We start from the raw sequence: 61,884 nt of genomic DNA on the forward strand, positions 1-61,884 counted from the left end.
AGGGGAAAAAATCTCTTAAGACCGAATAGACGGATCCACCATTTGCACGGCCCTATATGGACGGACCTGATGTGAACGGGCCGGACACGGACGGGCTGAATTATGCTGGGCTAGATTATCCATGGGCCTGTTGAGCCCCTAAGGAGGGATATTTTGGCCCATTCTCGTAAGAGCCCAAATAGAGTCCTTGCGCTAGTAGGACTTCGGAGATCTGGTATACTTGGTAAAAATCTTTCGCGTAAGGAGGAGACTTGTTCATCACGTTTTGGACTCCATGGGAAGAGTCCTATAAGGAAAAGACTTCCGCATCAAGGAAGGGATGTCAATCTAAGCCACTATAAAAGCCCCAATACCCTCATAAGCCGAGGTACGCATAATTAACCCTCTCTAGCACTCTAGAGTTGTGAGCATACTTCCTAACTTAACCTTCGGAGGGTATTTGGCCGGCACTACACCGGTGCTCTCTGTTAGGTCCTCTTTTCTCTGTGCAGGTGTCGTTTCGAGGGTACGAGCATTGTGCAATTCACTGTTGATTTTTTCGGCATCATCAGTAGTAGTTGAAATTTGTTGTGCATCCATACTCGGTGATGTTAAAATAGCCCTGGCAAATCTTTAACAATTCATTAAGAGAGAGAGAGAGAGAGAGAGAGAGAGAGAGAGAGGAATGAGAGGAAAGTAATAAAGAGAGAACAATTCTTTATTTGGTTAAAGCATAAGAAAGAAGAAAATGAATATGTAAATATTATATATAGACAATTTTTTTTTCAATATTTAAGTTTTAGATTGTGATTAGTACAATATCATATTCACATTTTTTTTATAACAATATCATATTTACATTAAATATTTATTAATATTATTTTTATTGTACATCAATCACAATTTATTAAATCAAAAAAAATTGTGAAGTAATTGAAATTTGCTGTGCATCCATGCTTGGTAATGTAAAAATAGCCATTAGGATGGAAGGAGAGAGGAATGAAAGGAAAGGAATAAAGAGAGAATTTAAAATCTTTTCTTTGCGTTACGTGTTGGAAAGAAGATAATGGAAATGGGGGAAACACTTTCAGGTGGACCAAACCAAAATTCACTTTTTTGTTTGTCCCATTTGGTTGCATGGATAGGAAATGAGAAAGAAGATACCGGAAATGGGGTAAACACTTTCAGGTGGACCAAACCAAAATTCACTTTTTTGTTTGTCCCATTTGGTTGCATGGATAGGAAATGAGAAAGAAGATACAGGGGGGGGGGGGGGGGGGGGGAAGAATTCCTCCATTTGGTTACAAAAGAAAGGGAAATGGGGGAAAAATTGTTTTACTTTTATGTCCTGATCAAGTAGAGAGAGGGACAGAAACTTGTGGGCAAAAATATAAATTAAATAACCAAATGTTTGGGCAAAAATATAAATTCAATAATTATGAAAAGTTAAATAACATATTTTGAGAGGAGATTTATGGCTAATTTTTAGTCAATTCTTCTCTACTCCTCTATTCTTCATTCCATCCAAACTAGTCATAAGATTTTCATCCACTTTCCCTTGAATTAGTGGGAAAATAAATGTGGGCCCAATTGAATTTTGCTCCTTTACATTTTTTCCCTATCACGGTAACTTAAATAATATATACCTAACCATTTTCTACCCACAGGCGCTCATTAGATTAGCCTTCTAGTGACGTGAAGGAGAAGAGACTCTTAAGTTACGCATTATTAACATATATTCTATAGTTTGAATTTTTTTAATATATAAAAAAGGACCATTACCGTTAAATTTTTTTTTTCAAATATCAAGCTTTCTAGTGGATTTTAGTTAGCTCAATTGATAAAATCTAATGATTGAACAAGAAATTTGAGATTCAATTTCTGCCTACACCAAAAAATCGATTGATGTCTTGGTTTGATGATAAAAAACTATTATCAAGAGTGGACATTATAAGTTGAAATTCCCTAAAAAAATAAAAAATAAACTCTCTATAGACTACTTTCACGTCTCATTATTTTTACCTCTTTCATATATTCATACACTTATAGAGTTATAGTTCTGTATTTGTAATACAAATACAGGTATTATTAATACTAATTTATTCCAATCAATAAAAATTACTCAATGATTTTTGAAGCATCTTTCATAGTTCAATTTTACAATTTATGTTTTGTGACATATGATTTTTTTTTTATGGTATTAAATTTTTTAAGCCCATTAAAAACTTGTTAAAAGTCCAATACTTCTTAAAAGCTCATTAGGTTCGGGCCATCTGTCCAGTTCATTGAAGTCCCAATAGACATTGTTTATGGGCTGGGCCATTGCCTACCCTTAACTGCGTACTTGTTTTCAACTCCTTAACCACAAGTTTCATCAGAACTCGAGAAAAGTGTAGTAAATGACAACGTCACAAAGTACAAGATGTATATAAAAAAAAGGACAGAAGTACAAAACGTAAATACTTTGAATTTTCGAAAAAGATAAAACAGTAAAAGGATTTTATTTGTCATTAAAGAAAAAAAAAAACATATTATCTACTTCAAAAAGTAAATTAAAGATTATATTAAGAGACGAGAATATACTTATGTAGGGTCATGATTTTCGACCAAAGCCTAGAAGAATTGGTCGATGGTCTAATGAATCCAATACAATAAATTTTTAAAGAATGGGATGAAGAACTATGCTTTAGTGAAGGTTAATAACGGTTAGTATGGATTTTAAAGAATAACATGCAAGTAAGACATATAAAAATGATTGAAACTGTTATCCGAAGAGGCAGATAATGATATAAATCAATATAGATGGTTAGCAACTCAGTTCTGCATGCTACAGTAGTCTCTTCCTATTTTTTCTGATACCCCTCTCATGCAAGGTTCGTTGCATTATATAGTTCCTCCCAGTTCATCTTGATCATACACTTGTTGGTCATCTAAGCCCTCACTTAAGTGCATGTCCCAACAGACACCTCCTCTGACCCCTTTGTGAGTTGCGGTGACCAAGGAAACATTATTCAGGGGTCTTCTCCACATAAATGCGGCCAAAAAAGCAGCTACAAAGCATTTAATGCAATAACAGCAGCTTTCCTTTAAATATTTCCTAGCCTCCTTCACCCTTGCGTGTCTCAGAGGTATATCTCCACCACTAGAGATTTATGGAGATCATTCTTACAGCTGGAACTCAGACTTGAGGTGTGTCACCGTTGCCGAGGATAGGTTTCTACTCGGACCACCCTTTATTTATTTCTTACGCGTCAGATTTTAAATTAGAATTTCTCCACTCCATTTGTCTCTCCTCGGACTTAATAGTGCCTTCGGATAAGGCCCAAGACCCAATATATGAAATTTTGGGCCATTTTCCCCCACAATAGCCCTTCAAAACCTCGGTGTTTCTCTTCCCTTTCATCCGAGGAGAAAAAGTGAGGTTTTGATCTTAAAGAGACAAGTTCATCTATTTCTCTAGCTTACACGTGTGAAAGCGCCATTTTTTGTGCTTCATAACAGCTTCTAATGCTTCGTGGTCCACGAATTGTCATTTATGGTTCCAGGCGGCGCTCTGTTCCCCCAGATCCAACGGTTGGGTGCAGATCGAATGACTAGGCTCTTCTCCTGAAATTCTGAGTGGGATAATTCCCGCTTACTTTTCTCTCACTATATAAAGCCTTGAGGTGACTCATCTCTTCTTTACTTCATGAATTTTCAGAAACTCCAGAGAACCTCAACGCTCCAACTCACAAAACACTTTAAACTCCTTTGCCTTCACAATCTTTTCTCTAAGACAATTCTAAGAGATCCTTTTCAAAGGATCAGGGTTAGCACACTTACTTTTGTAAGTTTCCATTTACCTAGACTCCTATCTTCTCCTCAGCCAGTCTTCTCGGCCTTTTTAATTCTTCTTTCTTCGCTTCGACATTTTAGTCATTTTTTCTAGAGTTGTATAGATGGGTAGATTCGAGAGTTTAGTGGATACCTCTGCCAAGATAGAGGCCTTTAAATAGAGATTCCACATTCCCCAAGAGGTCGGCCTGTGATATTGCTCTCTGGAGCAATCGCTACACATAGAGAGGTGGGGGAGGTTATTATCCCCATAATAGCCTTCTTAGAAGGAGGGATGATCCTTCCCATTGGTAGGATAACCCGAGACTATCTCATTAACCATAAGTTGTGTCCCCACCAGTGTGCACCCAACATGTTTAGGGTCTTAGGCTGCATCGATGCTCTCAACGAGCATCTCAAGTTGGGACTCACTTGGCACGACATGGTCCACATGTACAAGTGTCATTCCCAAGCTGACGGTGAGTTTTACCTCAAGTCCAGGTCCTCTATTTTTAGGCTCATTTCGTGCCTTCCTAAATCCAACAAAGGGATGAAAGATGACTACCTTATCGCTTCAAGGGCATGGCATAACGGTCTCCATTGCCCGACCCAAGAGAGAGAGCCAAGTGGGATACCTTAGAGTTAGGTTCCTTAGTAAAAGACTTAGATTTTTAATCCTACCCATGTCTTTTATTTTATTTTCGTCTGATAATGAACCTCAGTCGTCTAATTATGTTTGATTTCTCAGTTCGTCTTTGCAAATAGGAGGCAAGTCGCTCATCAGCTCAGTTTCACCAACGTTAAAGCCCTCAACTACTTGCTCCGATTAGAAATTTTTGTGAGTGAGGACCGCTAGTTGTGGGCTTTACACCTGATTCTAAAGTTTGTTCCCATTTCGAAGATCTTCCAAAAGGTCGGCCATGCCATCTGAGCTGGTGATCCTCGAATAAACCGTATTGACGTATGCAGACCTGACTTCCTGGCCCCACATGACCTTCCTCTTGTCATACTCCAAGATCATCAGATTCCTCCTTAACTCATAGTACCACTACAACAAATCCCTCTCGGAGTAGCAGTTGTAGTGGAAGAGGGAGTTGCATCCTCGCGCCTGTCTTTGGATGAGGAGTACAAGAGAACCTTGTGGAGATCTTGGATTCTGAAACAGAATCCAACAAGCTCTCTTCTGCTCGCCCTTTAAAGCTGATCGTTACCCCGATTGATTCAAGCTCTGAGGGAGGGGAGGAGATGGAGCAACAGAAGAAAATGTCCAGCTTAAGGGGTTTAATGGCCAATAGGAACAAGGGGGAAACTCTGGCAGAACCCCCTAAGGTCGTAGTTCCTGCCAAGCTTCCTCCTCCTCCTCTTGCCAACCTCGATCATGCACTGATCCCGATCCGAAGAAGAAACGACCAGCGCAGGAGTTAGAAGAGGGGGAGGTGCTCCCTCAAAGGGTCACCAAACAGCAGAAAACCAAGGACCCTAAAGACAAGAGGGCCAAACCCGTTGACAGCAGGGACGAAGTTGAGGTGTGCCGCCAACAGCGCATGTGGGCCCCTATGATAGAGATGGATGGGGCTCCTATCCTTTATGACTCTACCATAAGGGAATCCAGTAGGGGGCACGCCCCCTACCTGGCTTAGGCCTTGGAGTAGCCTTTCCTTCTCCGCAGGGATATGGACGCCCTCAGGCAGACAAGGCAGCCAGAATTGTTCATGTCTCTGAAGAAGGACCTTGCTGTGGTAAGAAGGCTTTTGATAATACTTTAATTCACAAATGTATTTTATTGTTATTTTTTTTACATAGGTTTGCTAAGCGTTTTGCTCATTTCATGTAGGTTACCCAACAGGTCTATGTTGCTCAAGAATGGGTACGAAGCGCTCATCACAAACTTGACACTAAGTCCCACTTTCAGTGCTAATACTTTAATTCACAAATGTATTTTATTGTTATTTTTTTTACATAGGTTTGCTAAGCGTTTTGCTCATTTCATGTAGGTCACCCAACAGGTCTATGTTGCTCAAGAATGGGTACGAAGCGCTCATCACAAACTTGACACTAAGTCCCACTTTCAGTGCTAGGTTGAGAAGGCGCTTGGGGCTAAGAAGGAGGAAAATGCTCGACTAGCCAAGAAGCTGAAGACATCAGAACATGAGCGTTATAGCGCCTTGGCAGGGCTAAAGAATGCTCAAACTCAGGCTGAGGACTAGCAGAAGCAACTGTACATGATAGAGATCAATTTGGAAACCCAAAAGTAACTAGTCTCGGACCTCAGGGTCGAGCTGCAGAGGGTCAGGGATGCAGCGAAGGAGGTAGACAAGGTGGCAAAGGAAAATAACGAAGCTGCAGTGGCCGCGGCCTATAAGCGAGGGGTGGAAGAGACAAAAAAAAAAAAGCTGGCCAAGGAGGTGGCCAAAGTTTGCAGGGACTACTACACTATTTCCTAGACAAAGGTGCTAAATAGTGCAGGGGTCCCTGCAAACTCTGACTTGAGAAAAGCTGAGAACATATACTTCCTCGAGCATATTCGAGAAGTTCCAGCCGATCTCCCTTCTACTACTGCTCTTCCTCTTACATTCCCTGAGCAAGCCCTTACCGTGGGTACCGAGGCGCCTTTGGTGGAGGTTGGAAAGGACAAGGAGGTCCCAACCTTAGCTGAAGATGCCCCTTCTGAGGACAACATTCCTATCAGGGACATGGTCTCACAAGCTAAGGCGGCAGAGTCTAAGTCTAATGCTGGAGGTGCCAAGCTCAAAACCACCGAGTCCCAGAAGAAGTTGCTTTAGCATTCTACTTATTATTATTATTATTATTATGTATTTTCTTTTGCTTGTCATCATCATTTTTGTTGTGGGCTCCACTATCGTATGTAATGACAATACTTTTGATTAACGAATGAAATTATTTTTCTATTTCTTGTATTTCCATTATATATATGATCAAGTTTACTGTTATTATAGATAATCTTGAATTGCTGTTACTTTAACTTGAACAGAGTCAACAACAACACCTAACCATTGATGCGAGTAATTTAACTAAGTACTAACAAAAGCTGGTTTGTATAAGAGTTAGTAGTAAACTTAGTAAATGATGGAAGAGAAATGTGCCTTTTTCACTTTTCAATACTTAAGCAAATAATTAAGGATTTTGCCTTACTCGAAGGCATCAGTTTAAGAACTTGGGTAGGACTTTAGACATATTTTGGTACTTAGTAACCTTACATGAATTGGGCTTTGCCTAACATTTACAAAGAATGCCACTGAGTGTTAATTTCTCCTAAGCATGTGGTTCGAGGACTTCAGGCATGACTAGATTTAGGTTTAAACACTTATACAACTTGTAATGGAGTGTTAACCAACTCATATCATCTGGTTCGAAGACTTCAGGCATGACTGAGTTTAAGTTTAAACACTTATGTAACTTGTAATAGAGTGTTAACCAACTCATATTATCTAATCCAAAGACTTCAAGCATGACTAAGTTTGAGTTTAAACACTTATATAACTTGTAATGGAGCGTTAACGAACTCATATTATCTGGTCTAAGGATTTCAAGCATGACTGAGTTTAAGTTTAAACACTTATGTAACTTGTAATGGAATGTTAACCAACTCATATCATCTGGTCTGAAGACTTCAGGCATGACTGAGTTTAAGTTTAAACACTTATGTAACTTGTAATGGAGTATTAACCAACTCATATTATCTGGTCCGAGGACTTCAGGCATAACTGAGTTTGAGTTTAAACACTTATATAATTTGTAATAGATAATATAAAACTTTTATGTAACAGATAAACATATTGATCAAGGAAAAAACTAGTTAATAATAATACTTTTTAAGTTTATTTACATAACATACGTGTGGTATTACATGATCATCTAGATCTTCTAGAAAATATGCCATAATGCCAGCCCCTGAGGTAATACGGTATGGTCCTTCCCACTTGGGCCCCAATTTTTCCCATGCTAGGTTTTTTGCAGCACCCACAACTTTCTTTAAAACTATATTATCAGGTACTAATGGTCTCAGCTTCACGTTGGCATCATAACCCTGTTTGAGCTTATGTTGGTAATATGCTAATTGGACCTTTATATTTTCCCTCCTCTCTTCAATCAAATCCAAATTCTTCTTTAGCTGCTCATTATTATTACTCGGACTAAATGAACTGGTTTTTAATGTGGGAAATTCAGTCTCTAAAGGGATAACAGCCTCAGCTCCATAAGTCATTGAAAAGAGGGTCTCTCCAGTAGATCTACGAGGCATAGTTCTATACTTCCAAATGACATGTGGCAATTCTTCTACTCATTTACCCTTCGAATCATTTAGCCTTTTCTTTAATCCATTTACTATAACCTTGTTAATAGCCTCCTCTTGTCCATTTCCTTGGGGTTAAGCTGGAGTAGAATATATGTTGGTAATTCTCAATTCACAGCAGTAACATCTGAATGCTTTGTTATCAAACTGAAGGCCATTGTCCGAGATGAGGGTGTGAGGAATCCTAAACCGAGTGACAATGTTTCTCCAAACAAATTTCTTAACATCTACATCTCTAATGTTTGCTGGAGGTTCAGTTTTGACCCATTTGGTGAAATATTCTGTGCTGACCAGGAGGTATCTCTTATTTCATGATGCCTTGGGAAATGGACCCATAATGTCTAAGTCCCATTGAGCGAATGGCCAAGGGTTGGATAATGGATTAAGGATTCCCCCCGGTTGATGTATGTTTGGTGCGAATCGTTGACACTGATCTCATTTTTTCACATATTCTTAGGCCTCATTTTGCATATTTGGCTACCAATAGTTTTGGGTGATGGCTCTATGTGCTAAGGATCTACCTCTAGTATGGCTTCTACAAATTCTTTCGTGTAGCTCCTTGAGGAGTAATTCAGTAGTATTAGGATGTACACACAATAAATATGGTCCTGAAAAAAAACATATATATAATTTCTGATTCTCAGATAGTTATAACCGAGTAGCCTTTCTTTGTACTTTGTCAGCCTCTGACTTTTTTTCAGGCAGAATGTCTTCCTTCAAGAATAGAATTATGGGGTCCATCCAGCTAGGCCCTACTCTGATCTGGTGAACTCAGACTATCTCTTTTCTCATCTCTATGGGCATGTACAAATCCTCAACGAGGATTACTCGAGGCAGATTCTGCGCCAAGGAGGTCGTCAGTGTGGCTAGGGAATCAGCATGTGCGTTTCTGCTTCTGGGATGTGCAACAAGCTAAAAGATTCGAACTCTGATTGCAAGTGTCTAACTTGATTAAAATATCCTTACATTCTTTCATCTTTCATTTTGAATTCTCCTTTTACTTGGCCGATGACTAACCTTGAGTCCGAGAACATTTTCACTGCCTTTCCGCCCATTTTTTGAACCATGGCCATTCCCATCAGTAGAGTTTCATATTCGGTCTCATTATTTGTAGCCGAGAAGTCCAACCTCAATGATTTTTCAATGGTGATTTTCTTAGGGGATACCAACACCAGCCCCACTCCGGAACCTTTCTGATTTACTGCACCGTCGACGTACACCTTCTAGATGAGGGGCCTCGTTGGGAGATTATGCCAAATGATTTTTCATCCATGTTCAGTGTTGGTACCAATTCTTCTAATAGGGGTTCAGCGAACTCAACCACTAAATTTGCGAGCACTTGGCCCTTGATGGAGGTACGAGGCATGTACTTGATGTCGAAAGCTCCTAGAATCGTACCTTATTTAGCTATCCTCCTTGTGTAATCAACACTTTGGAGTATGGATTTAAGCGGAAGTTGGGTGAGGACAACAACTGTATATGCTTGGAAATAATGGGGCAACTTCCGTGTACCATGCATTACTGCTAAGATGGCTTTCTCCAGCGGTAGATAATGAACCTCGGCCTCATGCAGAGACTTACTCACATAATAAACTGGCTGTTGTACACCACGATCAACTCGTATTAATACCAAACTTATAGCATAAGCGGCCACAACAATGTAGGCAAATAGGACCTCATCTGGCTCAGGATTGGACATGATTGGAGGCTAAGCTAGATAGTCTTTAAGTTGCTAGAAAGCCAAGGCACATTCTTCAGTCCACTCAAACCCTTTCCACTTGTTGATCAACAAGAAAAAAAGTCTGTATCTATCTACTGATCGAGAGATAAACTGGTTCAAAGCAGCGGCCATTCTAGTCAATTTCTAGACTTCTTTGAGATTCCAAGGTGGTTGCAAATTGTTAATAGCCTCTATTTGGTCGGGATTGACCTCAATCCCCCTGTGAGTTACCATATAGATCAAGAATTTACCTAATCCCATGCCAAACGAGCACTTAGAAGCGTTTAGACGCAACTTATATTTTCTAAGAACTTCAAAGATGTTTCCAAGGTCTCTTATATGCTCAGAGACTACCTTGCTTTTCACTACCATGTCATCTATGTAGATTTCAATATTCTTACCCAACTGTGGTTCAAACATCCTTATCATCATTCTTTGGTAAATGGATCCCGCATTTTTCAAACCAAATGGTATTACTTTGTAGTGGTAGTTCCTAATGGGGGTAATAAAAGCAGTCTTCTCCTGATCATCCAAGGCTAAAGGTATTTGGTGATAACCTTGAAAAGCGTCCAGGAAGCTTATCCGAGGATGACCTACAATTGCATCCACTAGCTGGTCAATTTTAGGCATAGGGAATGGATCTTTAGGGCAAGCTTTATTCAAGTCTGTGAAATCTACGCACACTCACCACTTCCCACTCTTCTTTTTCACCACCACAATATTCGCTAACCATTTATGATAAAAAAAAAACTTCCTTAATAGCTCCAGCTTGCTTAAGCTTCATTACTTTCTTTCGTACTGCATCAGCGTGCTCCTTGGATGGGCGTTGAGGAGGCTGTTTCTTAGGGGTGGCCAATGGGTTGACATTTAGGTGGTGACAGATAAATTCTTGATCCACTCTTAGGGCTTCATAAGCATTCCAGGCAAACACATCTACATTTTTCTTAAGAAATTCTAATAACACCTCTCTTTCTTGATTGGGTAATTGAGACTCAACCTGAAAGAACTTCTTAGGATCATCGCCAATAACCACCTTAACCAAATCTTCGCATATTGGCTCCTCGACTGAATCATCTATGGGCCATACCGGAGATTTTAACTGCTTTAAATCCTCTCTAGCATAGGCCGAGGACTCAGCCTCTGGCTTATATTGGATGGCAGCCACCAAGCATTGTCTGGCCATAGATTGATTTCTCAAGATCTCCTTAACTAGCCTTCGGATGGATATTAAACCTTCTGGTGGAGAATAGAAGAAACAGCTCCTAGTGTATGAAGCCAAGGTCTGGCCGCCTTCGGATGGATATTTAACCTTCTGGAGGAGAGTAGAAGAAACAGTTCCTAGTGTATGAAGCCAAGGTCTGGCCACGATTACTGTATATGGTGAATATGTGTTTACGATGATGAAATCTACCTCTACTACTTCTGGACCAGTTTACATAGGTAGTCGGATTTGACCCCTTGGGACAACAACCTTCTCGTTGAAACTCACCAGAGGGGAACTGTAGGGCGTTAAGTCCTCAAGTTTTAAGTTCAGCTCCTTATACAAGTCAGGGTACATTATCTCAGCCCCACTGCCTTGGTCTACCATCACCCTCCTCACATCATATCGTCCAATTTTGAGGGTGATTACCAAAGCATTGTCGTGGGGTTAGATGGTTCCAATTTTATCTTCATTTGAGAAGCCTAAGACTAGTGAAATTTCCATTCTAGCCCTCTTCAGATCTTGATTAGCGTCTACTGCAAGTAGACAAGCTACGGACATTACCTTGGACGGGTAGGATCCTGTTCTCTCTGGTGCAGCGAAAATGACATTTATCGTTCCTAAGCAGGGTTTTGAAGAATCATCTCTCTGAGATTCTGAGTTTACTTGGCTCCCTTGACCACTGAAGTGATGCAAGAGTTGTTTTAACTTCTCCAAAACTTGATGCACTAGCTCTAGGAACACGGCGTTGACTACTTGAAGATTCGCCGACCTTGATTGTCCAATAAAATCTCTCCGTGGTCTATTGTTACTGTACCGATCTGATCTGAAGTCCCTTCTCTCCTGAGGGATAACCTTATTCTTCCTTTTCCCCTGCTGCTGATCCTCTTCAACCCTTTTATACTTATCAATCATGTCCATCAGTTGACGCACACTAGTGACAGGTTTGCCAGTTAGAGATTTCCTCAAACCGTGGTCGACGGGGAGGCTGAGCTTAAAAGTACTGATGGCCACTTCATCAAAATCGCCACCTATCTCGTTAAACATCTCTTAGTACCTATTTGAATACCTTTTCAAAGTCTCACCCTCTTACATGCTCAAGGATAGTAGGGAAGTTAATGACTAAGGAACTCTGTGACATGTGACAAAACGGAAACCAAATGCTTGAGTAAGCTCCTTGAAGGAACTTATAGAATCTACTTTCAGGCTGTTAAACCACCTCATTGCAACTGGTCTTAGACTGGAGGGAGACACCTTACACATCAAAGCTTCATCCTTGGAATGGACAGCCATCCTCTGGTTGAAATGGCTCACATGCTCCATAGGGTCTGTTTGACCATTATAGATGGTGAATGTTGGATGATGAAAACGACGAGGAAGTCTTACCTCTTCAATCTTACGCGTGAAAAGCGACTTGGAGATTTGGTTTAAGGCCTTGCTTATAGCGTTATTCCCTACGCCTCTACGTGACTAGCTTCGAAACTGCCGCTCGCAATGATGCTCTTCTTCATAGGAAAAGGATTCACTAGGTGGGGTTTGAGACCTTCGCCTGTAATTAACGTCCTGTTCATCATCGGAATAATTGTTAGAGTTCGAAGAAGCCCGCTTCCTCTTTGCATGGCGTAACTCCCTTTTCAATTGATCAATTTTTAGTTGCATGTTCATGTTGTTCTCTGCATGGGAAATATGACTTCCACCGCGAGGTTGACTTCGGTCAATATGTGTGGTGTGCACACTTCCTTCACGATCACCTCTTTGTCCAAGGTTGAGAAAATGATTGCCATGTTGGGACACCCTTGATTCTATTGGTTGTGGAACTGGTTCTGCCATCGTTAACTGTTGCTTTCACTATCGCTCAAGCTCTTCTCACAAACAGTGCTAATTATAGGGACACGATTTTCGGCCCAAGCCCAGAAGAATTGGTTGATGGTCTAATGAGTCTAATACAATAAATTTTTAGAGAATGGGATGAAGAACTAGGCTTTAGTAAAGGTTAATAACGGTTAGAATGGATTTTAAAGAAGAACATGCAAGTAAGACATATAAAAATGATTGAAACTGTTATCTGAGGAGGCAAATAATAATATAAATCAATATAGATGGTTAGCAACTCAGTTCTGCATGCTACAGTAGTCTCTTCCTATTTTTTTTTTATCCCTCTCTCATGCAAGGTTCGTTACATTATATAGTTCCTCTTAGTTCATCTTGATCATACACTTGTTGGTTATCTAAGCCCTCACTTGAGTGCATGTCCCATCAAACACCTCATCTGGCCCCTTTGTGAGTTACGGTGACTAAGGAAACACTATTCAGGGGTCTTCTATACATAAATGCGGCCAAAAAAGCAGCTGCAAAGCATTTAATGCGATGACAGCAGCTTTTCTTTAGATATTTCCTAGCCTCCTTCACTCTTGCGTGTCTCAGAGGTATATCTCCACCACTACAGATTCTATGGAGATCATTCTTACAGTTAGAACTCAGACTTGAGGCGTGTCACTCATTGCCAAGGATAGGTTTCTACTCGAACCACCCTTTATTTATTTCTTACGTGTCAAATTTTAAATTAGAATTTCTCCACTCCATTTGTCCCTCCTCGGACGTAATAGTGCCTTCGGATAAGGCCCAAGGCCCAATATATGAAATTTTGGGCCCTTTTCCCCCACAACTTAGTTTAATTCTTTGGTCTAAATTTATTATTCTTTTTCCATTAGGAAGATATGTAATTGTTTACTAACCTTTTTCCATTAAGAAATTATAATATCTCCTCCAAAAAATTATAATATTTCAATAAAAAAATCATTGCTTTCTTTTTCTAATTGTAAACTTCCCTTATCTATTTTTTATTATTATTTATTTATGTCTTATACTTTGCTCGAATGGTTATTGTTTATAAATATGAAATTTTTTTTTTGGAAACAAGAAGTAGTGGAGATCACAAGTTATCTTTTATAAATTATGGTTTTGATTAATTTAATTTTTGGAAATATGAGCACATGAAGATAGTTTTTATTTTATTTTATTTTTAATTACAATAAGAGAGGGAGGATTTGAATCTTTATTATCTCCATTAAAAATACTAAAAAGTATCGATTGATTGTGTTACAAGTCCTTTGGCAATAACGAACATAAAGATAGTTACGTGAAAGAAATAACTATATAAAAAAGAAATTTATAATATATACATTTTAATATTTTTGAATGTGGCTAAACTTTGGGCAATTAAAATCTATTATTTCTTTAATTTGATTCACCAATTTTCCAAAAGATATAGCATTTTTTTAGAAAAAAAGGCATTCATTGGGAAAAAAAAAAAGTAAAAGATTTTTTTATTAAATGTTTGACTTTTGTCTTAAAATTGTTAACTTTAAAATATTTTTAAAAAGTCATTAGTCTAATTTAATAGATAAAAGAAAAATACTAACCTAACAAATACTATATAATTGATGAAACCAAGGTAACTTTGTTGACACACGTGGGATCTCCATTCAACACGTAAAACATTATTTATCCGCATGATGATTATAATAATTTTTTTTTCTTATAAGGATTTATTAATATGTTCTATTTTAGGAAATTTTTATAAAGAAACGAAAAAATAATTCACTATTTTGATAATTATTTTAATTTTTTATAAAAATTTTCTCAAAATTAATGGTTATTGTGTGCCCCTATGGCCACACATGAATCGAACTTTTTATTTATTTATTATAATCTAAAAAAAATCAAATCAAATGTACAATTTTTTTAAGTAGGATTTTCTCAATCTCAATAGTTGTCTCTTTCACCGGTTTTGGTGAGAGTCCATTATTTAGGGTCGGAGCCGACCACATTATTATAATTTATATGCGCGGTACAAAGTACAAACAAAAGGAAATAAACAAATAAGGTCATCCACATATTCTCGTTTCTCCAACGACCAACCGTTCCATATATACAATTCTCTCCGATCTCTTTCTCTCTCTAAAACTCAAACCCCGTTTTTTTCTCACAACTCCGAAGTCCAAACCCACTCACTGTTTTGCACAGAAAGCTCTCATATCAACACCCCAAAAAAGGCCTAGACTTTCTATTTCTCTATCTATCCATTCTGGGATTCTTTGCTCGATTCGAATCGTCATCGAGATGAGGAAGAGCTCGAACCAGAAGCAGCCAACGGCGTCGTCTCACGTCGAGGAAAATGAGGAGATCGAGTGGGAGATGAGACCTGGCGGCATGTTAGTTCAGAAGCGAGACGACGTCGTCGTTGATGATGGTGCCTCTGCCCCAGCTGCTGAATCCACAGCTGGGCCCACCATCAAGGTCACCGTCTGCCACGGCCCGGCCCACCACGTGCTCCATGTTCCGGCCCATTCTACTTTTGGTAAAAGCTTCTTCTTCTATTCTCTTCCTTTGTATTTATATATATATATATTTTTTTTAATTTTTTGTGCGTTTTATATATTAATTTATGCTAAGAGAATTGGAAGTGTTGGGATTTGACATTATTGTTAGCTCTGATATGTGCTCAAGCTCGTATTTTTTGTGTACTTTTTTTAGTAAATGGGAAAATTTAACGGATTTTTTAGACAATTTTTTATATTTTGTATAAAATTGGTATCCAAAATTTTCTTAAAATCTAATGTTAGTAAATTAATCTTAATTTAATCGAAATGGTTTATTTATTTATTTATTTTTTAGAGAAACGAAATGGTCTTTATATGGTCATTTTGTGTGCATGTTTAGAACGAAGAGTTAAACTTGATTTAATCAAAGTCGAAGCACAATCAAAGAGTCCACATTAGTTTTCAATTGTTGTCTAATTTAATTTTTGCCTAGATGATTATCTCATCATCACTTTTTTTTAAACACGAAAAAATAAGTAAATAAAAAATGTATTCTATTTTGTTGATATGGCACCGATCGCGCTTTTTGACACATCAATTTGTAAGGTTTTTGTAGTACAATTGATAGTAGCATTAGCATTTTTCTTATTTGTATTTATTATGCAATTCTTATGAAGTAAAATTTTCAGTCCCCAGTGGCACTCTTTGTGAAAGGAAAATGTCAAAGGAAATACTAATTGTACAACAAATGACCAACAAACTGAGCTAGCAATGAATGTGATGATGCCTCAAGGCAACATAAATTAATTAATTACTTTTTTGTTTTGTGTTTAAAAAAGTTGACATATTGTTTTGTAAGGCTTATCTTGTAAGTGCTCTTATTATCATGATTTTATTGTATTTTTTCTTGTGAAAACTTTCAGTATCGTACTAGAAATTCTCATAAAGGTAAGAGAGGTGAGAATTGCATACTGAATTCTTCTACGCTCATGTAGTCCCTAAAACTGGTGTACTAACAATTGTACGCAAAAGTTAGATGTGCCCTTCGACCTGTTTCCATGTATATTTTCTGGGAAAGTTTCTGCTGCATAATTTTTTTAATGGTTTTCTTAATTTTTAATTGCTAATCTGTATTATCTTCTAGTTGATTATGGTTTTATATATATCATTATTTTTCTGAGTGCAACTGTTTATTTTTATGCGCTGGTGTATGTCTGTGTAAAACTATAACTTGAAACCTTCTAGGCAACCAGTGTGAACTATAATCTATTCTGATTGAAGTTTATATATGTTTGCGTTAAGTGTTTCGTTAATGACAGGGGATATAAAGAATGCTGTTGTCCAGAAAACTGGTTTAGAGGCTAAAGACCAGAGACTCTTGTTCAGGGGAAAAGAGAAAGAGGATGAGGAGCATCTCCACATTGCAGGTGTGAAGGATAGGTCGAAGATTTTGCTTTTGGAGAACCCTGCAAGCAAAGAGAGAAAGCTTGAGGAGATACGAAAAAATAATGAGATTTCAAAGGCGTGTGAAGCAGTTGCAGGAGTCAGAGCAGAGGTTGATAAGCTTTTGGAAAGGGTGAGTCCATATCTCCTTTGAAACCACTTATTGTTGAAGGCTGCATTACAGCTGAGACTCACTTAGGTTATTTTATTTTGCATAGGTGGCTGCCTTGGAAGGGGCTGTGAGTGGTGGGACAAAAGTTGAGGAGAAAGAATTTGTTGTATTGACAGAGTTGCTTATGAGGCAATTACTGAAATTGGATGGCATTGAGGCTGAAGGAGAAGCAAAAATGCAACGGAAGGCTGAGGTTGGTTTTCTATGTTGTCAGTAGAAATGTTACTATGTTTTTACTTGTGGATTAAAAATTCTTAAGTCATGATGATAATTTTTTATTTTATATTTTATTGTGATTCAGTTAACATATAAAATGTTGCACTTCATGTGATCCTTGTTGCTAATGTGTATTTCATCTCATATCCTATATTATGTTGTGCCATGTATCTGAAGATGTGCTTTGAAACATATAGAAAATGTGTGTATATGTTTCAGAAGACTTCTATTGAATGACTTAGGAAAAAGATATATTGAAAGAATTAATAATAGCCATTTTTGTAAGCAACAATGACCACCAAAAAGAAATCTGCACCAGTTTAAAGTCATTTTGTATTAGTCGTAATTATTTTTTTAGTTCAATACTTTTCATTGCATTTTAGAGCTAGTAATTCTGTTTCTTTAGAACTTGTTGAGAACGGCTACTCCAAGGTGCTAATAATGGATTCTCCAGTCTCCACCTTAGTGGAGTTATGCATTAATAGTGAACCATTGTTGCATTAAATGTTGGAATTAGTTGTAATTGGTGCAACACAAGTCGTGTTTATGTAATTTTTTAGGAGAATTTTGTGTAATGTGTACATGAAGTATATCCTCCATTCTGATAAATTTTTTATTATTTATTTATTTTTAAAAAAGTAATTGGTGCAAGCACGAACAAATTATTACACTTTCTGGCAAATTGGACTGTGAAGATTAATCTTATCTTCATCCCAGGCTAATCCTTTATTTTCTCTTTGGGATGGGGGGCTAAAATCTTTGGATTACTGTATGTATTCTATTTGTTGCAGTAGCATTTTTGCTTCTTTGCATTTTTTTATAATGATGATATGGCAAGAGATCCAATACCTGTCTTCAAGTTCTATGATATGGCTATTGCCCACGATATATGTTAACTCTGTATTTCTGATTGATTACTTGATGGTCACATTATTAGATTCAGTAAGACTCTCTATCTTTCATGGTAGAATTGAGTCTAGGACACATGAATCTGGAAGTCACGTCATTTTTTCTTTAAATGAATGAAGTTTATTGTTGTGAACCAAAGCGACTGTATATTTCTGATAGGTTTGATTCATCTAACACTTTGTTAAAAATTTGATTCTTGCAACTAGTGGACTGGGCATGTAAAACTGGTGTGGCTAGGTTTTAAGCTTTTATGGAACTATGAACTTGCTTGAATAGCCTTGAATTTAAGTATTTGAAGGCTCGAGGAAGACCAAAAATAACATTCATAGAAGCAATAAAAAAGGACATGTCATTTAAGGAAGTATTAGAGAGTATGACTTCAGGTAGAATACAATGGAAGAAAAGAATATATGTGACTGACCCTAATTAATCTATTGAGGATCCATAGCCAATCTCAAAGAATTTTGGATTAAGCCTTTGTTGTTGTAAGGCTGCTGCATCATCTCTTAACTTCCTTGGACAGGTACGTCGTGTCCAAAACTTTGTGGAGAAACTTGACAGCCTGAAGGCCAGAAACTCCAACCCAAATATCAACAATAGCAATGCTGTCTCAGTAACAACCAAATGGGAAACCTTTGACTCTGGAGTTGGAAGCTTGAATGCCCCAACCTCATCATCATCGGCAAAAGTAACTGAGGATTGGGAAAAATTTGATTAGGTTAAAATGTGCTTTACAGCAATAGTCTATAGAACAAGGTGTGGAACGTAAATTTGAAAGAATGAAGAATATATATTTTCTTTTGGTGCTTCATTCAAAGTTCTGCTTTTGCATTGTGTTACAGAACTCATGAATGTAAGGGAACTAAATTTCTTTAAGAACAATTGTAATTTACCCCACCTTTGGTTCATTTGCAATTTCCTTGGCATGGTTAAGTTGCATTTCTACAAGTTTTGATCTCTGCATTCATTTTCCAATCTCTTATATGGTACATGTGATTGCCAATGAATGTTTGTACATTTCCTTCAGTCCTACAATAGAATCAGGGTTATTCAATCAGGACAGTACAACTACCATTTTGAATAGTTTGGTCCCTTCGTCCTTGCCCTTGAAGAGCATAAGCTTCTTCACCATGAACTGCATCATCCCCAATCTTGATATCTTCGTCAGTCATCCGAAGGGGTATTAGAAGTTTAATGACATTAAGTATGATGGACGTAGCTACTACATTCCAACCTATTATAAAGGCTGCCCCCACCAACTGCTTCCAAAATTGTACTCCCCCATCATCACCATAGAAAGAGCTTTTTGAATTGGGGACAGTTAGGAACATGCTACAGAGGTATGGGTGAGCAAAGAGTCCAGTGAGAGCTCCACCCAAGGTTCCTGCAACTGCATGAGTTTGAAAGATCTCAAGGGTGTCATCAACCTTCTGCAGCAATGACAGCTTCTTGCTTAAAACCATCATTGTGTACCATGGAATAGTCCCAGAAGCTATACCCATTACCAGTGCAGCCCAGCCCTGAACAAGACCTGTGAATAGGGGAAAGTTTGAGAATGAGAAAATGAATAAGGTATAGAGTACTGTTAAGGATGCTACAAATTTTATTATATAAAACTTACAAGATGAGGTGCCATCAATCATAAAAAAAAGTAATTCAATCATTGACTTGTAGAAAAAAATTAGGTACAGTCCATACAATGTTATCTTTTCCAAGGACAATTGTATTCAATGCAATTTTGTGTTTGAATTTATTTGGAGAGCCTAACCCACTGCCCTTAAAAAGGAATTATATGAAAGTTTTACCCTTTACATTCATTGTTATGTTAATTTATTGTAAAAATTATAGTGGATTTAACATTTTCCTGATGTATATGTATAAGGTGACAAATTTTCTTATGAAGTGTTCTCACCTGCACCAGGAGTTATACAGACCAGCCCAGTCATCATCCCCTGGATAGCTCCAATCACAGAGGGTTTCTTGAAGTATATTACATCCAAGTATGTCCATACCAAGAGACTAGTGGCTGTACAAATGTGAGTGTTGATAACAGCCATGGAGGAATCTACGTTGGCAGCAAAAGGATCTCCACCATTGAAACCAGTCCATCCCCCCCAAAGAATTCCTGCCCCTGTGAGTGCTAGTAATAGATTGTTAGGTGGGAATTCTTCTCTGTCCTCCTTCGATCTTGGTCCAACCTACAGGGAAGACCAAGCAAGTCAATGTTACTACTTACTGTGATTGGTGGATACAGAGGTCATCCATTTTATTTATAAATGATTTCCATCTCACTTTAAGTGGAAGATACATTTCATCGTAGTGTAAAGAGTTGAAATTGAAAATACTTTTCATTTCATTGGAATTGAGGAGTGTCTAATTCACAGTTAAGATTATATTTTTATGGATTTAATATTATATAGACGGTCAAATCATTTAAAGTTTTAAATGACATGGTAATCTATACTATTTAAAACTTCTAACATTTAATATTAATCATAAATGGGTTAATTTTAGACTGTTACATTTAATATACTGTACAATGTTATTTAAAATTAGACTGTTACATCCACCAAATAAGATATGAAAAGGATCTTGTATTGGATCGATTTCCTTACCCAATAAGCTGCTGTGTATCCTGCTGCCCCAGAGGCTACATGGACAACATAACCACCTGAATAATCCATGACACCCCACTGGAAGAGGAAGCCACCACCCCAAACACTGAATGCGCTAACAGTGTAAGAGAAAGTGAGCCACAGTGGTACAAAGGCCATCCAAGCTCTGAAGCTCATTCGACCCAGAACTGACCCACAAAGCAGTATCACAGTCTCAGCTGCAAAGGGATATTGGAAGAAAACCATAGTAACCATGGGGAACATGGGTGTGGCTGCTGAAGTTATATTTTTGTACCGTGTAGAGGGTAAGATGGTTTGTGAGATCAAAAAGTCTTCAGAAACAGCAAGCCCAGCTTTGCCCCAAAATGGAAGGAGCTTTTCACCGAAGGACATGTTGTAAGCCCATAGTACCCAACAAGGCATTACAGCTGCAAAGGCAAATAGAGCCATGAAAGCTGAGTTTAGAGCCCATTTCTTCTTTACTAGACCTGCATAGATGATCACTAGCCCAGGCATGCCTTGCATGCAAACTAGTGCTCCAGATATCATCTGCCATGCATTGTCACCCTTGTTTAGCCATTCAGGCACAGCAGGAGTGAGGCCTTGAAGGTATGCCGATGGAACAACCGAAGCGTTTGCCATTGTTGGTTGGTGGGTCTTCAAGCTTGTTGCCTTTGACCCCAAAACCTTATTCTTCTTTTCATTTTTGTTGGTAAACACCCAAAACCATCACTAATGCTATAGATTCCCAAAAGCTTAAGCTAGAGGCTACAGATACGGGACACATATAGCTGTATAAATTTATAAAAGAATAATACTACGAAAGTATATGCTTTAGTTCCCTTTGTAATGCAATAAAAAAAGAAAGTTCCCTTTGTCATGGTGTTTTAATATGGTATTGATTCAGTCTGCATGATTTGGTCAATGTTATTTAGACATGGCAAATGAGCAAGTCGGGTCGGGTCAATTAGATTGCAGGTTAAAAACGGATTCAGGTCAAGTTGAGTTTACCCATATTTTTCACATGAATTTTTTTTTTTTTTATAAAGAAAATGTGTATTTGCCATTTAAAAAGTCATGCAACAAACTACTTAATGTAAAATGCATTACTTTGAATTCATCACTTATATTAAAAATAAACTAAGTTAAACTTATTAATACTTATTCAATAATTTTAAAATTATACAAATCCCAACATTGCTAACTGAAACAAAATAATACAAAAATAAGTAAAACAAATACACAAGTTTTATTTCTATACAATATCAACATCCCAAAATATAAAACAAAATTACAAATGACTTATTGGATAACTCATTTGATAAAGAATAAAAACATATAAGAAGTTTACAATCTTGAAAATTAATTTTATAATTTACTATCAATTGTAGTTGACACTCTATTTCAATTTGAGAATATACATTAAAGTTTGATTGTTTAATTATTTATACATGAATTTTTTTTTTTTTTATGAATATCATATCATTGTTAAGCAACACATACTCTAGGAAATATCTAATTTATTTTGAAAAGCAGTTTATTTTGAATATAAATTGTTAAAAAATAGGTCTAAGCATTCATAATTTATGCTATATTGATACTTTGGCTTCACTATTTTCACACTTATGAATGTTTCTCACACATGTCTACGATTTTAAATCTACGTTTTTAACTCTACTATAACCAGATTATCTTGGTACGTACTTTGCTATTTGATATCTAAAAATCTTTACTCATTACAGAATGCTCAACCATTCATCTTTCAATTCATTTACATGCAGTTATGTAAATGTCTCAATTGTTTCCTTAAAGCTCACAACAAACAATTAAACCAATATTGTTTATTTTATTTTTTTTTACCCAAATTTTTTTTATAAAATGGATTGGGTCATGAGTCAACCTATTTTTGCTTCAGGTCAAAAAATTGGGTTCGGATTGGGTATTTTTCAGGTCGGGTTGGGTAGAAAATTCTAACCCATTTTGCCATGTCTAAATTGTTATTCCTTATATTTTTTTCGTGTAAAGGAAAGGGAACCATATCACTAATCCAATTACTTTGTTACTATATATATATATATATATATTCGGCCAACCTAGGTTTACCTAATACTACCTCTTTTAAATCATTTCAAGTCCATTAGTCTTTGTAATATGGTAGAAGACAATTGCTAAATCCTGATTAATACCTATTACTATATTAGTCTCTTAGTGTCAAGATTAAGACCTCTCATCCTTCGTTCTCGGAAAATTATTAACAGAAAATGAGGTGGTAGTGCCAGAAATGTTACATAGCTCTTCAAATCAAGAAAAGTAAAAGATGGGTTAATGGCAGTAAAATTGGACTTGCAAATTAATAGCTTATTTTAAATGATAATTTGGAAACTTTTCTGCAAGTTGTTATGAGGAACTTTGGGTTTAATGAAGCATTTGTGAGATTGATTATGGAATGTGTGACATCTTTGTCATCTGTCGTTCTCATCTATGGGAGGAAGACAAGAGATGTCAAACCTAATAAAGGGCTCCTCTTACCTTTTTATTTTATGTCAGGAAGTCCTCTCTAGCTTTAGAGCACTCCAATTGAAATAGCAACAATAGCAATGCTGTCTTAGTTAACAACCAAATGTAAAACCTTTGACTCTGAAGTTGGAAGCTAGAATTCCTCAACCTCGTCATCATAATCAACAAAAGTAACTCAGGACTAGGAACAATTTGAATTGGTTAAAATGTGCTTTATCAAGGCAATGGTCTATAGAACAAGGTGTGAAACCCAAAATTGCAAGCATGCAGAATATCTTTTGGTGCTTCATTCAAAGTTCACCTTTTGCATTGTGTTATAGAATTCATGAATGTAATAAAGGGAACTAAATTCCTTGAACAACAATTGTAATTTCCCCACATTTAGTTCATATGCGTGTTTAAGTTGCTTATCTACAACATCTAATTGAAAGAGCTCTGATATTCTTTAGAGAGAAATTCTGGAAGAAGAAGAATAGAAAAACTGAATTTCATTATATGAATAGATTACATCATATCCCCAATTATATAGGGTCATTAACCCTAACTGATTTGGAACTAACTACTCTAACAGAATACATACACGTGGACAGTATTATAACTAATCCTATACTTAAACCTGTGATGCTAAACTACATACAAGATTACAATATTATTGCTAAACTACAAGTCGTTTATGCTCTATTTTACATCACCATCATTCTTTACACTAATATGTGCCTTTCATTTTTCAATGTCTTATGCGGTCTATAAAATTGCTAATGAATGTTTTTACATTTCCTTCAGTCCAACAATAGAATCAGGGTTCTTCAAGTTCAATCTGAGCATTACCGTTACCATTTTGAATTAAATTTTCCCTTCGTCCTTGCCCTTGAAGAGCATAGGCTTCTTCTCCATGAGCTGCATCATCCCCAATCTTGATCTCTTCATCGGTCATTTTAAGGGGTATTATAAGTCTAATGAGATTGAGTATGATGGATGTAGCTACTACATTCCAACCTATAATAAAAGCTGCTCCTACCAACTGCTTCCAAAATTGAACTCCCCCCTTACCACCATAGAAGGACCCTTTTGAATTGGGGACAGGTAGGAACAGGCTCGAGAGGTGTGGATGAGCAAAGAGTCCAGTAAGAGCTCCACCTAAGGTTCCTGCAACAGCATGAGTATGAAAGACACCAAGGGTGTCGTCAACCTTTTGCAAAAATGGCAGCTTCTTGCTCAAAACCATCATTGTGTACCATGGAATAGTCCCAGAAGCTATTCCCATTACCAGGGCAGCCCAACCTTGAACAAGACCTGTGAATTGCGGAAAGTTTGAGAATGTGGAGAAAATTGACTTAAAAAATGTAATTTGTTGTGAAAAAAGTTGCATTCATAGTTTTACTAATACGTAAGGGGGAAAATTCTCTAATAAGAATGTTCTCACCTGCACCAGGAGTTATACAGACCAACCCAGTTATCATTCCCTGGATGGCTCCAATCTGTCTACCAAAGAACTTCTTATTGTGTAGGGTTAATGTCCATACCAACAGACTGGTGGCTGCACAAATGTGAGTGTTGAGAACTGCCATAGAAGAATCCACATTGGCAGAAAAAGGATCTCCACCATTGAAACCAGTCCATCCCATCCAAAGAATTCCAGCACCAGCAAGTGCTAGTAATAGATTGTTAGGTGGGAATTCTTCTCGGTCCTCTCTCGATCTTGGTCCAACCTACAATGAAGACCGAGCAAAAGTCAAAGCTACTACTTATTTTCGTTGAATACTGAAATCATTAATATTATTTATATATGATCTTTAATATTTTATTTTATTTAAAATTTTGAATAATTTGATTCATTGAATGCTATACTATTAAATTTGTAATATCTAATAACAATCTAAAATTCTTCTTATATATATATATATATATATATATCAATTGTGAAATGAATTAAATTCAAATAAAGAGTTATTTGGATTAAGATCCAGTGCAATATTATGTCATATGCAATTACTTTTAATGGTTGATATTGAGAGTTAAACAAAATAACTTTTAATATCGCCCTTAAATAAAAATTAAAAAGTTAAAAGTAAAATATTTTATAAGAGAAATGAGATTAATTACACCCCACACAATATCCTAGTTATTAGACTAGGATCATAATCCATATCCACTCATTTAATATTTCATACAATTCCAAAATAAATATCTTTAAAATAGATCGTGGTTTATACTAAATATTTATTGAAAAAGTTAATGGATGCCTTAATGATATTTGTTTAATAAATATTTTTAGAATAAAATTTTTTATGTAAAAAAACTAGAATTAATTATTTTGACAACTTTTTACGTTTTTAATAAATTGATGTCAAAACTTTCCTAAGATAATTCATTAACAACTGCACACTCATTAACATAACCCAATATTTATAAATCTAAAGATGCAATATGTATCTAATGTCACATCATTTAAAATTTTAAATAATTTATTGCTGAAAAAAAATGAAATAACATGGCACTCTGTACTTTGTTAAATCCATTAAATATTAAAAATGGAATCTCTCAATTTCCAGTGAAATAGAAAGATATCCTTACCCAATAAGCTGCTGTAAATCCTGCTGCACCAGAAGCTAAATGGACAACATAACCACCTGAATAATCCATGACACCCCATTGGAAGAGGAAGCCACCACCCCATACACTGAATGCACCAACAGTGTAAGAGAAAAAAATAGAAAGATATCCTTACCCAATAAGCTGCTGTAAATCCTGCTGCACCAGAAGCTAAATGGACAACATAACCACCTGAATAATCCATGACACCCCATTGGAAGAGGAAGCCACCACCCCATACACTGAATGCACCAACAGTGTAAGAGAAAGTGATCCATAGTGGTACAAAGGCCATCCAAGCTCTGATACTCATCCGACCCAGAACTGAACCAGCAAGCAAAATCACAGTCACAGCAGCAAAGGCAAACTGGAAGAACACCATAGTAGCTGTAGGGTAAAAGGGTGAAGCTGGAGGAGTACTATTTTTGTACTCTGTGGAGTTTAAAACTGTTTGTAGTATCAAATAGTCTTGAGAAACAGCAAGGCCAGCTTTACCCCAAAATGGAAGAAGCTTTTTACCAAATGACATCTTGTAAGCCCACAACACCCAACAAGGCATTACAGCTGCAAAGGCAAATAGAGCCATGAAAGCTGAGTTTAGAGCCCATTTCTTCTTCACTAGTCCTGCATAGAGAATCACTAGCCCTGGCATGCCTTGCATTCCAACTAGTGCTGCAGATACCATCTGCCATGCATTGTCTCCTTTGTTTAGCCATTCAGGCACGGCTGGAGCTAGAACGTATGCCGATGAGTTTGCCATCTTTGGTGGGTCTTCAAGGTTGTAGCTCTGACCCCAAAGACCTTCACAGAGGGTGTAGATTTAGGACACCACTAGTTATATAGAGAATACAATTGTATGGGTTTTTTTTTATTTTTTTTTATTTTTAATTAATTAATTTTTTTTATGTGGTTGGATACTTGGATACTTGGATTCAAAAGAAGCTCCCGTTGCCATGGTGTTTTTATTTGAAATATCAAATGTGTAGGATCCACTTCTGTTGTCATCTAAGCATGATTACGACTATTTTGTCAAAATGATTGAATGAAATAAGGTGCGCGGATACGCATATATATAAATTGTATTTAGCATAGACTGGAAGCTGGATTTCTCATATCATATCATCTTTTTCAGGTAGATTAGATTTTGATGTCCACTTAAATTATTTATGATATAGAATTACAATACTTCAATACCAATTTTTTTTTTTTTCAAAATAAATGTTTAAGATTTTAAAAGTTCCATAATAAAGCTAAGGGTATGTTTTTCTATTATTTATTATTTTTTTTATGTGCGATACTGATCAATACTGATCAATGTTCAAGGTTTATTGATTATTCTGTTGGGCTTTGTGGAGCCTAGTTTATTTTTGGCCCGTTTTGTAGCCTATTCTAACCCTGTAAGCAGGACATAAAAGCCGCTTTTATAATTAGGGTTTGTGACTACTGTTGTTGTGTTTTTAGAGAGAGAGAAAAACACTGTAGTCGCGCTTTGTATTTTTCCCATATAATAGTAAAATCCCTGCAACTCTGTGGACGTAGGCAAATTGTCGAACCACATAAATACTGTTTTGTGTGTGTGATTATTTTTCTTTGACATGTGTTTTCTCTATTTTTTTTTTGTTTCTCACAGGTTGGAATTTAGGTTGAATTCCCAACAACTGGTATCAGAGCCTAGGGTTAGGTTTGAGCGAGAGAGCAATGGCAAAGGAAGCAGGAAAGACGTCTGGAATAGAAAAGTTCGATGGCACAGACTTTGGATTTTGGAGGATGCAAATCGAGGATTACCTTTATGGGAGGAAGCTACATCTGCCGCTTCTAGGGGAAAAACCTGAGGCTATGAAGGCTGAGGAATGGGCTCTTCTTGACAGACAGGTACTGGGAGTTATCAGGTTAACTCTGTCTAGGTCTGTTGCACACAATGTTGTAAAGGAGAAGACCACAGCAGATCTGATGAAGGCTTTGTCTGGTATGTATGAAAAGCCGTCAGCAAATAACAAGGTGCATCTAATGAAGAAACTGTTTAATCTAAAGATGACAGAGAACGCATCAGTAGCACAACATCTGAATGAATTTAACACTATCACAAATCAATTGTCGTCTATAGAAATTGATTTTGATGATGAGATTCGTGTTCTGATCGTTTTGGCTTCTTTGCCAAACAATTAGGAGGCAATAAGGATGGCAGTAAGTAATTCTACAGGAAAGGAAAAACTCAAGTACAATGATATTTGAGATTTAATTCTGGCTGAGGAGATTCGCAGAAAAGATGCAAGTGAAACCTTAGGATCTGGTTCTGCCCTAAACCTTGAGACAAGAGGCTGAGGTAATAACAGAAATTCAAATCGGGGTAGATCAAAATCCAGAAATTCTAATCGGAACAGAAGTAAATCTAGATTAGGCCAACAAGTACAATGCTGAAATTGTGGAAAAACATGTCACTTTAGAAACCAATGCAAAAATCCTAAAAAGAAGAATGAAGATGATTCTGCTAATGCTGTAACAAAAGATGTACAGGATGCATTACTTCTTGCAGTAGACAGTCCACTTGATGATTGGGTTTTGGACTCAGGAGCTTCGTTTCATACCACTCCACACCGAGAAATCATACAGAATTATGTTGTAGGTGATTTTGGTAAGGTGTATTTGGCTGATGGTTTAGCCTTGGATGTTGTAGGTATGGGAGATGTTCGGATATTGTTGCCCAATGGGTCTGTTTGGTTACTGGAGAATGTTCGACATATTCCTGACCTGAGGAGGAATCTAATTTCTGTTGGACAACTTAATGATGAAGGGCATGCAATATTATTTGTTGGTGGTACCTGGAAGGTTACAAAGGGAGTTAGGGTATTGGCTCGTGGAAAGAAGACTGGTACTCTATATATGACCTCAAGTCCAAGAGACACAATTGCAATTCTTGATGCAAGTACTGATACAAGCCTATGGCATCGCAGACTTGGTCACATGAGTGAGAAAGGGATGAAGATGTTGCTATCAAAAGGAAAACTACCAGAATTGAAGTCTATTGATTTTGACATGTGTGAAAGCTACATCTTAAGAAAGCAGAAAAATGTGAGCTTCTTGAAAATTGGCAGGACACCGAAGGCTGAAAAATTGGAGTTAGTGCACACTGATTTGTGGGGGCCTTCTCCGGTTGTATCCGTTGAAGGTTCAAGGTATTACATCACTTTCATTGATGACTCAAGCAGAAAGGTATGAGTTTATTTTCTGAAAAATAAATCTGATGTATTTGAAACTTTTAAGAAGTGGAAGGCCATGGTTGAGACAGAAACAAGTTTAAAATTAAAATGTTTGAGGTCTGATAATGGAGGAGAGTACATAGATGGAGGGTTCAGTGAGTATTGTGCTGCACAGAGAATTAGGATGGAAAAGACCATTCCTGGGACACCACAGCAGAATGGTGTGGCTAAGCGCATGAACTGAACTCTTAATGAGCGTGCTAGGAGTATGAGGTTGCATGTTGGACTACCAAAAACTTTCTGGGCTGATGCTGTTAGCACTGCAGCTTACCTGATAAACCGAGGGCCATCAGTTCCCATGGATTTCAAACTTCTTGAGGAGGTTTGGAGCGGTAAAAAGGTAAAGTTTTCCCATTTAAAAGTTTTTGGTTGTGTTTCTTATGTTCATATTGATTCTGATGCTCGTAGTAAACTTGATGCTAAGTCTAAAATATATTTTTTCATTGGCTATGGCGATGAGAAATTTGGCTATAGGTTTTGGGATGAACAAAACAGGAAAATCATCAGAAGTAGAAATGTGATATTTAATGAACAGGTTATGTACAAGGACAGGTCAACTGTAGTCTCAGATATTACAGAGATAGATCAAAAGAAATCTGAGTTTGTCAACTTAGATGGATTGACTGAAAGTACTGTTCAGAAAAGGGGTGAAGAAAATAAGGAGAATGTAGATTCACAGGTAGATCAGAGTATACTTGTAGCTGAAGTCCGTAGATCTTCTAGGAACATTAGACCTCCACAGCGTTACTCACCTGCTTTAAATTATCTCTTGTTGACTGATGGTGGTGAGTCAGAGTGTTATAATGAAGCCTTGCAAGATGAAAATTCAAGCAAGTGGGAGTTAGCCATGAAGGATGAGATGGATTCCTTGTTGGGGAATCAGACATGGGAACTGATTGAATTGCCAGTAGGAAAGAAGGCTTTGCACAACAAGTGGGTATACAGAATAAAGAATGAGCATGATGGTAGCAAACGTTATAAGGCCAGATTAGTTGTTAAAGGGTTTCAGCAGAAGGAAGGCATTGACTACACAAAAATGTTTTCTCCAGTTGTGAAGATGTTAACAATTAGACTGGTGCTGGGAATGGTGGCTGTAGAAAACTTACATCTTCAGCAGTTAGATGTGAAGACGGCATTCCTTCATGGTGATTTGGAGGAAGACCTTTACATGATTCAGTCAGAAGGGTTTATTATTCAGGGACAAGAGAATCTAGTCTGCAAACTGAGAAAGAGCTTGTATGACCTAAAACAAGCTCCTAGACAGTGGTACAAGAAATTTGACAATTTTATGCATAAAATTGGGTTCAAGAGATGTGAAGCTGATCATTGTTGCTATGTTAAATTCTTTGACAATTCTTATATCATTTTACTGTTGTATGTGGATGATATGCTCATTGCAGGGTCTAGCATTGAGGAGATTAATAATCTGAAGAAGCAATTGTCAAAACAGTTTGCAATGAAGGATTTGGGAGCTGCAAAGCAAATCCTTGGTATGAGAATCATTAGAGACAAGGCTAATGGTACATTGAAGCTTTCACAGTCAGAGTATGTGAAGAAAGTTCTCAGCAGGTTCAACATGAATGAATCTAAACCAGTGAGCACACCCTTGGGTAGTCATTTCAAACTGACAAAGAACAGTCACCGAAGACAGAAGAAGAAAGGGACCATATGAGCAAGGTGCCCTATGCCTCAGCTATTGGCAGCTTGATGTATGCTATGGTGTGTACAAGGCCAGACATTGCACATGCAGTGGGAGTTGTAAGCAGATTCATGAGTAGGCCTGGAAAGCAGCATTGGGAGGCAGTCAAGTGGATTATGAGATATCTGAAGGGTTCATCAGATACATGTCTTTGCTTCACAGGTGCAAATTTGAAGCTGCAAGGTTATGTAAATGCTAATTTTACTGGTGATGTTGATAGTAGAAAGAGTACTATTGGGTTTGTATTTACTCTGGGTGACACAGCTATATCATGGGTTTCAAATCTACAAAAGATTGTTACTTTGTCTACTACAGAAGCTGAGTATGTTGCAGCAACTGAAGCTGGAAAGAAAATGATTTGGCTACATGGTTTCTTAGATGAATTGGGTAAGAAGCAGGAGATGGGCATTCTACACAGTGACAGTCAGAGTGCAATTTTTCTTGCTAAAAATTCGGCTTTTCATTCAAAGTCGAAACATATACAGACAAAATACTACTTTATCCGGTACCTTGTTGAAGATAAGTTGGTAACACTTGAGAAGATATATGGATCTAAGAACTCAGCAGACATGTTGACTAAGGGTGTCACTATTAAGAAGTTGAAGATGTATGCAGCTTCAATTGGTCTTCTAGCTTGAGGACAGGAGGATGAGTTGCAGGGATGAGGGATTGCTTTTGGAGGATAGCGGCTGATGTTGATGATTGAACTAGTCTCCAAGTGGGAGATTTGCTGGGTTTTGTGGAGCCTAGTTTATTTTTGGCCCGTTTTGTAGCCCGTTCTAACCCTGTAAGCAGGATATAAAAGCCGCTTTTATAATTAGGGTTTGTCACTACTACTGTTATTTTATTTTTTAGAGAAAGAAAAAAAACACTGTAGCCGCACTTTGTATTTTTCCCTGATAATAGTGAAATTCCTACAACTCCGTAGACGTAGGCAAATTGTCGAACCACGTAAATACTGTCTTGTGCGTGTGATTATTATTATTATTTTTTTTTACGTATGTTTTCTCTATTTTTTTTGTTTCTCACAGGTTGGAATTTAGGTTGAATTCCCAACAAGTAGGAGGTTGTGAAAGGTTGACAACTAAACTAAAATTTAGCCACTTTATTATGAATGGATCCAATACAAATTGAAAAAAATGAGAGAGTCATTTGAGAAGGATTTTTCTTTTTTATTTTTGATAAATTGCAATGTTCATAGAGATAAAACAAGGTACAACTAAGACAATCTACCAACAAGTGGAGGCGAGAGCTCCTGGTAGATTGTCTTTATTGAAGCAAAACGATTTTTGGTGTTAAGGGAAAACTTGGAGCTGCATGAGCAGCCATATTGCAATCCCTTTTAACCCATCTAAACAAACAACCTAAGAAACTAGACTTAAGGCTTAAAATATTGCTAATTATGTTAACAATGGACTAGTCAGGGATAACATTCTCTAAGGAAAGAGGATCAAAACAGTTTTTGGCATCTCCCTCAATGATGATGTGGTTCCAATCTTCTTCATGTGCGAGTTGGGCAGCCCAGAGAATGGCAGAAGCTTCAGCTACAATTGGAGAGCTGAAGGTATGGATTTTGGACCAGATTTTGATGATGTCCCCCATAATTTCTCTAGCCACTACAGCTAAAGCAAACGATGAATTAGAGAGAGTTGTATCAACATTTAGCTTGATCCAACGATGGGGTGGAGCTTCCCATTTGGCTGGGGGAGGAGCTGAGTTGGGAAAGGCATCTTCCTTTGTGAACAAGGCTGAATATTCATTCAACTTATGTCTTACCCGCTTAAAGGATTCTTTTGTGTTGATTTCTACACAATGGTTCAACACTTGGTTCCTTAGGTACCAAATCTCATTAATTACAAAGGCCATATTAGCGGAATAAGAGCATTCACATCAGCTCTTTTATAAATGTGTAAAATACACATTTTGACCACTTTTGCACATTATGAACCAAAAAACACTCTACATCAGTCTATTTAAAAATGTGTAAACCCGTGTAAAATTATCCACGAGCTACAGTACCGTGTAAATTTACACGGGCACTGTAGCTCACCTATTTAGTTTTTTAGTAATTTTTTCTCTCACCTCCCTCTTTCTCTGTCTCAGCGCTGCGTTCTCTCTCTCTCACAAACTCTTTCTCTCACAAAAAACCCACAGTTCTCTCTCCCTCTCTCACATCTCTCTCTCTCGTTCAAAGCATGCACAGCGTGGCGAGATCAGCGTGGGTTGTGCGTGGCGGCGACGTGGCGGCAACGTAGAGTTCAATTTTTTTTACAAATCAAGCCTTAAAAACTTGATTTTTATCTTGGAACTCGAGTTTTAGACACTCGAGATGCTAGTTTTCAATTTTCTTTTACAATGTGACAACTAACTAAATATTTTAATATTTATTGCTATTTAGAAAAAAAATTCTAAACATGAATATGTATCGGTATTCTAACATGTGCGCTAGTGTACTGGACACGATCCCAAATTTAATGAAAGATATTATGCTGGTGAATGCACAGAATCTCTCAAGCACGTGAGGGAAGATTCCACCAGATTCTTGTCCAAAAAGTCTTTGAATTCATAGAAATTTTGTTTATGCTAAAGGTCAAGATCTGAACTCGAAGTCACGCATACAAGGACAGCGCCCATAAATATCGGTGGGATCTACAGTACCAAGAATTTTCGCACCATATTCATTATTCAAAGTTTTCCAAGCTGCTGGGGTGTGAAGTGTGAACATAGAAATTTGCGCATAAAACAAATGTGGGCTTATCGATTTTGGCGACTAGTAAACGCTGTTCATAGTCCCTACCTTTAGATGTACTCCTGATGTAATGCTTTTGTATTCTTTTCTTTCTTTTTTACTTTTGTTTGAATTGTCACAAGATGCCAGCTAAGAATTGAGCTGTTCGAGTATTAGCATTTCAACAAATATGTGATGTGAAATTGATGAGTTAATGCCGAAAATTATTTTTTTAATTATTTAGAAAAATAAAAAGGAATTATCACCTAAATATGTTTATAAAAAATATATGTTTAGATATGGTCTATAGTGTAGTTTTTTAAAACCTACTTGTCTTTTATATAATTATATTATATGCACAAGAGACCAGTGGAATCTGAATTTTGAATGTAGTAGGGCTGTAGTGGTGATAAAATATGGCCCACGTCATATAATTTTTTATATTTGTTGAAATTAAGAATTGCATAAAACAGATTAAACTTATGTGGATCTCTTTTTGGGATCTAAAATTCATCATTATATATATATATATATATAAGGGATATTCATCATTTTATAGTGTTGTTGTACACTTGGACTAAGTCTTTATTCTGGCCAGCACTTGAGTTTGGTATAGAAGTCGGAATTGGTCAAGCTATTTTGGAATGTGACTCCGAGCCATAGAGGTGGCAAATAGGCGGGTCGGGTCATAAATGAGTTAGGTGTGTAATTATTCACTTATCCATTTATGACCCATTTATATATATAAATTAATTATCTATTACCAACTTAATCCATTTAATTAGTAACACACCCATTTAACCAAATATGACCCAAATATCTCTAAAACTATTTGAATACTCTCTTGACCTCCAAAATTACCAAAAATACCCTTAAGTACCTAAAATGACGCAAATACCTCATACATTTCCAAAACTACCAATATACCCTTGGACATCCAAAATTATCCCCAAAATCTCTAAAATGAGGAAAATATCGCTAAAATCTCTAAAATGAGCAAAATACCCATAAAACCTCTAAAATAACCAAAATACTCCCGATATTTTTAAAATTACCAAATATGCTCAAAAACCACTAAAATGAACAAAATATCCTCACAATCTCCAAAATGAGCAAAATACCCATGAAACCTCTAAAATGACCAAAATACCCCAGATATCTCTAAAATTATCAAATATGCTTAAAAACTACTAAAATAACCAAAATACCTCCAAAATTCCTAAAATAACCAAAATACCCCTAAAACCCAAAAAATGACCAAAATACCTCCAAAACCCAAAAATTGACCAAAATACCCCCAAAACCTATAAAAGTTACCAAAATATCCCCAAAACCTAAAAATTACCAAAATACCTCTGAAACCTAAAAAATGACCAAAATACCTCTAAAACCCAAAAAATGACCAAAATACCCCAAAAACCCAAAAAATTACCAAAATACTCCCGAAACTTAAAAAATGATCAAAATACTCTCGAGAACCAAAAAATGACCAAAATACTCTCGAAACCTAAAAATGACCAAAATAACCCCAAATGATGATGGTGGCGATGGTGGCTGTGGGTCAGTGAGAGAGAGAGGAGTGAATAATAAAAAATTGTAAAATAATGAATATTTTATTGAATAAATGTGCAGAATAGATATACTGATGTAGATGAATTGTAAGAGTAGATGTGTAAAATAGAAAAAGTAGGTTTATTCGTGTAAAATAGACATAAAATTTACAAGAGCTGATGCGAATGCTCTAAGCCACTGATCTTCTATTGGGCAATAGGCCTTTTCTTTTTTTTGGGGGGGTGCGGGGATGATTTTAATGATGTCCTCACAGTCCATGATTTAATGCTCTCCGATTTGAAGCCCCAGCAACTTAAGTACAATATTGCTCATGCTACTGGGCATTTGAAGAATATATGTTGGCTTGTTTTGTTTTTTTTATTTGCACAAAATGTAGATGGGATCAAATGAAACACTTCTTCTGCTTAGGTGAATTGGAGCCGATTCTCCAAAGTAGCATCTTCACCCTCTCTAGAGCTCTGAGGTTCCACAGCTTGGACCAATGAATTTATGTGTCGTTGGGAGTTTGTTCAGTGGAGACACGACAAGCAGTTATTACTAAAAACTTTCCTTTAGATAAATGAATAGATAAAATTGCAGATTATGGTTCAAAGATTTCGTGGACAAAGTTAGACTTCAACTCGTGTGAATTTTGATCGATCAGCTGGGAAACCATTAGAGGGGATCTGATAGGGTGCTTTGATTTAGGCCTTGGGATTAAGCCTTGCAGCCATGGTACCCACAAATCTTGCCATATGTTGACTGACACTCCATCTCCTATAAGATAACAAGCACCCTTGACGATAATTTCTTTAGCATTTTCAATAGCCCTCCAAATTGGTGAAGCTCTTTTTGGGGGGTTCTTGTAGAGCCAGTTATGCCGAACCTTGTATTTCAATCTTTGAATTTCCATACATAAACTATCACGCTTGAATGCAATCATCCAGGCCAATTTTGCAAGCAAAGCTTTGTTAGTGCTCTTGGTTGTTTTGAATCCAAGCACACCCTTCCTTCTTGATATGCATAGTTCTTCCCGAGCTTGGAGATGGTTTGGTCATGTTTGAAGAATAATGATTAATACACTATTTGGAAAAATTAGTTGATGCAAATAGAGGGAATTAAAAAAGGTAGAGAAAGTCCAAAAATAATATTAATAGAAATAACAAAAATAAAAACGTTCATCAATCACACAGGTAACATAATATATGAGTTTTTTGTTTGATAGATATTATAGGATTTCAATCTAGAAAAAATAGAATGAAGGAACATGACACATAAGTGTTTGTATAATAGAAAAGTGACAACATTTTAGCTAATCAAGCCCCAAATTTACTCACATCATATCATGTAAAGTTATGCAAAAATACATAGTTGCTACATTAAGTATGTAAATTTATACTCACATTATTCATTTTGCATTTAGTTTTTTATTCTTCTTTACATATTTCAATCATGTAAAAAGAAAGTAGATAAAGATAAATTGTGTATGAAAAAAAAAAATTAAAAAAATCAATAAAAATTGTTATTTTAATTAAAAGCAGTATAAAATAAATAATACAATGTGGGTTGTTTTTTTTATTATTTATTTTTATAATAAAAAAAATTAGTTTGTAAAATAGAAAAGTACTTTCTTATTAAAAAAAATTTATATACAAGTTAAATTTTTTTTAATTTTTTTTTTATGCTGCTATGAATTCTGCCTTTAACTAATACATTGAGAATCTCAATAAAATAAGAAGACACAGAGCCCGTTTGGATAGGCTATTTACAAAACCTTAACGGCCCGTTTTAGACAAAACGTGATTTGCTAAATCATTTAGCTCCACAAAATCAGCACGTTTGCGTTTTCAAAATCTAGATTTTTCACGTTTACAAAACACTATAAAGATTTGCATTTTCAGAGACGCAGATGGGCTAACCGCTATTTTTTTTCTTCAGAAAATAAAAATAGCGCAAATATGATAGGAAATACCAACTTTATCCCTTCCCCCATGTATACCGTACCAGAACCTTGGCTGGTACAAGAACGCCAGTATTTCGTTCCGGTTTAAATACCAGTCTTACCAGAGTCATTCCTGCAATACCGGAGCGAATACCGAATTTTGGATACCGGATTTCTAAGAAATTGAAGGTCTTTGAAGAAGAATAAAAATTGAAGAAGCAGTTGAGGCTTTTGTGAATCTTTGAAAAAAAAAATTTCACCTGTCGTTGCAGATCAATCAAGCTGCTGCTTCTTCTCATTTCCCTGATGCTACCTCATGAACTTCTTCTCCTTCTTTTACTTCTAGCAAGTTCCTTCTCCCCCACTTTTTCTTTTTCTTTGTTTTATCCGGCTGTGAATCTCAATGCAAAATTTTGAAACTTGTGGTCAGTGATGGGAAGTGAGGAAGCCAAACAAGTCTTCAAGTTCACTTTTTACCCATCCAAATGGTCATGTCACTCACGTGGCTTATAGATGGTGTATTTTTTATTCCCTTTAACTGTGTTATAGTACTATTCTTTAACTCCCAAAAAAAAAAAAGTACAATAGTATATATATATATATATATACTGGTTATCAAAAATACATATACTATAATAAACTATATATTTTGTACATTAGTTAAATAGTGTTAGATATTTGTCAACAACGATCGTTATTGGCTCATTGCTGCTAAGAGATTTTGGGAAAAAAACTTTACCATTGTTGGTAGAAGTATAGATTCTTTGATTAGGTTGATAAAAAAAATGACAACCTTAAATACTCACTTTTTTGAAACTATATGGAAGACTTAATAACAACCCGAAGGAGCAGCATAATTAGTTAGGGACTTTTGCCGCATGAAGTGGAGGTCACTATTGTTCATCTTCCTTGGGGCCAAAACTTATTTATTTAAAAAAAAAATTGATGACTTAATGACAACATTATCTACCTCCACTTTTAAGTCTTAACTCTTTGTTAATGACTTTGATGAGCTCTACTTATTTCATGATCTTAAATTTACTTTAATACTTGTTTGATTCCCTTGAGTTATACCAACGAGCATCTCAATGTCTTGACAAAGACCAACCGGCAAACCAAAAATGGAAGGAGGTTTGGGGTTCAAAGATTTGTGTAAGTTCAATGAAGCAATGCTTGCAAAGCATGTGTGGAGACTCATTCATGACACGGGATCTTTATTCTACAGGGTGTTTAAGACAAAATACTTCCCAAACTACTCAATCATTGAAGCAAAATCATCCACAGGATCATATGCTTGGAAGAGCATTCTAAGGTCTAGGCACTTGATTGAACGAGGAGCAAGATGGCGGGTGGGTGATGGGCAAACCATTAAGATCTTTCACGATGCCTGGCTACCAACTGAAGAAGGTCGAATCGCAACACCTCAATCTGATCTAGGTGCGGAAGCAACAGTAGCCCTGTTAATAAATCGGACTTCGGGTTGGTGGAATGCCCACTTAATTGATCGCCGTTTTTATCTGCGAGATGCTAGGCTTATAAAGTCTTTGCCTTTGTGCTCGACCCCACAACCTGATATTCTAACTTGGCCCAAGGAAAAATCTGGAAACTACTCTGTAAAATCCGGGTATAAGCTTCTGTGTGAATGGCAAAATGAAGAGCTGAATTGGAGCCAAGTTTCTAATGTTGAGAAGAGCTTCTGGACCAGCATTTGGAAGATTAAAGTTCCGGGAAAAATCAAGCACTTCATATGGAAAGCGTGCTCAAACTCCTTACCAACAAAAGAAAACTTGATGAAGTGAAAAATTCTTCAAGAGGCGGTTTGTCAACGTTGCTCAGATGGTGGGGAGGATGTTCTACATTCATTGTGGAGCTGTGACAAGTTGCAAGCGGTCGGGGAAAAGGATTTTGGATGGGCGGTCAGGTCTGGAATTTCACTAAATTCTTTTTTCGAGCTACTGAAGTTGATCCAAAGCAAGCCCTATTCAGTGGCTTTGTTTGTAGCAACGGCTTGGTCGGTATGGTACCACAGGAACAAGACTCATTTGAATGAAACCACTCTACCATTTGAGAAGATCACGGACTTTGCAAGAGACTATATCCGTGACTTCAAAATGCTAATAAGCATCCCTCCTTGCTCACGTCCTACAGTTTAGAGGAGATGGAGTCCTCCTACATCAGATTATTGGAAGGTAAATTTTGATGGCGAAATGTTTGGAGAGTCTGATGAGGCTGGTATAGGCGTGGTCATCCGAAACTCCAATGGCGAAGGGAGGGCTGCCCTGTCTAAAAAGGTTAAGAAGCCACCTACTGTGGAAATCCTGGAGCTACTTGCTGCTAAGCGAGCAGTGCTGTTCTCCCTTGAAACTGGCACTACAAAGTCAGTGATTTAAGGGGTTGCTGAGACAGTGATCAGGGCACTTTAGCACGGTGGTTGGGAGAGAGCTCAGGGGGGTCACCTAATAAAAGATATTTCTGCTGTAAAAAACTCTTTTCAGAGTATTTCTTTCTCTCATGTTGTTCGGCAAGGCAATGCAGTCGCTCATGCCTTAGCCCAGAGAGAAAGACATTCATTTCCTTTTTCTGTCTGGATGGAGCATGTTCCACGAGACATTGCATCTTTTCTTTCTTCTGATTTTCATATACCTTGACTAATAAAAGCAGCAGCACGTTTCTTTCTCAAAAAAAAAAAAAATTAGCTCTGCTTTTTTTATAATAAAAGCAACAGCACGTTTCTTTCTCAAAAAAAAAAAAAAAAAAAAAAAATTAGCTCTGCTTTTTTTCTTAGTAATTGTTTTAATATAATTATTTTCCTAATTATTTTAATATCTTCCTCTTGATGGTTTTTTTTTTCAATTTTAAATTATATAAATTTCTGTCCATGATTCCAACATCAACAACATCATTATTGTTATTATTATTAATATAATTGTCAGGCTTAATTACGTATTTTCAATAATAATTAAAAAAACACTGATTAAAGGAAAAATGATAAAATAACCTTAACAAAATAGTTAAGTCCTTTTTTAGAATTTACACTCCAAACAGCCATTTTTAAAACAGCTTATTCAAACGCTTAATGTAACTTTAAAAATAAAAAACGCATACTTTTACATTTTTACCAAACATTTATCTGTGATTTTTAAAATGATGTTTTCAAAACACTCGTTTTTAAAACGCACCTTTATGACCAGCCTATCCAAACAGTCCCACATACGGCCTCACCCACAGCTTCTCTCTCATCCTCCTCCTCCACGGCACACGGCTCCACCTTTGTTTTGGGTATTCATTCCTAAACTTTGTTGCTAATTGCTTGACAAGACATATTGATCGTTCTGCTAGAGTGATGCGTGTGATTACATGGAATTGGTCATTTAGAGCATGAAACTCATGCCACGGTACTGGATAAGTTGCTAGCCTGGGAGAAGCTATATGATGAAGTGAAGGTATATTGCAGTATTTCTTTTTGCTTTGTTTTTTTCACACTTTGTCCTAAAAAAAAAAAGCCGTACCCAGTGCCGTTCCATTTTACATGAACTGATTATTAATTTTTTGCTTAATTATATATTTTGATTTTACAGAGACCTTTAACCCCTTAAGATGGCTGAAGTTCTTAAAATGACCAGTGATATAATACAATCCTTGGCACATTCATTTTGGAAGAATGGCTCCAGCTGTTATATTGTATTGCTATTGTTGTTTTTGTGTGTGTGCAACTTGCTAAATTTATGGGCCTTCACATGTATGCTTGAGCATTTCTTGAGTATAAGTAATGAAGATTTTCTTTGAGTTGATAAGATTTGGTGCACGTAGATAATCTTCTAGCTATTACTTCTAAAAAATAAAAAATAAAAACTTCTAGTTATCTCAGCTTGCTTGTCAATTTGTCATGAAGTTGGTGATGTGCTTTAGGGGTATGATGCACAATTTGAGACAAACAGATAAGAGAGGTTGGGAATCCAAGGTAGGATTTAAAGTCATAGTGCCCTTTGCAAGCGCCAAAGGGATCTAGTTCAAATGGTATTTCTCCTTCCATAACACTCCTTATTTTGTGGGTTTAAGTTAGGGATGGCAAAATTTGACACGACCCGCGAACCCGACACGACTAACCTGTTTATAAACAGGTCATGGGTTGAGGCTAAATGGGTTAGGGTCATATTCGGGTCGACACGGCTAACCCGTTTAATAAACGGGTCGTGTTCGTGTTTAACATGTGAACCCGTTTGACCTGTTTGACCCGTTTAAGTAATAAAGGTATTAAATTTTGTTATTATTGCTTAATTTTTGTTGTTGTAATTATATGTTTATTATTATATTTATGGTTGTAATTGTATTTTAATTTTAGATATATAGAAATTAATAATAGATTATTTTAAGTCCTGTCAGGTGCCTATGTAACACTCCTTATTTTGGTATGTTTCTTCTTCCTTGATTTTCTTCAAAACGAGAAACCCATAGGTTTGTTTTTCGAGCAACCTTGACAGTTTTGAGTGGCGAGCGGTGAGCAGGTGTGATCTGGGTTGGGACGACATTCTCTGCGTCAAGTTGAGGCGGTTAGGACTTAATTATTAGCTCAACCACACTTTGTGGATCAAATCAAATACCACCAACCGTTATGTAATAAAGGGAGCAAGCATTTTGGGGAACAAAATATCAGATGAAAGCCATATGACATTTTGAGTATCCAGCACTCCAGCTTCTTCTTCCTCCTTTTTTTTTTTTTTTTTTTTTTAAGTTTCAATCTATAGCATCTGCTTCTAATAATTGCACTTTTTATCATCAAACTTAGACACCAATTGGTTTTTGGTGTAGGTGGGAATTGAATCATAGATCTTTTATTCAATCATTAAAAAATTTATTAGTTAAACTAATTGGGACTCACATCAAGCTTTTATTTGGAAGATAGGAGAATCATAAGTTACAATTTTAGAATATTGATTATAGTAATTATTTGACAAAGTTATTATTCATGCTGGTAAGTATATATTGAATATTGATTATGTCACAAAATTCAATCCATTTATTTCATAATAAATTGAAAGGATTTTTAAAAATTTGTATTAGAACTAACCTAAAATCTTAGAAGATCTTAATCCATTGTTGCTTACAGTTTGAATCTGGCTTTTTCCTCATCACACCACAACCACCTCCCCTCCCCCCTTCTCTCATTTTGCTAGATCTAACAGTTTATCAGCTATCACTTGGAAAGCACATAGGTCTCCTTATGAACATGTAGCAACATGATTTTGCATCACCGGATGTGGGACTCTTTTTGTGGATTTGATGTTACAATAACATCTAAAATGGATAAAAATGCATTTTGCATCATCGGATGCTAATGCTCGAACGACTGGTTTACTGTGGGATTAGACGTTGATACACGTGCCTACTTCACAACAGCTACCATGACAAACTGAACTCAGCAAAACAAGAGCCAACGCATTTTTTACAAGAGGCTCCATCTATAATAAACACAAAGGGGCCTCAAGCCAAGCCCAGGGAGCAGCTTCACACTAGTAACCTCTTGCTTGTTTGTCAATTGAAGTGTGCCTTCCAACCATGTGGAGGCTTAGAATTGAACGTCAATTAGGATCCTTTAGAATTCATGGACAGTCACAATCATACACGCAAACACAGAAACAGAAATAGGAATAACTGAAATCCCTGATCTAGGCTTATTACTGAGACATACATCATACATGACAAACTTCTTAATTAGATGTTATAACTTATAACCTTTAGCATGTCAAACATAGAGTAAATAATTAAACATACTCCTAATATATAAAACCAACATAACTTTAGCCTATTAGTAATACAGACCTCTCAGCACTAAGAAATTTTTTCTAACTCACATAGGGAAACATATCCCCAAAGTTCCCATTGCTTTCTCTGAAAAATTCAGAAACTTTATTAAGAAACACGCACACATTAGTTGCTGATTCTATAATAAAAATTACAACACTTTTAAATGAACATCTGAATGTGATCTTGCTCTCTTCTTTTTGGATTTAAGGTACTTCCAAAAGTTGCTATATCCCAGCTGATCTCTGTCTACGCCTCTTCAAGCCCAATATGACAAGGACTAATCCAAGATAATCATAATTGAAAGCGGATTCTAAGAGTTGCAGCTTGTAATTGTTCCATGGAGGAAATCTAAACCAAAAATCAGTTAGGAAACTTCTTCTTGCAATGGCCTTCTCATGGCTAAATGTGTCAAATGAGAACTTTCCATGGTACCTTCCAAACCCACTTTCACCGACTCCTCCAAATGGGAGGGTATCAGCTGCATACTACACATAGCCAAATGAAAGTCTTTAGACTGAGAATATATTAGGAGCTATAAGCAATATATAGTGTCTTGAGGTCTATTCTATTAAACTGTTTTTTGCCTTTGTAAGGAAGTGTAGTTTAATATTCACTAATTAAGCACAGATTAGACAGTTTAGCCATGAAACAGCCTGCCATATTTCTTTTGTTTACTTGAGAAACTAAAAGTAGTGTAGACAATTGACTTATTGGTAACATACTTGAATAATTGTATCGTTGAATGTCATGCTTCCAGATGATGTTTCAGAAATCATCATTCTTTGGAGTGTTTTATTCTTGGTGAAGCAATATATAGCCAGTGCATTAGGCCTTGAATTTATGAATTGTATACTGTCTTCAATCTTCTCCAGCTGTCAAACCAAGAAAAGAATCACTATAAATTTGCAACATTCACTATCTGCAACTGAGTACTCAGCTTTCTTGGGGTACCACCACATTTATAAGCTTGCTAGTAAGGCCAGTAAAGGGTTCGTTTGGATACAATTTACTTTTGCTGAAATTGAAAACTGAAAAACTGAAAACACTGTAACAAAATAGTTTTTAAATGTGTAAATAGTGTTGTGGGACCCATTTTTAATATTTTTTAATGCGTGAATAGTTTATGGACGGTGAATTTTGTCTCTAAAAGTTAATAACTACGGCTTAAAAAAATTAAAAAAAATAAAAATAAAAGAAGAAGAAGAAGAAGAAGAAGAAGAAGGAAACGTGAAAGTACTAAACGCAGACGCAAGATTAAGTTGAATCCAAACACATACAAAGAAACCTACAAAACTGTACCTAGGTCTGCATGTGTTATTGTGTGTCTTACTGTGATTATTGGAAGCAATGGGCCAAAGACCTCATCAGTCATTATTGCTGCTTGGAGAGGGGGATCCACCAGGATTGTTGGTTCAATGAACCTGAATGGACATCAATAACAAGCATATTAAAACTACTTGTGAAACATACTAATTTAAGAATAAACACGTTGTCAAAGAAAATTGTCCTAATGGAATCATAATATAGGATAAATCCCATATAAAAACCAGTTTATCATATATGAACACTACAAATTCATATATAACCAAAACTTCTTACACAAAAAAGGGGGTGGGGGTATTAAAGAAAGAAAGCTTAAACTGTAAGGTCCATATGCACAAAAGAGATTAAGGTGTCATTTACAAGTTGTTTTCATCCACTGATCCACCATAAACAATAGAAGCATCAACATGCGGGTCCTTAAGAAGATTCTTCAGTCGTAAGAGATGTTGTTTATTTATGATTCTGGCAATGCTGTGTGATTCTTTTGGGTTTTCTCCAAACATTTCCTTGATTATGTTCTTATCAACTCCACCTTAAAAAGAGTATCATAATTTCAAAATATTGTTGCATTACAAAAAAAATTTAAAACCCATATAATATTCAGCATAAACTACTACTTTCATACCACAGTGTGTGTAAATTTCTTTTCAACAAGGATGTAGTCTATTGCTATGCATGCTTGACCAGCACAGCAACCAAATTTCCCAAAAATAATTCGTTTTACTGCCACCTTGTGATTAAAAAGCACAAAAGAACTCAGCTTAGCAAATTGTCATAACATAGTAATAGAAATGCATAGGTGTTTTAACCAATTAGGCCAATTTTGTGACTACAAACAAATCATAGTGTAACATATTAAGGCTGAACTTACCTTCATGTCCCAAGAACTAGAAAGGGAATCAAGAACAGCAGGGCATTTTCCACCCAACTCTAGAGTAACAGGTGTTAGATGCTTCACAGCTGCAGACATGACTATCCGTCCAACATGTGCACTTCCTAAGCATCAACATTAAGATTGAATTACTTAATCTTTTATAACCAATGGTTAGAATAATGATCAGGTGAATAAATTCATTATTGCATATATATCAGTCTAAGCTTTTGGAACAAGTGTTAGTTTATCATAATGTTAGAGTGAGCAATTATGAATTTGAACCATGTCTTCACTTTACTTCTTATTTAAAAAGTCATATTGAGCTTGAGTCTGGGTCCACATATAAGAGGGAGTGTTAGAAAGATGAGAGAAATTTTACCTGTAAAGAAGATCTTGTCCCATCTCTGCTGTAGGAGTTGTTCACCCACAGATGGTCCACCTTGGATAACCTTGACAGCTTTGTTGTCCAAGTAAGTGGAAATGGCATTTGCCAGAAGAGAAGCACAAGCAGGAGCCAATTCAGAGGGCTTTAAAACCACTGTATTTCCAGCAGCTAATGCCCCTATCATTGGTTCCAAGGACAGTCCTATGTTTTGTAACAAAATGACAAAAATTTTTATCATGATTAAGGATATTGGAGAGGAAATTGAAGCAAACTATTATGAGTTTCTTTTTTTTTTTTTTTTTTTTGTGGTTCAAAAAAGTATAATGATTTACTCACCAAAGGGAAAATTCCAAGATGAAATAATGAGGACAAGGCCAAGAGGCTCAGGAACAATTTCTGCACTAGTGAGCAAAGCAATTCTCGGTAGTTTAGCCTATAAACCATGCATTAACAAACATTGTTGTTAGTAAGTATGTCTTGCCCTCAATGTACTTCTTGAACATTATTAGGACATGTGAACATGGTGGTTTATGCATAAAGTTTATTAACTTAATTGCTTACCTAGAAAGCAGAAAAAAATTAATTGCTTACCTAGATAGCAGAAAAAAATTAATTGCTTACCTAGATAGCAGAAAAAAAATTAAAAAGGTTCTGCGAACACTTTTTTTTTTTTTTTTAAATTATGAAATATACACATAATTAGTTTCTTCTTCTCTATATTTTTTAAATGCCATGTAATGTCTAGTAAATGAGCTTACCGTTTTGCTCGACATCCAGTCCTTCAAAGACTCCAATGTCGTATTCACTGTCTTAGTCGAGGTTCCTATCTGCAAACAAGAATTTTTTATACATAAGAAAAGTAAGAGATCAAAATTTGGCTTGGCACACTTGTGATAAATAGCTTTTTTTTATTTAACTTGTAAATAGAGATACAACTCAAGGATTGACATGACCATCACACCAATCCTAGAAACTAGACAACCACAAAAGCATGCACTCAAAATGGACTAAAGAAATCCCTCATATGCTTAAAATAAAAGAAGTTAGTAACCTCTCAAAAAAGTTATTATGACTTTTTTTAAAGGGTAGTCCATTTAAAAAAAAAAATTGAGTATTAAAATGGAACAAGAATAGTTTGTACCTCATCTCTAAAAGCCTCAACATGATGCTTTCCCAAGTCTTGCTTAAGAGCCTTAAAGATATCTCCCTCTTTCTCCTTCAAGAGAGTAAGCAACCCTTTGAGCTGTGACTTTCTCCAGGATGCTTCTTTAGTTTTTCCATGCCTGTAATACTCCCTCATATCCTCCAGATCTCTTTCCAAATCTCTCCAAGTCTCCATGGCTAAGGTAAAAACAATACACTAGACCTTAGCTCTTCATCCACTACTTAATTCAACTGGCCTTCTGTGCTGCCTAGTTGGGCTTTATAAAAGCTGCTCCTCATTGCTCATTGCCTCATGCAGTCTTACATTAGCGGCATACAGTAATGATGTGGGCCCTAAGGGATTCAATGTCGAGTAATTTTTGGGTACTCTCGAAGTATGATGAATGGTGCTCAATTCTCTCACATTCATAGTGGTGTCTACTCATTAAATTCATAGTAGAATCTATCATGAATGTGAAAGAAAAAACACCATTACACTATACTCTAGGAGTATCTAAAAATTTTATATTAACGTCGGCTTCAACTTTCAAAACAAATATACATTTTTTTAGAAAATTATGTAAAAACGCCCAACATTTATCATGTTCTAAATTTTTAAAGCCTTTATTTGAAACTCCAATCCATCTTCATTATTCATTTTTATTATTCTTGATAGTAACAAAGCTGAAAAAAATTAGAAGTAAATAAACTTTAGTGTTTCACTTAAAAGTAAGCAACCCCAATTTCTTGAAATCATTTTCTCACTCTAACTGAAGCTTTCTCTCTCTAAATGGAACTTTCTCTCTTTACCCTCTTCATTCAACGGTTGTCAAAATGATTACCCATCAAACCCCAAGTAAAACACATAATTGTGAGTTCCAGTTAACTTAACTGGTAAAGTCTTGGATGGTTGAATAAAAGATCTGGAGTTCAATCCCCACCTACACCAAAACTGATTGGTGTTTTAGTCTGATAATAAAAAGTTATCATCAAGAGCAGATGACATAGATTGAAACTCTAAAAAAAAAAAAAAGTAAAACACATAATTTAATCAATGGTTTGCTATTCTATACTTCATTACACCAAGTTAATAGAAATGAATAATGAAAATGAACAAAGGTTTCAAATTAAAATGATTTCATAAATTTGGAACTTTAATTTGACAAATCAAAAACCTAGAACTTAATCTTAAACCAAGTTAAAGTTTAAGCCTTTTTATGTTTTCCCTTTTTGTTTTTCTTACCTTACAGACTTTTTCTTTTTGTACAAACTTGTACAAGAATTATTAGAAGTGCAATAAAATTGGACTACAATTTCTTATTTGATGTATCTTATTGGCTAACGTAGCATAACTATATAGCTTATTGAGCTAGGCACTTCTTTGCATTTAGCTGAAGATTATATGGTTGAATTTAATTGAAAAACCTGAGCTATAACATCTATAAAACTGAATCAAAATTCTAAATTCTAAAATTTACCCTTATTACAAAAATAGAAGCAGTTTCATAAAACAAGATTGTGCAACATGGTGATCGATGTGATGGTCATTGATGAAGGCAATGGCCCCCCATATGTGTTCTAACTCCTCTATATATATAAATATATATATATATATAGGGCAACACTTAGATACAGTACTTAGGTATTGTTCCTTAAATTCCCTTCTTAAGATTCTGCCATGTAGATTTTTTCTTATAGGAAGAAAGTATATTTTTTAGTTAAGTAGTCACATGACAAAATCTTAAAAGGTGAACCTAAAGAACAATATCTAAGATATTGTATCTAAGTTTTGTCTATATATATATATATATATAAAAGAAGGGCCTCTGACTAAGAGAAAGGACTACAAGTGTGAATTGGAGTTAGCTTCTTGTTATATTTGTAGAATCATGGCCTAGGTTGTGAAGAGGTAGTTGAAAATGGTCAGCACTGCAGCAATGGTCAGCATCAAGGCCATTAACAATTGTATTACCAACTCATCACTGTTCATACTATAAACTAAAAGTAAAAACCTAATTTGATGAAATTTATTGATATATTTAGCTCGCCCTTTAAAAATAACTAGCTTGTAATCCTAAATATATGCATGGATATACTTAAAGATATACAATAAGATACATAATATAACTCATATATATATATATATATATAATTTAAATACTATTGATAGTTATTTTTATATTTTGTTAACTCCTTAAAAAATTTTATAAGGATATTATTAGATATAAAATTTAAATTGTCCATTCTTTTTTTACGATTCATTTATTCTAAACTCTTTGGTTTTTGTACTTAATAACTCACTTAGATGAATATTTATGATGTGATCCCACATTTTATTCTAATATTAAGAAATAAAACTCTTTTAAGAATAAATAATTTAGGACACATAGTGTAAAATTAGAACTCTAATTTGAAATTCTAATTTGAGTTTCTCTCAACTTCACCTATTATTATTATTATTATTATTATTATATATATATATATATATATAGATTTCTAACTTTGCCACTACTCATCAGAGCCACAATCTTGTGGTCCTTAATACGTAGGCCCCGTTTAGTAACAGTGTTTTAAACACCACAACACGTATTTATAGATTTCTAACTTTGCCACTACTCATCAGAGCCACAATCTTGTGGTCCTTAATACTTAGGTCCCCGTTTGGTAACGGTGTTTAAATAACAAAAACTGTTGTTTAAACACCACAATACATATTTTCACACACTTTTTCACTTATACGTATTTTCATAAAACTTAAACAACGTTATTAGAAATCTCTTACCAAATGGGCCTCACCCTATAACCTTGAAAATCGTTGCTCAAGGGTGTCATCAAGGGACCATATATATGTTTTTAGTAGTACAAATATTAGATAAGGAATGAGTTTTTCAAACCGCCCTCCTCATTAAAATAAGAAAAACAAGTTGGAGAGTTAAACATCAAATTTATGTCATACGGATGCTTTTATATATATATATATATATATAATAGAGAGAGACTAATTATAGGACCATTAAATTTTCTGGTAACTATAAATTCTAACAACGGAAAATATTAAAGTTGTAATTAATTTCATTACAAAATGCTTACAACAAATTGATAGGATAATAAATGTCATTAATGTCACTTCAACAACGTAATAAAAATAAGGAAAATGTTAACGGGTGCCTAAAAACATTGGTTTAAGAAATATTTTTGACAATTTTTTTATATTTCTCATTAAAGTGATATTAAATTTTTCTTAAATAGTCTATTAACAAATGTCCTAAAAACACTTATTAACCAGACCTAATAAATAAATATTTAATTTAATTTTGTTGTTGTTGTGCAGTGTTAACATACTCTTTAGTTTGTATAATAACATTTGTAGAGAAATGTTAACCGATTAGAGCATTAGTTTAGAAAGTATTTTTAAAAATATTTTATTAAAAAATAAAAAAATAATTAATTTTTTAATAACTTTTTATATTTTCCATATATTAAAATTGTACATTAACAAATCTATTAAGACATGTGTTAACAAATGTACTAAGGACACTTGTTAATCAGACCTAATAAATAAATATTTAATTTAATTTTTTTTGTTGTGGTGCAGTGTTATGACATAACATACTCTTCAGTTTGTACAATAACATTTGTAGAGAAATGTTAACCGGTTAGAGCATTGGTTTAGAAAGTATTTTTAAAAATATTTTATAAAAAAAAAAATGTAATTAATTTTTTTAATAATTTTTTATGTTTTCCATATATTAAAATTGTACATTAACAAATCTCTTAAGGCATATGTTATCCGGACCTACATTAGCAATATTGATATCATTTCAGACTTTCAGTCAATAGAGTGTTTTTATTTTAGTGGCAGTACTTGATTAACAAGAGTTTGTAGAGAGAGCGACGGCACCAAAATTGATTAAATTAGGGAGCAAGTGCCAGGCAATAGAAGCAATCATTAATGAAACCGAAAAGGACTAGGCTATAGCCTAACATACGAGGTTATCCTGATACGCCGGGTACCTCACAAGGAGGCGGGATCCACACACTGTGGGACCCACCTCTTTGTGAGGTACTCAGCATATATGCCAGGTATAAGATATACAAAATCCTAACATACATAGTTTTGAGTGGTGAAGAAATTTTTTTTGATTAATGTGTAAGTGATAAACAACAATTCACAGTTGCCATATTAGAATTGTGGCAAAAAGTTGTAAAATAATTTGTCGTTCTAGTACTACTTTATAAATATTGGGTTCGGTTAATAGGTACTTTTACGGCATTTATTAATAAACCATTTCATAAAAGTTTTGATACTACTTTATGAGAAATATAGAAAGTTGTCAAAAAAAAAAATCAGTCACTTTTTTTATTTTCCATAAAAGGTTACTAAAAGCATTTCCTAAATGCGCTAACAAAATCTATATATATTTAACATTTTAATAATTTAGTAGTTAAAGAGATGGTATTTTTTTTCTCAATTTTTTTTTGGGTAAAATGTGTTCTTGTATCTTTTAAAATTTTGGATCCTTCATGTCTTTGAAAACTTCATTAATTCAATTGATTTTTTTTTTTTTTTTTTTTTTAGGGGGCTTGCTTCGATAAACAATTTGGTCATTTTATATTGAAAGTGAAAATTTTAAGGATTTCACTATAAAATTTGGTAAAAGATGGATTTTGTTCTATAAAAAATCATCATCAAACATAATTTTGATAGATAATACTAAGTTGTGTATGTGCGCACACACTTGTGTGCACATGTGTATGAGAGTTCTTCTCGACTATTTAATTAGTACGGCAACTTGGCCCCACCCCTGCTAAGTTCTAATCTAAAGCTACATGCATGAATGTGTCACGCTGGAATTGTATAGTTTCTAGAAATGGGGCAGTTTGGGTCTAGTGCTTTTAGTGCACTGGACCTGATCCAGACCCTCCTTGAAAATGTCAAAATGGGAGATTTCACATTGAAAATGACAAAAGCACCAAGAAAACAAAGGTTTAAACTTAAGCCATACACGATAGGCAAAAGGTGAACATCAACGTTCCTATCCAAGTAGAGACAAAGGCAATTCTATGGGCCCTCAATCTTACTTGCCGACTAATGCTTCTCACTTTGTTAGGGTTTTAAATAATCCAAGTTATTTATAAATAGCTCGAGTTTGACTCAGGAAAAAACTTGTTTATATTCATTTATTTAGCAAACAAGGCAAGTTCAAGCTAGGCTCAAGTTTAAGCTTAATTATTAAACAAGTCAAGCTCAAACATAATAATGTGTTTCTAAACAAGCTTGTGAACATAACTTGCTTTAATTATATATAATATTATATTTTTATATAAATACTTGTTTAAAAGTATACTTATATAGACTTGACATTAGATTTTATAAGTTTATAAATGAATTTGTATGTTATCAAATTATTATTTGTAGTTTATTAATAATATAAACAGTTCATTCATCCTAAAAATTAAGTCAGAAATTTTTGAAAAGGTAAAAAATTTTTGTCATGGTTTTACTATATGTGAGAAAAAAATAATTTAATCAAATAACTCGTGAACTTGAGATTGTTTGGCAAAAAATGAACCAAGTTTGAACATATAAATCTAGTTTGGTAATTGAGCTCGGCTCATTTTGAAATAAAATTAAATGAATTAGCTTGAACTTTTACTCAGTTGTCAGTGAGAGTGACTCTAAATTGTGTATAGGTGCAATTAAAGCTTAGGTTGATAATGTCCCTTGGACGTTGTATAATCTTGTTAAGGTTGTCAGGTCTATTATTTTGAGACTTGACTGGGTCTCATTTAGTTGGGTTCAACGTGAGGTTAACAAAGCAGTCCACGTTGCTATTAGGTCCAGCAGAGTGGAAAGGAAAAAGATGGGTTCACAACAATCCTACAAATAAAAGAGGTGATGTAGAATAGGTAGATTGTACAACCTACACACTGATATAGTGATATTCACTTGGTACACTTGCGACAATTTTGAATAATACACTTAATGCAGAATAGACGATGGGAAGCATACGACAAACTGTACATTTTGAGGCCAATCGACTAATAACTTTATTCACATTGACATTTCTAGATATTTCCAACGGAGACTTCTAGATTCAGATATTCATTTTCTCAACTATCAAATAATAGAAAAAATAATAATAATAAGAATTTACTTTTGAGGAATATATGACAAAGGTAAAATTACCTTAATGTGAAGTTTGAATCTCTCTTTTAAGGAGAGCAAGTAAGAAATTAATAACAAAACCTCGGTATAGATTAGGATCCACTAGAGTTCTTAGAAAGTTAGAATAGTATCCATTCAATTTGGAATAAGTGAATTAGACTTTGTCACCATTTTTTTTTTTTTAAAAAACTCCAACTTTGAGAGTTGTTGGTTTTTTAAAAAAAAGATTGTGTCACATTATTAATAATTTAAATAAATACAAAAATGGTGATAGTCACCTTTTTTTTTTTTAAATGTTGACAATGTTAATTTGGTAAAATCTAATTCACTTAATATTTCAAAATGATTTGGGTTTTTATTTTTCATTTTTATATATCCTTGGTGGTGTTAGCAATGACATTATTAGGAAACAACAATATAATCTTAGTTTTAAATATTTTGGGGGTCGATTATGAATTTGATTATTACATTAATAACGAGTAGTTGTAAGTTTGTGAATTAAATTACATCAACCTTATGATATGCAGAACAGGCATCTTCAATCCCCGACAATAATGCACATGGGTTATGGCTTCTATATGGAGAAAGTGAGAGAGCTACTAATTTTTACCAATTAAGTTGCAACAAGAGAGTAGAGAGAGTTTTTAATGACGTAAATATTAGCTCAACCACAATGTGGACCAAAGCCAAATGTCTGTCTGGCTTTAATGGAAGAGAGGAGAGTCCCAAGTCACAACTTTAGACAATTTAAGTTTTTTTTTTTTTTTTTTCCTGTTCATATCATATTTACATTGTTCATACTCTAATCCACCTCAAACACAAAGTTACAAGTTCACTGTTCATCTAATCAGGGGATGCATACACATTGTCACTCCTTGTTTTGCTGGTTTTTCAGTGGGATTATAAACTAGAAAGCACGGATGTAGCTGGGAGGGTGCCGCACCCGAGTCCGACGCGGTGTGACGCGGGACACAGCGTCCAACGCGGTTGACCACACGTCAGTGCCGCATGACGCGGCTCGATTCAGCCAAAATCAACTGCAATTCAGCCAGAATCTGGCCATATCGGCCATATCGGGTAGTATCAGCCGGCAACCGATACTGCTGATACAGCCAAAACATTCCGAAAACGGCCGAAACAGGCCGATATCAGCCTTGAAACTCACCGGAACAGCCGAAATTCTGACCTCAGAGGCATAGTAATGTGTTTCTTGCCTTCTTCTTTCTTTGTTTTATGAATCAAGGCATAGCAATGTGTTTTTTAAGAATATTTTAATAGTAAAAATATATAGAAAATATAAATAAAAATATTTTTTATAATTTTTTAATCGCCGAGTCCCGCCGCACCCGCACCCTATTTTTTCAAAAATTGCCGAGTCCCACACCCGCACCTGCACCTGCACGCGCACCCGAGTCCCGAAACGCACCCGTGCTTCATAGATTATAAAGTAAGACTAATACCCACTCCTAATCAATGAGAGACAAGAATTACAAATGCTGGTCTACAAAATCAAATAGACATGAATTCCATGCCACTGGATGATTTCAGTTTAGTTGCATGAAGTTTTCCCATGAAACAAAATTCTTTTAACAACAGGACCTAGTGGTGGTGGTGGGAGTTGGCCTTGGTTCTAGGATGGTGAGAACCTCGTTACTCATGAAGCCAATTCCAATTTGCTATCACGTGGCACAAGATTCCATTGTGTCCTTGCAGCTCTACCTGTAAACAAATCAACCATAGACATTTAAATCGATTAAACGTTTAAGGATGCAATCAAACATCGCAAGTGGAACAAATGCACAAATTATTGAATAAACTGAAATAAACAAATATGATGGTGATGACATAAGACTGCTACTGACCTTCATCTTTTTCCATTTTTCATCTGCTGCCCCAAAGAAGACGAATTGGTGTACCAGCAAACCCTGCATCTGTACGTAGTTGCTTCTCCATATAGCGCCGGTAAGTCTCAGGGAAAAGTTTCGCATCATTAACAAAGAAAACGAATGTGGGTGGTCTTATGGCAGCCTGCAGAAGAAAAAAAATACCCCAATCACCGAACCCAGTGAAAGAAGAAGAAGAAGAAGAAGAAAAAAGGGAAGAACACAAGGAGACCGAACCCAGGAAAAGGAAAAAAAAAAAAGGATGAACACGGGGAGACCGAACCCAGGAAAAGGAAAAAAAAAAAAAAAACCAACCTAGAAACCAACGTGAAAAGAAAGAAAAGAAAAGAAAGGAGAATAGAAAAGAAACCAGAAAGTGAAAAGAGAAGAAAAGGAGAATAGAAAAGAAAAGAAGAAAAAAAAAGAACCAAACCCAGAAAGTGAAAAGAGAAGAAGAAGAAGAAGAAGAAGAAGAGCAGGTCTGTCCTAGACCCATGAAAGACAAAAAGAAAAGATAAAAAAAGAGAAAAGAAGATAAAGAGGGAGCAAAGTCTGACTGTGGGATCGGTAATGTAATGCTATTTACAAGTTTGCCATTGAAAACAAAGAATTGGAAACTGAAAACAGCCAAAAGTTGTTTTCAATTTTCACAACTTATAACTCAAAAAGTAGAGAATTGAGTGTTGAAAACAAAGTTATGAAAACAAAAAAAATTGTGCAGGCAAACGAGTATTTTGCTATAGGTCCCACCATTTTTAAGAATTGAGTTATGAAAACAGAGAATTGAGTCATGAAAACTAGTGAACCAAACAGCCTCTTAGGGTTCCATTCTACAACTCCTCTTTCATTAGGTCCATAAACTGAGTGTAGTAGAGATGAGTGTAGTAGAGATGAGGATGTTCTAAGAGCATCCACAACCGGATTCTATATCCTATCTTATTTTACCACCTCAAAAAGTCACTTTATCAATTATACAATACAATTTTACAATTCTCCAACATCCCAACTTTTATATCTCAATCCTACTCATTAAAATAATATTTTTACATAATAAAATAATATATCTCACCATTTCCATTATCCAATACAACACATTATTTATTCATTATTTGTTCCTTCTCTCTCTTTCCTTCTGTCCAAGATCCACAATCAACACCACCGTTGCACATCACCACCACCACCACCACCACCACCACACCGCAACCCATAAACTACCGTCAACACAAAAAAAAAAAAAAAAAAAACCCAGATAAAGACCTGAGCCACGCCACTGCACCTACTGCCCTCCAACCATCAACACAACCACCACCACCACCACCCTATCCGCCTATCAACACCCAAAAAAAAAAAAAAAAAAAAAAAAAAACCAGAGAAAAGACTAGAACCACGCCGCTGCCTCCGACCATCAACACCACCACCACCACCCTATCCGACCATCAAAACCACAAAAAAAAAAAAAAAAAACCCCAGAGAATTGTAAGCGGATTCGCCGCTGAGAAAAAACAAATCCACCAACGTCGAAGCTTGAAGGAAGCGGATTTGCCGCTGGGAAGCTTCGCCGAAGCTCGAAGGAAGCGAATTCACCGAAGCTCGAAGGAAGCGAATTCGCCGAAGCTCGAAGGAAGCGAAGACCCACCCTCGAAAGAAGCGGAGACCCACCACCGATCTAGAAACCCACCGTCGATCTAGAGACCCACCACCGATTTAGAACCTCACCGCCGATTTAGAGAGTTGCCGGAGAGAGTGAAGATGCTGAGAAGAATCGGAGAGCAAGAAGAAGAACAGAGAGCANCACAATCAACACCACCGTTGCACATCACCACCACCACCACCACCACCACCACACCGCAACCCATAAACTACCGTCAACACAAAAAAAAAAAAAAAAAAAACCCAGATAAAAGACCTGAGCCACGCCACTGCACCTACTGCCCTCCAACCATCAACACAACCACCACCACCACCACCCTATCCGCCTATCAACACCGCAAAAAAAAAAAAAAAAAAAAAAAAAAAAACCAGAGAAAAGACTAGAACCACGCCGCTGCCCTCCGACCATCAACACCACCACCACCACCCTATCCGACCATCAAAACCACAAAAAAAAAAAAAAAAAAACCCCAGAGAATTGTAAGCGGATTCGCCGCTGAGAAAAAACCAAATCCACCAACGTCGAAGCTTGAAGGAAGCGGATTTGCCGCTGGGAAGCTTCGCCGAAGCTCGAAGGAAGCGAATTCACCGAAGCTCGAAGGAAGCGAATTCGCCGAAGCTCGAAGGAAGCGAAGACCCACCCTCGAAAGAAGCGGAGACCCACCACCGATCTAGAAACCCACCGTCGATCTAGAGACCACCACCGATTTAGAACCTCACCGCCGATTTAGAGAGTTGCCGGAGAGAGTGAAGATGCTGAGAAGAATCGGAGAGCAAGAAGAAGAACAGAGAGCAGAAAGAAAGAGAGAGAAGCAAGACAGAGAAATGAAAGAGGAAAAATGAGAGAAGAAGAGAAAGGGCCGGGTAAATTAAAATAATGAGAGGAAGCATTAAAAAAATATATTTTTTTTACCCTCTTGCTACAGTACCATCTTACATTTGAGATGGTACTGTAGCAAAATCCCAAATTTTTTGCATATAGGATTTAGCCTTCCTATTGCTGATGGTTTTGGGGCTTAAATGCCAAATGTTCTTAACATTTGGCATTTACATACCCAAATGCGGATGCTCTTTAAGATGGATTTGTGGCAACACTAGGAAAGATGGAATAAAGAATAAGAGTATTTGTGAGAGAGCAAATATTTTTGAGTGGGCCAATTGCACCCACTGATTTAAAAAAAAAAAGGGGGGGGGGGGGGGAACAGGTATACATAAATTTAAGAGAATTGAAATATTTGTACAGTTGCGCCCAGTGAATATATATATATATATATATTTTTTTTTTTTGTGTGGGGTCAATTATGAGAACCTCTTTGAAAGATTAGATCCTATTGCAATTCTAAAAGTGGTCCTAAAAGATAAAAGTGGTCTATTGCTTGGTTCGATGATTATGGAAATTGGTAAACACTTCTTTGTTTTTCTTTTAAACAGAACACTATCAAATCCATGTATTTATTTACTTATTTTAGTTAAGACCCATGGGAAAAAATGCTAGCTCCGCCTATGTGAGAATGTGAGGGTGGTATCAGTTGAAGATAGAATATGGAGGAGAATTGTCTGAGATGGTTAGATATGTGCAATAAAGGCTTAGGGATGAACTAGTACAAGTGTATTATATTGATCTGGAAAAAGAAAAAATAGAGGTAAAAAAAAACTTGGATTGAAGGAAAGACATGATTATTAAAAGGATTTATGTAGCCAATCTCAGTTGCTGGGATTAAGGCTTAGTTTTAAAGAATTGGAAATGATACACTAATACGCTATGCCAAGGATTTATTTGAATGTTTTGTATAAATGAACTACTACAAGATATCGCATATCTTACTCGATTTCCTTCCTTTCTTCTTTCACTGATTCGGGTTTGTGGGTACTTAAAAAAAAAAAAAAAAAAAAAGCTACACCAGTGACAGGTATGGGGCCCACAAATAGTGTGAAAAAAATTGAGTGATAACATTTCAGTGATGGAGCCAAACGAGTATTAATTTTAGAGTGATGAGGGATGAGTGATGAATAATGAGTGATGAGTAATAAGTGATAAGTAATGAAAATTAAGTGACGGAAATTGAGTGATGAAAAAGTAGGAGCACAGCCCCTAACACTTCATCATCTCTAGATCCAATAAAACTCGAAATAAAACCACATGCTTCTGGCCAAAATTGTATTTTAAAAAACTTCAGCTCTGACATAATAACTTAATGAAGTCGTTCTAAATTGAATCTTTTCTCAAAAACTATGATAATGCATCACTGACAAAATGCACCAAAACACCCATGGTACACAGACTACCACCAAAAAAAAAAATATATATATATATATATATATATTTCATTACCTAAGTGCAGTAATAAACACGACCTCTCTTGCCACCTCGGGTCCTTGGAGGTGATTTCAAAGCTAGTGATTCCTGTACGACTTGATTTAATACGGAAGTGCTAAGCCTTCTTTCAACTGTACTAGCAGCAACAGTGATCCTGCACTTAGCATAAATGCAATTAATGTATAGCCTAGGACTTGCTATGCTAAGATGCTCAGGTATCATATACATTAAAGAATTATCTTAGAGACAATAAAAGTGCAGAGGGAGGATAGAGTTAGGTAAAGAATGCAACTGGACTGGGAGTTATGAAACAAAAGATATGGTTCAGTTGAACATACTTCTCAACATTATGACCAGCTATTGCAGTTGAATAAACAATAGGTGCCCAATCAAGAACACGAATTTTCTCCCTAACATCTTTCTCATAGTATGTCGTGGTCTGCTGATTTTTATTTGGTATGGTATCCCATTTGTTGACGACTATCAGGCACCCTTTCCCTTCTCTTTCTATCCTTTCAGCAATCCTGCAATCCTAGGACATTCAGGAAATACAATATAATGTAATTAAGAACTGATCACTGGTGGAAAGCACCAGCCTGCATCTCACCCTATAAACAGGCCAAAGAGCAGTAATTCTAGATTTGAGAAAATCAAAAGAGCAATCCATTCTCTCAAAATATTTCTTGAAGCTCATGTTATCACTATCATACATCTAAAATGAATTAATTTCTTTGAAACAATGATCTCAATTAATAAAATGTAGAGAATTCAAATATCTGCAGCATCAAAGAGTTTTTAAATGAAAAAAAATATTGAAATTAAGTGGACAGTATGATAAGACAGCCTCTACTTAGGGGCAAGAGGTCATCTGCAAGACTACAACATTTTCAGCTACTATATCTGCTTTTCTCTCTCTTTGTTGGTTAAAACCATACATTACAAGGTAAAAACCCACTAACACTAACAGTGGATCATATATTTCAGCTATTTACAAAATATATCTGGAATTCACCAGACAATTGAAGCTTGCAGAATGCCTTTTGAAGTGGAAATGGATCATTATTACACACTTATTCACATATAAAGCCTTCTAAGCCCCTTTGAAACTGATTACTACTTTAATCGTTTCGATTAACTTGATTAGTTTAAAATTTCTGTGAAAAACTGATAAATTAATCTACTTGATTCCGTACGTGACTGCCAAGTCACATGCCAAAAGAGAAAGCTCAAATTTGTAAGACACACTCTTTTCCTGTTTTGGTCAATGGAGCTGGTTTGCAATCAATGGCCAGGAGTGCTAAAAGAAGCACGAGTGTGATCCACGTGCTTAATTCATAGATACACACACACTTGAAACTGTGTTAGACTCTGTTTATTTGAAAAAATGTTTCAAGAGGGATCTTTGAAGTAGTTGGTGGTCGGCAAAGCAATCCTCAATTCCAACTTTTCTAATTTTTCAATTCCAAAACATGGTACCAGAGCTTTCTTGTATCTTTGGTCTTGTGTTTCAATCCTAGGAAACCCCCTGCTCTAGTAATTTAGTCTATTCCGCATGCTTAAGGCACTAAGGCCTACACTTATATCAAGGTTGTTGGCTGTGGTTAAACATGATGGGGGATGTTAGTGTGTGTTAATCTTGATAGAAAACATGAAAAAATATGGATTTTAGGGTGAGATGGGGAGGGGATGCACAACCCCACAACCTTAATTATGGACCAACTGTTATTTATGTGAGCTGTACTTATTCTATTAATGATCTCCTTTTCAATAATAGAATCCTAAACTCAATTTATACAAAAAGAGTAAGCACGAAGCACATGAAGGAATCAAAATTCTTGTGTTACCCCAAAGACAACGCCATAAGACCATGAGTAACGGTAATTTAATGTTCCAACTTCACATAATTTCAAATTTTTATTTAATAATTTAAAATTTTTATTGTGACGCATCATTTAACATGATGAAAATAGATTCTGGGTATCCTGCAGTTTTGAGTAAATATCAATCACTCCATCATAGCAACTAGGGGTGCAATGCAGTTTCCAGCACAAAATGAGACAGAAAACTCAAGAGCTTCTTCCAGTATGTTCAAGCCATCGGATGATGCTTTTCACCACATTTTGAAACGAGGTACGATACAATTTTGTTTTCAGCACGAACAAGGCAGAAAATTCTAAAGCATGCTCTTACTTATGACAAGGAGATTATGACCCTAGAAAAAGACATTGATGAAGTAGCTGTTCCGTGATACAAGCCATGGCCTTCAATGACAAGAGCGAATTCCTCGAGCGCGGAGACGTCGATTCCGGTAACATCGTCGGCGTCGGAGTGTTGGAATTCGAATTCCTAGTCGTCATCGTTCTGTTTTCCTCCTTGCTGTTGGTGGTGTTTGGTGTTAAACGGGAAACGTGAGAGCGTTTGGAGAGATGAATTGAAGGGAAGAGGGAAGTGGGAGGAAGTTTGGAAATTAGAATTGGGGAGAGAACGGAAAGGGGTTTTGGAGATAGTTAGTGAGACTGAGTGCTACTGCTGCTGTAAGTGGAAGAGTAGTAGCAGAAGAAGAAAGTTCACACCTTCCATTTTTAGCGTAGTGTGGACTGTGGATACGGTTTATAAAAAACAAAAAATAAATAAAAATAAAAATAAAAAAGTAAATTGCAAATTACTCCCTTAAATGTTGAAAGGATTTTAATTTTATATCTTAAAATTTCAGAATTTAGATTTTACCTCTTAAAATTTAAGGTATTTGAATTTTACACCCTAACGTTTCAGAATTTGAATTTCACCCCCTAAAATTTGGATTTTACACCCCAAATTCTAAAAATTTAAAATATAAAATCCAAACACTCCCAATCTTTAAAAAGTAAAATCCAAACATTCTTAAAATTTAGAGGGTAAAATTTAAATTCTAAAACGATAGTGTAAAATCTAAACACCTCCAAACTTCAGGAGGTAAAATCTAAATTCTAAAATTTTAAGATGTAAAATCTAAACTATCCAAAACTTTAGAAGTGTAATTTGTAATTTACCTTCTTTTTTTTTCTTTTTTTTTGCAAATTTGATATTATTGGATGGTTTTAATATTTATAGATTAATATTAGTCAATATATGTCTAGTCTCACGGCTAAATATAGTAGCTCTAAGGTTTGAATGTGATCTAATAATATTTTAAAACTTAACAATAGTGTTAAGTTAGTCTTCTTCTTTTTTTAATTAATCAAAATAAATAAATAAATAGATGAGTTTGAAATGAGTTTTAATTCCTTAATAAATATATGTGAAACAAATTAAAAATTAAATTGCTAAGATTTAATGGGACGAGTTTGAAATTTATATTTTTTTAATAA

At 35.8% G+C, this 61,884-nt stretch overlaps 6 protein-coding genes across 8 annotated transcripts; 1 reads left to right on the forward strand and 5 right to left on the reverse strand.

Annotated features, from left to right (window-relative positions):
• Positions 1-11,472: 11,472 nt before the first annotated feature.
• Positions 11,473-12,072, reverse strand: LOC112035404 (uncharacterized). The gene has a single exon (XM_024068236.1). It carries the CDS (start codon positions 12,070-12,072, stop codon positions 11,473-11,475), a length of 600 nt encoding a protein of 199 aa, XP_023924004.1.
• Positions 12,073-14,847: 2,775 nt separating this feature from the next.
• On the forward strand, positions 14,848-20,475 carry LOC112035399 (BAG family molecular chaperone regulator 4). Of its 3 annotated transcripts, XM_065780033.1 has the most exons (5): positions 14,850-15,385; positions 16,667-16,923; positions 17,009-17,155; positions 18,611-18,843; positions 20,009-20,475. In XM_065780033.1, exons 1-4 carry the CDS (start codon positions 15,148-15,150, stop codon positions 18,803-18,805), a joined length of 837 nt encoding a protein of 278 aa, XP_065636105.1. In that variant the 5' UTR covers positions 14,850-15,147; the 3' UTR covers positions 18,806-18,843; positions 20,009-20,475. The 3 variants fall into 3 exon arrangements, with proteins under 3 accessions (XP_023924000.2, XP_065636105.1, XP_023923999.1); XM_024068232.2 differs by lacking the exon at positions 18,611-18,843 and having other exon boundaries at positions 14,848-15,385; XM_024068231.2 differs by lacking the exon at positions 20,009-20,475 and having other exon boundaries at positions 14,851-15,385; positions 18,611-19,035.
• On the reverse strand, positions 19,022-21,498 carry LOC112035398 (ammonium transporter 3 member 3). The gene is made up of 3 exons (XM_024068230.2): positions 20,703-21,498; positions 20,000-20,285; positions 19,022-19,618 (listed from the first exon to the last, which is right to left on the reverse strand). The coding sequence occupies exons 1-3, from the start codon at positions 21,342-21,344 to the stop codon at positions 19,134-19,136; spliced, it is 1,413 nt and encodes a 470-aa protein (XP_023923998.1). The 5' UTR covers positions 21,345-21,498; the 3' UTR covers positions 19,022-19,133.
• Positions 21,499-23,689: 2,191 nt separating this feature from the next.
• On the reverse strand, positions 23,690-26,626 carry LOC111999055 (ammonium transporter 3 member 3). The gene is made up of 3 exons (XM_065780061.1): positions 25,948-26,626; positions 24,643-24,928; positions 23,690-24,512 (listed from the first exon to the last, which is right to left on the reverse strand). The coding sequence occupies exons 1-3, from the start codon at positions 26,569-26,571 to the stop codon at positions 24,016-24,018; spliced, it is 1,407 nt and encodes a 468-aa protein (XP_065636133.1). The 5' UTR covers positions 26,572-26,626; the 3' UTR covers positions 23,690-24,015.
• A 5,557-nt stretch (positions 26,627-32,183) lies between these two features.
• On the reverse strand, positions 32,184-32,633 carry LOC112001969 (uncharacterized). Its single transcript, XM_024034148.2, has one exon. It carries the CDS (start codon positions 32,631-32,633, stop codon positions 32,184-32,186), a length of 450 nt encoding a protein of 149 aa, XP_023889916.2.
• Positions 32,634-42,768: 10,135 nt separating this feature from the next.
• On the reverse strand, positions 42,769-46,746 carry LOC112001970 (aldehyde dehydrogenase family 3 member F1). The gene is given in 11 exon segments (XM_065780443.1): positions 42,769-43,278; positions 43,516-43,665; positions 44,124-44,214; positions 44,477-44,633; positions 44,636-44,648; positions 44,742-44,846; positions 44,988-45,112; positions 45,370-45,576; positions 45,712-45,808; positions 46,134-46,202; positions 46,517-46,746. Coding segments are annotated over 11 exon segments (1,473 nt in total). The 5' UTR covers positions 46,715-46,746; the 3' UTR covers positions 42,769-43,017.
• Between the last annotated feature and the right edge of the window lie 15,138 nt (positions 46,747-61,884).

This window comes from Quercus suber, unplaced genomic scaffold, assembly GCF_002906115.3.
Source record: "Quercus suber isolate HL8 unplaced genomic scaffold, Cork oak 2.0 scaffold_13, whole genome shotgun sequence".
NCBI classification, from domain to species: Eukaryota; Viridiplantae; Streptophyta; class Magnoliopsida; order Fagales; family Fagaceae; genus Quercus; species Quercus suber.

What these genes read in the sequence shown, in the direction of transcription:
- LOC112035404 (XM_024068236.1), bottom strand. Translation starts at nt 12,072, where the DNA reads ATGTTTAACGAGATAGGTGGCGATTTTGATGAAGTGGCCATCAGTACT.
- LOC112035399 (XM_065780033.1), top strand. Translation starts at nt 15,148, where the DNA reads ATGAGGAAGAGCTCGAACCAGAAGCAGCCAACGGCGTCGTCTCACGTC. An exon ending in TCCGGCCCATTCTACTTTTG is followed by an intron (nt 15,386 to 16,666) that starts GTAAAAGCTTCT and finishes CGTTAATGACAG; the next exon opens with GGGATATAAAGAATGCTGTT. An exon ending in TTGATAAGCTTTTGGAAAGG is followed by an intron (nt 16,924 to 17,008) that starts GTGAGTCCATAT and finishes TATTTTGCATAG; the next exon opens with GTGGCTGCCTTGGAAGGGGC.
- LOC112035398 (XM_024068230.2), bottom strand. Translation starts at nt 21,344, where the DNA reads ATGGCAAACGCTTCGGTTGTTCCATCGGCATACCTTCAAGGCCTCACT. An exon ending in GATACACAGCAGCTTATTGG is followed by an intron (nt 20,286 to 20,702) that starts GTAAGGAAATCG and finishes TCTTCCCTGTAG; the next exon opens with GTTGGACCAAGATCGAAGGA. An exon ending in CTGTATAACTCCTGGTGCAG is followed by an intron (nt 19,619 to 19,999) that starts GTGAGAACACTT and finishes CCCTATTCACAG; the next exon opens with GTCTTGTTCAGGGCTGGGCT.
- LOC111999055 (XM_065780061.1), bottom strand. Translation starts at nt 26,571, where the DNA reads ATGGCAAACTCATCGGCATACGTTCTAGCTCCAGCCGTGCCTGAATGG. An exon ending in GATTTACAGCAGCTTATTGG is followed by an intron (nt 24,929 to 25,947) that starts GTAAGGATATCT and finishes TCTTCATTGTAG; the next exon opens with GTTGGACCAAGATCGAGAGA. An exon ending in CTGTATAACTCCTGGTGCAG is followed by an intron (nt 24,513 to 24,642) that starts GTGAGAACATTC and finishes CGCAATTCACAG; the next exon opens with GTCTTGTTCAAGGTTGGGCT.
- LOC112001969 (XM_024034148.2), bottom strand. Translation starts at nt 32,633, where the DNA reads ATGGCCTTTGTAATTAATGAGATTTGGTACCTAAGGAACCAAGTGTTG.